General features: G+C 46.1%; 1 protein-coding gene across 2 annotated transcripts; it reads left to right on the top strand.

Moving 5' to 3' along the window:
• The first annotated feature begins 18,981 nt into the window (after positions 1-18,981).
• Positions 18,982-63,163, top strand: LOC141078570 (erlin-2-B). 2 transcript variants are annotated; one of them, XM_073565200.1, is made up of 12 exons: positions 18,982-19,136; positions 28,387-28,504; positions 40,916-40,997; positions 41,232-41,278; positions 44,316-44,377; positions 45,403-45,528; positions 46,584-46,657; positions 49,634-49,692; positions 49,932-50,023; positions 52,311-52,400; positions 54,998-55,077; positions 62,311-63,163. In XM_073565200.1, exons 2-12 carry the CDS (start codon positions 28,398-28,400, stop codon positions 62,509-62,511), a joined length of 1,020 nt encoding a protein of 339 aa, XP_073421301.1. In that variant the 5' UTR covers positions 18,982-19,136; positions 28,387-28,397; the 3' UTR covers positions 62,512-63,163. The 2 variants fall into 2 exon arrangements, with proteins under 2 accessions (XP_073421301.1, XP_073421302.1); XM_073565201.1 differs by having other exon boundaries at positions 19,020-19,127.
• The last annotated feature ends 8,926 nt before the right edge of the window (positions 63,164-72,089 follow it).

Raw genomic sequence — 72,089 nt, 5'->3', positions numbered from 1 at the left:
CAGCTTGTAGTCTCTGAGGCATTTTCTCAATAAGTGTCAAACAGTACTCTTCATCAATCTGGCTCCAACTTTCTCTGATTGCTGTTGCCAGATCAGCTTGGCAGGTTGGAGCCTTGTCATGGACCATTTTCTTCAACTTCCACCAAAAATTTTCAATTGGATTGAGATCCGAACAATTTGCAGGCCATGACATTGACCTTGTGCGTCTTTTTTCAAGGAACGTTTGCACAGTTATTGCTCTATGGCAGGATGTATTATCTTGAAAAATGATTTCATCATCCCCAAACATCCTTTCAATTGATGGAATAAGAAAAGTGTCCAAAACATCAACATAAACTTGTGCATTTATTGAAGATGTAATGACAGTCATCTCTCCAGTGCCTTTACCTGACACAGAGCCCCATATCATCAATGACTGTGGAAATTTGCATGTTCTCTTCAGGCAGTCATCTTTATAAATCTCCTTGGAACGGCACCAAACAAAAGGTCCAGCATCATCCCCTTGCCCAATGCAGATTCGTGATTCATCACTGAATATGACTTTCATCCAGTTATCCACAGTCCACGATTGCTTTTCCTTAGCCCATTGTAACCTTTTTTTTTTCTGTTTAGGTGTTAATGATGGCCTTCTGGAATGAGAGATGGCGAGTTTTCCTTCAATGGAAGTCTTCACACAGAGGCTGGATAGACAGATGTCTGAGATGGTTTAGTAAATCCTGCATTGAGCAGGGGGTTAAGATACGATGACCCTGGAGGTCCCTTCCAACCCTAACATTCTATGATTCTATGAATACCTATTAAACATCTTAAAGGGGTTCCCCACCTTATCTTTGCCTTGTATCTAATGACGAGTCATCCTTGAGCTGGTGGCCAAAATATCATGAAAGACTAGTTACTTGCTTTCAAGCTCTTCATAACTACCAGTCTCTTTCAAGGATCTGGACTTTTTTTCCCTAGAAACAGAGCGATATGTGTCCATAGCAGAAGTGGACACAGACAGAAGAGGCCCCCTGTGCAAGAATAATTTATGGGCCTTTTGCAGATCAATAAGCTCATCATAATTAACAATTGCACTAGCTTCAATGGTAAAAGTGGGCCCCCTTTAGTCTTGGGCCCCTCGGTGGCTGCACAAGTTGAACCAATGATATGTCCGCTCCTGGTTCACAGGTTGACAGAGGTTCAGATTTATGTAGCCACCATCTGGCATGGGCAGTCGATGGTGCATGCAACCCATTTTAGAAAAGACATTGAAAAACTGGAGCAGGTTCAGAGAAGAGCTACCAGGATGGTGAGCGGACTGCAAAGTTAAAGGATATGAGAATGCTTAGCTTGCAAAAAAGAAGGCTAAGAGAAGACTTAATAGTTGTCCATAAATATCTGAAGGGTTGTCACAGTATCATCCTTACTCTCATGTGCACATGGAAACACGAGAAGCAATGGAATGAAACTGAAAGGGAGAAGATACAGATTAGTTATTAAAAAAAACTTTTTGACAGTTAGGATGATCAATGAGTGGAACATTCTGCCACGCCAGGTGGTGAGTTCTCCTTCAATTGAAGTCTTCAACACAGGCTGGACAGACATCTGTCTGGGATGATTTAGTGAATCCTGCTTTAAGCAGGGGGATGAACATGGTGACCCAGGAGGTCCCTTCCAACTCTAACTTTCTAGGATTCTTCTTGTTCTATGAACTGTTATAGTTTGTTTATATGTGTAGTAGTTCTTCTACGTTGTATTGTACGACCTCTCAGGTTTATATATGGCAGTTTATCCTTTAGTCCTCCATGTAGCGATGATAATTATCGTTATATGGCCAAGTGAAACAGTTGATTCTCCCACCATGAGCGATGACAATTCTGCTCAAAGCTAAAATCTGCAACAAGGTGTTGCATTTCTGTCACATACACTTGAATTAGGGTTGAGCTGTAATATTTGACACATGTGGGAAAGTTTAGATTAAAAAAAAAAATCTAGATTTGCAGTATGCTGACAGCAGAGAAAAGCAAAAACCAGGCAGCAGCCACACAATGAAATTGACTATCTTGCTTTATTAATTACATTTTTAGCAGGAAAACCACTTTGAAGTCATTCTGTATATGATTTTTTTATGACAACTTACTTGGGATTTTGCCGAATGTGAGCAATTCAGGGTATTAAAGTAGAAAATCTGATTCCAGAGCTGATATCTTCCCTTGTATAGTTAGATGCAGAAACAGACATATTTACTGGTGGTGCTAAACTGCACCAAGCGCTGGAGCTTAATAGCCCTGCTAACACAATATCACACAAGGGATGTAACTGATAGTGTTTGTCTATATTCATATACGCTTATCTATGCTGTATCCAACAACAGAGCAGACCCAACATGCCTTTGCCTGCGTTAATGATCTCTATCACTCCGAATGTGTCACATTAGTTCAGCGCCTTCAGTCACCTTACATTACTAATTGCTCCTGCCGGTTTGGGTGGCTGCGCTGAGAGACAGTTTGTAAGTGCAGAATGACATTTTATTTTAAATTAGACTGGTCTTTCAACATGACTTCTAATCTATTTTTTGAGAAGACTATTAGTCTCTGTACGTTATGAATTCCCTCTAAATTTAGGAGAACAGCTATGATAAATGGACCAAACATGAAAAAAGGGGCTAGAAACTAATACAGAGCTATAAAGCAAACCATGCCTCTATAAATATAGGAAAATGGAGGAGGGATAGTAGTAAGGCTCATATTACCTCTTTTTGATTAAAGGTTATCCTCATCTTTAGATTGAACCCCGAACTAATCCCAAGAATGGGCCTCGAGCCATACTTCATTCAGACAGGAAATTTCAGATAACAGAGCCATTCTCTATGGGACTGCTGGTCAAAGCTAAGCTCTGCATTCAGCCATATCCAGTAGTCTTAGGCTGTGTGCACACGCTGCGGATTCCGCTGCGTTTCCGCAGCGGTTTTGGCCACTGCGGACCCGCAGCAGTTTTAGCTGCGGTGTACAGTACCATTCAAATGAATGGGAAAAAAAAAACGCTGTGCCGACGCTGCGGAAAAATCCGCGCGGATTTGCTGCGGTTTTGAATCCGCAGAAAGAATTGCATGTCAATTTTTTCTGCGGAAACCGCTGCGGGTTTCTATCTCCACCATTGTGGAGATAGTGAATCCACAGGACCAAACCGCAGGCAAAACCGCAGATAATCCGCAGGTCTTTGGACCTGCGGATTATCTGCGGTTTTTGCAAAATCTGTGCGGATTAATCCGCAGCGGAATCCGCAGCGTGTGCACGTACCCTTATGGTGAATATATGGATCAGTCATGCATGTTCTTCGTTCATACAGGGTAAACTGATTAAATTTGCTGATGACACAAAGCTAGGAGGGATAGCTAATACTAGAGAAGAGAGAGAGAGGATTCAAAAAGATTTAAATAAACTGGAGAAGTGGGCAGCAACTAACAGAATGGTTTTTAACAGGGAGAAATGCAAAGTACTACATCTGGGCAATAAAAATGAAAAAAGCATATATAGAATGGGAGGAATAGGGCTAAGTGACAGCACATGTGAAAAAGACTTGGGTATACTAATAGATCACAGACTGAATATGAGTCAACAGTGTGATGCAGCAGCAAAAAAGGCAAATGCAATTCTAGGATGTATTAACAGAAGCATACAGTCTAGATCACGTGAAGTCATTATTTCCCTCTACTCCTCTTTGGTCAGACCTCATCTGGAATATTGTGTCCAGTTTTGGGCACCACATTTTAAAAAAGACATCAACAAACTGGAGCAAGTTCAGAAAAGAGCGACCAGAATGGTGACCGGTCTGCAAACCCTGTCTTATGAGGAAAGGTTGCAGGATTTGGGAATGTTTAGTTTGCAAAAGAGAAGACTGAGAGGAGACTTAATAGCTGTCTACAAATATCTAAAGGGCTGTCACATTGTAGAAGGATCAACTTTATTCTCATTTGCACAAGGAAAAACTAGAAGTAATGGGATGAAATTGAATGGGAAGAGACACAGATTAGATATTAGAAAAAACTTTTTGACAGTTAGAGTGATCAATGAGTGGAACAGGCTGCCACGAGAAGTGGTGAGTTCTCCTTCAATGGAAGTCTTCAAACAGAGGCTGGACAGACATCTGACTGGGATGATTTAGCGAATCCTGCTTTGAGCAGGGGGTTGGACCAGATGGCCCAGGAGGTCCCTTCCAACTCTACGATTCTATGATTCTATGTCACAACTCTGTTGTCGGGTGTCCCGGGAACGGGGCTCCTTTCTGGTCCCTAATGCTAGGGGAGCGCTAGTGTGTCCTGTTGCCTATATTAGCTCTGATGGTGAAGACAATGGGGTTACAGTATGTACCTTTCCTTAGCGCCTGAATCTTCCCTCCATCTGTACTCTTCCCCCCACCCAGGGAAAATGGGAGTAGAAGTGTACCGTAATACACCAACCAGATTAACAAGGTAACACAAACGGGGATACAGGAAAGGGAATTATCACACTCAAAACCTAGCATCAGTCACAGATAAATCCACCAAACGCCTTCTCCAATAACTACCAACAACCTCCAGCCATGCAGCATAAGCTATTCTGACAATGAGTGAAAGCCAGGCATCAGACTACATAGGAGATGGGAGTGGCCAACAGTGCACAACCGAGAGCCTTAACCCAGGAAAGACAAAAAAAAAGGGGGAGATGCCAGCGCTGCTTGTGGTCAGAACGCAATACATAAAGTGCATATGCACATATTGATTTCTAGCTGTATTTCAAAATGAGACATTTGGCAAAAAATTGATCAATCAATTGAGCCACCACGCCAAGACATTCTCATATGGGGCAGTCCTACTCTACGTTTTTTTATATTCGCTGTGCCATTACGGCCACCTAAATGTATTAAAAGCAAGACCATATTAAATGCAAACTGTACCTGAAGCGTTTCTGAATCACTCCCATGGAGCCAGAAAAGGCAAGCGCAGATAAAGGTTGACCAGGTCCGGACATAGACATTTCAGGTTTAACCTCCACACTTGCCTGATCAGCAACCACAGATGAAGGGTGATACAGGCCGAGACACAGGTGCACAATCAAACAGAGCCTGGAGCAGGGCAGGGCTGCTGTGTGTGCGCACAGCAGCCTAAATCAATCACAATGAACACAGAAAGAATGGCAAACATAACCCAGCGCGCACGGCAACAGTGGTGGTCAGCCACAAACCAATGTCGAACAAAAAAAGGGGGAGAAGCCAGCGCTGCTTGTGGTCAGAAAGCAATACATAAAGTGCATATGCACATATTGATTTCTAACTGTATTTCAAAATGATACAGGAAAGGGAATTATCACACACTCAAAACCTAGCAACAGTCACAGATAAATCCACCAAACGCCTTCTCCAATAACCACCAGCAACCTCCAGCCATGCAGCATAAGCTATTCTGACAAAGAGTGAAAGCCAGGCGTCAGACTACATAGGAGATGGAAGTGGCCAACAGTGCACAGCCGAGAGCCCACAGGAAAGCTTAGAGGATCTCTCAACTGAGCAGATTAACCACTGCACTGATAAAATAAATTTACACCATTTAATATGAAGGTGAATTGATTCTAATCAGCGCAGGAGTAGGAGCAATCAGATGCTGCAGTCTTCTGGCTCCTCTCTGGTGCAGTAAACTTGTAACAGAGCATTTCAGTGCCCTATTGTCGTAGATAGTGGGGATCCCGGCTTTCAAACCCCCACCGATGAATAAAATTTATACTATAAATAGATGATAACTTCTAAACATAGGATATGCTCAGCTACTTACCGGTAGCGGTGTTTTTCAGGAGCCCATGACAGCACCACGAGAGAGGGGATCCGCCCTTCGGGGACAGGAAATCTACAGACATAAAAAGGGCGGCCCTCTCTCCCGCTTCAGTTGGATTAAAGAGCATGAGAGGACCTCCCTGGTTAGTAGCAACTTAAATATGTACAGTCAAACTACATGTCCCTACTACTGTGGCTAATTCTTTAAATAAAGTAAAGGTGCTGACCCAATACGTGAAAGCATAGGGGGGGAATGTGAAGGTGCTGTCATGGGCTCCTGAAAAACACCGCTACCGGTAAGTAGCTGAGCATTTATTCAGTCGCCATGACAGCACCACAAGAGTTACAGAGATGAGGCGAACTCTAGGGAGGGATAGCTGCCTCAAGCACCTTTCTCCCGAACGTGAGGTCGGCGGACCCGCCTAAATCTACTCTATAGTGGTTGAAAAAAGTTTATGGAGAGGACCATGTGGCCGCCTTACATGTCCTCGATGGATACTTCCAATCTCTCCGCCCAGGATGTAGCCATGGCCCGAGTAGAGTGCGCTCTTATGCCTTACGGAATCTCCAGCCCACCTGCTGTATAAGCAAAAGAAGCCTCCCTAGTCCACCTAGCTAGGGTACTCTTGGACACTCTAAGTCCTTTCCTAGCTCCCTGAAACGATATAAATAGAGCATTGTCCCTTTTCCATGGCCGCAATGTAACTATGGAGGCACCTTCTCACATCCAGGGAATGGAACTTCTGCTCAGTCGGGTTAGAAGGGTTCGGGTAGAAGGATGGGAGGACTATTTCTTGAAGCCTGTGGAACTTCGAGGCGACTTTGGGTAAATATAAGGGGTCTGGCTTTAAGGTGACCCTATCTTCTCCTAACTGGGTGTATGGAGGTATTCTAGAGAGGGCTTGTAGATCACTAACCCTCCTGGCTGACGTTAGGGCAATCAACAGGGTAGTTTTGAATGACAGGATCTTTATGGGAACGGAGTCAATAGGCTCAAAAGGGAGGCTCTGTTAGTGCTGATAGGACTAAGTTGAGGTCCCATGGGACCAGCCTGTTTTTAATGATGGGCCTGGATCTTGCTGCCGCTTTAATGAATCTAGCCATCCAGTAATTGCTCACTAAGTTGCAATTGTAAAAGGCCCCTAGCACCGAAACCTCGACCCCAAGTGTATTTGTGGCTAGGCCCATCTCCAACCCCCTCTGAAGAAACTCCAGTATCTGATCAATTCGGATTCTCTGACCGACTTCCGCTCCAAACACTGCTAAAAACTTTTTCCAGATTCTAGCATACATATTTGTTGTGGAGGCTTTCCTACTTTTTAGGAGGGTGTTAACTAGCCCCCGGGAGAACCCCCTTCCCCTTAGCAGCTCCCCCTCAAACTCCATACCGCTAGATGTAAATTGGAGACTCGTGGGTGGTATACTGGACCCTGGGATAGAAGGTCCGGGAGCTCGGGGAGAATCCATGGCTGGGATACAGACATCTTCCTCAGCCAAGGAAACCATGACCTCCTGGGCCAGAATGGGGCTTCCAAGATAACACTGGCCCTGTCCTTTCGGATTTTCCTTAGCACCATAGGAATCAGATTCAGAGGGGGGAAGGCATATGCTAGGCTGAAGCTCCACTGAACCAGGAAAGCGTCCACTGCGTACGCGTTTTCTCTGGGATCCAGAGAGCAGAACAGAGGGAGTTGACTGTTCCTTCTGCTGGCGAACGAGTCTATCTCTGGAAGCCCCCACCTGTGCACAATCTGACCGAAGATGGCCTTTTTTAGTGTCCATTCTCCCTGTCTCAGCTTGTTGCGACTTAAGACGTCGGTTGTTAGATTTTGTTTTCCCTTTATATGTAGAGCTGTGAGGGATAGGAGGTGCATCTCGGCGATCTGGAAAATACGGTTCGCTACATCCATTAAGGGCCTGGACCGGGTTCCCCCCTGGTGGTTAATGTAGGCTACAGTTACCTGGTTGTCTGAGAATAGTCTGACGTGTTCGCCCTGTAGGGACATAAGGAAAGCATTTACCGCCCGTTCTACTGCTAGTAGTTCTTTAAGGTTAGAGGAGAATCTTTGTTCGGTCGGAGACCATGCTCCCTGGACCCAATTATCCTCCATATAAGCCCCCCAACCCCTGGGGCTAGCATCCATGGTTAGAATTGGGGAGATTCGGTTAATCCAAGGAACACCTCTATGCAGATTCGAACTTGGGGACCACAAATGAAGGGACTGAATGGTAACGTTAGATAAGGTGATTCTACCCTCGAGGCAACCCTCCAGCCGATGGGTGTTGTGTAGGACGTCCCACTGTAAGGTTCTTGTGTGGAGTTGTGCCCACCCAGAGTACTGCTGGAATACACGCCGTAAGAGAGCCTAAAAGTGACATAACCCCTCTAAGCGTAACCGATGGATTATCTATTACCCTACGAATGTGATGTTGAATTTTCGAAGCCTTAGACTCTGGTAAGCGACACTCCTGTATATCAGAATCTATGGTAAGGCCGAGAAACTGTTGTACTTTCGTGGGCTGCAGTCGTGACTTTTTAAAGTTAATGATCCAACCCAGTTTTTGAAGGCTGGACATTACCTTCCCTGACTGGGTGGCACAATGAGACTCCGAGTTCCCCACAATCAGGAGATCGTCTAGATAGGGAATTACGAGAATGTCCTGTTCGTGCAGATGGGCCATAACCTCCGCCATTAACTTTGTAAAGACTCGGGTTCCACTGCCAACCCGAAGGGAAGTGCTGTATACTGAAAATGGCTTATTTCTCCCCCCAGGGAGATGGCTACCCTTAAAAATTGCTGAAGTTCTGCATGTATCGGGACATGATAATAGGCGTCTTTAAGGTCTAGGACTACCATAAAGCACCCACCAAATAGCAGTTTAATCGCCGATTTTACAGACTCCATTTTGAAAGAGTAGATTTTAATGAATTTATTAAGGCTTTTGAGGTTAATAATGATGCGATAAGAGCCATCTGGCTTCTTGACTAGAAAGAGGGGGGAGTAAAACCCCTTACCTCTTTGTACCTCAGGGACTCTAACCAATACACCTTTTCCGGAGAAGATCGTAGACCTCTGCCTCCAACGCCTTCTGTTCTGTGGACGAAGAACGGATGGGAGTTAGAATAAACTTGACGCCCGGAGTCTGCTGGAACTCAAATTTTAGTCCTGTCCTGATAATGCTCCGTATCAACGGACTACTTGAAATACGCGACCAGGCCGGGTAGAAGGACCGCAACTCCCCCCCCCCACCTGGTCCGACAGTCATTTGGGATCATTGCGGTCTCAAGGGGTGTTAAACATATACCCCCTACCTCTCCTCCTGGTGTCATATCTGGGTCTTTCTCTGAAGTTCTCTTACGATCAAACCACCTTCTATAGGAGCCTCTTCTGAAAGGTGGTCTACCTAAATATGGGAAGCGTTTCTTATTGTCTCCCGCTTTTTCCAGCAGCTCATCCAGAACTTTGCCAAACAAGTAAACCCCTTCACATGGGATACCGCATAATTTAGATCTGAGACACAACAAGAAAACAGATTTGCAAAAATACTCTGCAGTAAAATATATGACAGTAATCAGCAAGTGCTGGATAACAAATACAGGGTATTTAGTCTATACTTTTTTTGCAAAAAAATGTATGCCAAGCTGCTTCACCGCGTCAAGGTAACCCCTATTGAAGCAGTCCCTATCTATTGTATTCAAAACCTGAACATCTGAACAGTGTCTAAAATGAACAGGATTCGGACAGGCGCTTCTTAGTATGAGCTTGTGGTGCAAGACAGCTCTTTTGTGCATGCCACACGAGAGGGGTGGGGTCTCTCAAACCATGCTAGGCAAGGAAAAAACGGATTAAAAAGACATGTGACATGCACATAATTTAGATCTGGCCTGCATATCACCTGGCCAACATTTAAGCCATAAGGCCCTACGGGCAGCGTTGGAGAGGGCTGCGGATCTGGCTGGTAATTTTACCGAGTCCGCCGACGCATCAGAGAGAAAGGCTGCTGCTCCCTGAGCTGTAGAGAGGGAGGAAAGAATGTCCTGTCTTGGGACCTTATCCCTAATCTGTTCTTCCAGTTGGTCCAACCAAACTGTTAAGGATCTGGCGGTGCATGTGGCCGCAATTGCTGGTCGAAGGGCTCAGGCTGCTGTCTCCCAAGATCCCTTGAGAAACGCGTCGGCCTTCCTATCCAGAGGGTCTTTTAAGCTACCCAGATCCTCAAAGGGAAGGGAAGTCTTTTTGCCAGCCTTTGCTATAGCCGCGTCCAATCTTGGGGCTTTATCCCATGATACTGAGGCCGTTTCTTCGAATGGATACCTTCTTTTAAAGGCCAGAGGTAGCGCGCCCTTCCTCTCGGGTTTTTCCATTCCCTTTCAATAAGGACACTTACTTTATCTATTAGAGGGAATGACCTTCGATTTTTCCGGTCCAAACCCCGAAACAGAGTCCTGTATTGACCTCTCTGTTGGGGTTACCTCAATTCCCATTGTAGTATTAACTGCCTTTACCAGATTATTGACCGGCTCCAGTGGGAAACAGGAATGGCCTGATCTGGTATCAGATGATGAGGAAGATGATGATGATGTATCTGACTTTAGCTCCTGTGAATCACTATCGGAGACTAGGACCAGGGATCTAGGAGACTTTTCTCTAGACTTTGCCGGAGACAGGGATCTAACCGAATCCCTAACTTCTTGTCTGACTGACTATCTCCCTTATACTGGAGGAAAAGTCAGCCGTCTCTTCCGAGACCAGGCGGTGAATGCAGGGTCTACAGAGTTTTCTTCCCTGACCATCCGGGAGGGGGACATTGTCTGTGCTGGCTTTTCCCTGCGCATTTTTTCCCCTGGTAGAATGGGAGAGAGGGGACATAAGGGGAACAGATAATCACCCAGATGAACTTTCTCGTAGCTCACTTACCCTGGCTTACAACAGCGTAGTACCGGGTTCTGCTGGGGGTCCATCGGAGCCGCCACACTCTTACGGCTCGTGGATTTCTCAGGTCTCGCCTTCTGAGTAGACCTATGTTTCTCAGAACGGCTGCTGCTACTAGAACGCTGCTCCGACTTCACTGAAGACTGAGGCGTCTGCTCCAGAGGCTCTGGCTGTTCCTGCGACGCCATTATGGGATGACACAGGGCCAGAAGCAGCTGCCCCTGTGACCCGAGCTCTTAAATAGTCACGGCACCGCCCCTCAAGGGCTCGCAGGTGCCTTCCAGCAGCGCCGAGTACCTTTCCTCCCCAACATTCTCCCCTCCCCCCCAACCGCACCCCGGCGGGGGCCGGCGAGGCGCCCCCCCAACCGGCGGGCGCATGCGCCCCCGGACACCAAGCATGCACACCCCGCCGCTGCCCACCCTGTCCAGAGGCGCCCACCTCTGATGTCACGGCCCGCAGCGCGCGACCGGCGCGTCACACGGCGCGACCAGGCCGCGTCATCAGGCTGCGCCCCCATGCCGTCGGCTGCCCCCTGAACCGGAAGTAGGCACCGGCAATGGCGTGGACGACTCTGACCCGCGCCTGCCAAGCAGAAGGGACAGCGCACCCCCCACCCCGGGGCCCGGCGAGGAGGAAGAGGGAGCCGGGTCTACTCACCCGCTCCGGCGCTGGCCATCTTGTAGTGGATTCTCCCCCTGGAGGCCACCTACACTTTACACCACCTGCACTGACAGTTCCCCTGCCGTGCGGCGCTTCCACGGCTCTGGTCAGGCCGAGGCAGGAGACCCCCGCTGCCTGAGTCAGCCGCCAGGCCTGGGTATTCATCCGTGATCCTCAAGGTATGTCTGCAGGGATCCCCTGTCAGGGACAAGAAACCAACTGAAGCGTGAGGGCCGCCCTTTTTATGTCTGTAGGTTTCCTGTCCCCGAAGGGCGGATCCCCTCTCTCGTGGTGCTGTCATGGCGACTGAATAAAAACCCCTTTAAGTTGTCATAAGGTGCATATTTTCCAATGGTCAATGGGAAAATGTACTACGACATGTCATCAATGGAAACAGATGGGTTTGGTCACCGAAGCGAGAAAATTCTCCACTCTTTATAACATCTATATATTCTATGATGGGGTTATTATTCTAAAAAGAAAAAAAATCCTTTAAAAAATTTTAGAGGTTCCACATATTTGAAAAAAGTTGGCCGAATTTAGACAAGAAAGGACAACTGAGGAAAAATAGATCAGGCAAGTTGAATTTCCTACATGCCCGATCTTTTGATCCTGCAGGAGAGCAGCAGCTTACTCATCTCTGAAGCTCCTGAATTTGCATTTACAGGTGCATGTCACAAAACTAGAATATCATCAAAAAGTTAATTTATTTCAGTTCTTCAATACAAAAAGTGAAACTCATTTATATAGAGTAATTACAAACACAGTGATCTATTTCAAGTGTTCATTTCTGCTAATAATGTTGATGCTTATGGCTTACAGCCAATGAAAACCCAAAAGTCATTATCTCCGTAAATTAGAATACTTTATAACACCGGCTTGAATAAAAGATTTTAAGATCTGAAGTGTTGGCCTACTGAAATGCATGTTCAGTAAATGCACTCAATACTTGGTCAGGTCTCCTTTGGCATCAATTACTGCATCAGTGTGGCATGGCAGTGATTAGTCTGTGACACTGCTGAGGTGTTATGGAAGCCCAGGTTGCTTTGATAACAGCCTTCAGCTCGTCTGCATTGTTGGTTCTGGTGTCTCATCTTCTTCTTGACAATACCCCATTGATTCTCTATAGGGTTAAGGTCAGACGAGTTTGCTGGCCAATCAAGCACAGTGAGTTGTTTTTAAACCAGGTATTGGTACTTTTGTCTCAGCTTCCTCTTTACAATTAAATTTCCATCTCCAAAAAGCTTGTCGGCAGAGGGAGGCATGAAGTGCTCTAAAATTTCCTGGTAGACGGCTGCGCTGACTTCTTTGGTCTTGATAAAACACAGTGGACCTACACCAGCCGATGACATGGCTCCCCAAACCATCACTGATTGTGGGAACTTCACACTAGACCTTGGAAATCAAGGTCTCAGAGTTTGGAGGAATAGTGAAGAGGCATACAATCCAAGCTGTTTAAAGTGTGAAGAATTAGAATATCATCAAAAAGTTAATTTGTCAGTTCAATACAAAAAGTCAAACTCATATACTATATAGAGACATTAGAAACAGAGTGATCTATTTCAAGTGTTCATTTCTGTTAATGTTGATGATTATAGCTTACAGACAATGAAAACCCAAGTCATTATCTCAGTAAATTTGAATAATTAACAAAAAACACCTGCAAAGGTTTCCTAAGCGTTTGAAAATGTCCCTAAAGGTACTGTCAAACTTAGCGATGCACCAGCGATCCCGACCAGCGATATGACGCGGTCAGGATCGCTGGTGCATCGCTAAGTGGTCGCTAGTGAGCTGCCAAACAGGCAGATCTCACCAGCGACATCGCAGGGGTCGGGGGTCGCTACTTACCTGTCACACTAGGCGATCCTGACGTCCTCCCGCCCGGCTCCACGCTCGTCTCTCCACAGGAAGCTGACGACGAGAAACGGTCCAGGACATTCTCGCGCGATCAGCGATAAGCAGCAGGGGAGCGGGTCGTAGGTAAGTATCACACACAGCGATATCGCTAGCAATATCGCTATAACGTCACAAGTTATAGCGATATTGCTAGCGATATCGCTTAGTGTGACAGACCCTTTAGTCTGTTTCAGTAGGCTCCACAATCATGGGGAAGACTGATGACTTGACAGATGTCCAGAAGGCATTCATTGACACACTTCACAAGGAGGGTAAGCCACAAAAGGTCATTGCTAAAGAAGCTGGCTATTCAAAGAGTGCTGCATCCAGGCATATTAAAGGAAAGTTGAGTAGAAGGAAAAAGTGTGGTAGAAAAAGGTGCACAAGCAAGCAGGATAACCGCAACCTTGAAACGATTGTTAAGAAAAGTCCATTCAAAAATTTGGGGGAGATTCACAATAAGTGGGCTGCTGGAGTCATTGCTTCAAGAGCCACCACACAAAGACGTATCCAGGAGATGGGTTTCAAGTGTCGCATTCCTTGTGTCAAGCCACTCATGACCAATAGTCAACGCCAGATGTGTCTTACCTGGGCCAAGTAGAAAAGAACTGGACTGTTGCTCAGTGGTCAAAGGTCCCGTTTTCAGATGGTAGTAAATTTTGCATTTCATTTGGAAATCAAGGTCCCGGAGTCTGGAGGGAGAGTGGAGAGGCCACAATCCAAACTGCTTGAGGTCAAGTCACAATCAGTGATGGTTTGGGGAGCCATGTCATCTGCTGGTCTATGTCGATTGTGTTTTGACAAGACCAAAGTCAGCGCAGCCGTCTACCAGGAAATTTTAGAGCACTTCATACTTACCTCTGCTTACAAGCTTTTTGGAGTTGGAAATTTAATTCTCCAGCAGGACTTGGCACCTGTCCACACTGCCAATAGTACCAGTACCTGGTTTAAAAACAACAGTATCATTGTGCTTGATTGGCTAGCAAACTCCCCTGACCTTAACCCCATAGAAAATCTATGGGGTATTGTAAAGAGGAAGATGAGAGACACCAGACCAAACAAAGCAGACAAGCTGAAGGCTGCTATCAAAGCAACCTGGGTTTCCATAACACCTCAGCAGTGCCACAGGCTGATCGCCTCCATGCCACGCCACATTGATGCAGTAATTGATGCAAAAGGAGCCCTGACCAAGTATTGAGTGCATTCACTGAACATACATTTCAGTAGGCTAACATTTCAGATTTTAAAATCATTTTTCAAATCATTTTTCAAGCTGGTGTTATAAAGTATTCTAATTTACTGAGATAATGACTTTTGGGTTTTCATTGGCTGTAATCCATAATCATCAACATTACCAGACATAAACACGTGAAATAGATCACCCTGTCTGTAATGACACTAATATATGAGTTTCCATTTTTGTTTTGAAGAACTGAAATAAATTAACTTTTTGATGATATTCTTATTTTGTGAGATGCACCTGAATATGCTGGAGATGGGAGGAACAGCTGTCAGCCAAGAGACATCTAAAGAGTGCTGGCTGCATAAAGCAGATCAATATGCCATGCCACTTGTACATCTGTAGCGATTACACTGATGTGGAAATAATACTGTGATCACCACCGATTTTCCCACCTTTATCAATAACCATAGATCGAAAGCCGTACTGATACTAAAGCACAGTACGATACAGATGCTATCAACTTTTTTTTTTTTTTTTACTTTTTCCTTTTTGTTCTTGTGATACTTCGCCAACATTAGCAGACATTTCTTACAGAAGTAGGTGCAGCACACAGGCATTTAAAGGTTATTTTCCACTAGAAAAGATCCATCACGTGGAGGTGAGCAACACTGTTTAGTAACTGAGCCATACACTTTCATATGTAGTTTATAAGAGGGTTGAAAAACTGTCCATATTGACTAATCCACTTACAAGAAGAGACTGTTTGCCATGACTGGTGGGTATGTACTCCATCTTTGTTGTCTGTTATGCACTTATTAGCACTGTACACTTTCTGTAAAATTGCTTGTTGGGCGTCATGTCCGAATGCTTTCTCTGTCAATGTTTAATGTAATATTTGACTGAAAATGGAGTGATGTGTTGTTGTGGCATGACTGGGAGCAGAGGAGAGAAAGCGCAGGGATTCGAGGAAACACTGAGTCATGTTAGTTTAGGTGATCTAGGCTCCTGACTTCTGGTGTTCGGGGTCAGTCGCAGAGGGATCGTGAACAGGTCAAAGTTAGCCACTCTTTAGCCCCTACACCAGAGAAAGTGGCTGATGGGTGCACTTGCAAATGCTATACAACCTCATGTTATATTAAGTGTTTTGCCTCCATGATTGGTGCAGGGTGAAGGAATAGGAGAATGTGGAGAGAAGCTCTGAAGATGAGGAGCTGCTTTCACAGTGACCCATAACACCATAACTGGGGAGGACACAGAGGTTTGCCATAAGGTTTGTTATAACTGGAAGACGGCAGAGACTTGTGTGGTGCCATCTGAGGGAGCAAGGGTGAACAGAGGATGAAGCCTGACGATTAGCGCCAGAGTAGCTGTGGAGAACAGTAATCAAGCTCTACCACCCCAGAAAGCTCAGGCAGATTCTACACAGTGAGGAGACTGTCACCGTACATTGGAGGGCCAGATAGTGGTTGTGTAAAATCTGGGTGAAGAGAGGAAGAGAATGAGAGAGCTTAACCCCCGGCAGACGAACCAACCTAGAGTGGGAGGTCTGAAGGATTAGACCATCTCCGTGTGCATGCAAGTCCTGTTACTGTAGAGTAACCAGACAAGGAGAGTTTGGAAGAAGTGTTTGACAAAAGACAATGGACAAAGTGATTTTACCTGTAAGGGTGTGTGCACACGCTGCAGATTCTGCTGCAGATCTGCAGCGGTTTTGGCCCTGCGGATCCGCAGCAGTTTTTGCTGCGGTGTACAGTACCATTATTTTCAATGGAAAACAAAAACCGCAGTGCACATGGTGCAGATTTTTCCGCGCGGATTTGAAACCGCAGCATGTCACTTCTTTGTGCGGAATCCGCAGTGGTTTTACACCTACTCCACTGTAGAGGTGTCAAACAGCAGGGGAAAACCGCAGGCTAATCCGCGAATAAACAGCAGGTCTTTGACCTGCAAAATCCGCAGCAGAATCCGCAGCGTGTGCACACACCCTAACATTTAGGCAAATGGTTTATCTGAGCAAAGACTTTTGTTGCTATGCAGTGTCCCACTCATTCTCGTGTGCTATGCCAAGAGGAGAATCAGAAATCAGGGCTGGCTCTACAGCGAACAAGGTTGTGGCCTACACCACCATTCTTGCAGGTTTTGTGCAGATGGAGGGTTTTTTGAGTATTAAAAAACACGTTTTCTAGTGGAAACTGCTTCAGTTTCTTCCTCGTTGGGGAGTTTTTGGTATCCTGAAACAGTTTTTCTAGAAGTCTTATTTGCATCCTTTTGATTGCATGGTGTTTTGTTTGAAGAACATTTTAATCAATCCAAAGAAGTCAGATGCATTTTATTTTTCCCACCAGGCATTTCTCAAAACCAGAAATGAAAGAAAAACACTCAAAACTGAACACAAAGTGGTTCTAGCAATAGTAATGGATAGAAAGAAAAAAAAAAAAAAAAGTCTTTTATTCACCAATTTTTCAGGAGCAAACCCCCTCTAAAAGATTAAAAAAAAACTCAGTGTGCCCATAAAAACATGTCATCCTAAGCATGCCCTCCTTCCTTTTTAGATTAAAGTTGGAAAAACCTGTGGATTTGGACGGCACTAACCAACCATCTAAGGCCGGTTTCACACGCCAGTGGCTCCGGTATGTGTAGTGACAGTTTCCTCACGTACCGGAGACACTGACACACGTAGACCCATTTAAATGAATGGGTGTATGCACATGTCAGCATGTTTTCATGGACACACGGTCCGTGTGCAAAACACGGAGACGTCAGTGTTCGTGGGAGCGCACAGTCCGCAAAAGTGCTGAACACGGCACACGGAGAACAGTTCACACTGTCTTCCGTTTACACGGACGGTCGCCGGGAAGAAGCGCTACTATAAGCCGTTATTCCCCTGTGGCTGGTGCTGAACACCGCTGTCATTTTTCTCTCCTGCTCTGCCGGCAACAGCGAGCAGGAGAGAAGAATGGATGAAAACCTGACGTGGGGTTCCACTCAGTTTGTGAACCAACCCGGCAAAATTCACAGCTGGGGGCTGCTATTCTCAGGCTGGTAAGGGGCCATTGATCTTGCCTCCCCCCCCAGCCTAAAATTATCAGCCCGCAGCTGCCCAGAAAAGGAGCATCTATAATGCGACTACTCCAACAGTAACCTACTGGAGAATGAATGGAAGCAGCCGGCGCATGCGCAGTAACAAGCGGTGACATCACAGAGCCGGTGCGCTCTGCTTCCATTCATTCCTCAGTAGTTTGCAGTCAGAGCGGTCGCATTAGCATCGCTCCGGCTGTAAAATGAATAACCCCTGAGATGGATTTACGCCATGGGACGTGACTGATCGCCGGACAGGTATGGATATTGTTGGTTTATTATGTTATACTTTTTTACAGGAGAACGATGGCGTCGATATGGAATTAAGAATATAATAAAGTTTTAAACACTGTGTGTAGTGTATTCTTTCATTAAAATACTTTATTCTTATTGTCTGTGTTTATTTAACCCTTGAATAACTCTAGGATTAGTAATGGAGAGGTGTCTTACCGTTACTAATCCGGGCTTAATGTCACCTTACAATTGAAAGGTAACATTATCCATTATTATCTGGACGTGTGAGACCGGCCTAATGCAGGGTTTCCCAAACTCCAGTCCTCAGGGCCCCAACAGATCATGTTTTCAGGATTGCCTTACAATTGCGCAGGTCATGGAATATTATCGAGGTATCAGAAATTGCCACAGGTTCTGACGCCTGTGCAATACTAAGGAAATCCTGAAAACATAACCTGTTGGGGCCCTGAGGACTGGAGATAGGGAAACACTGATCTAATGTGTAGGGTTCCAGCCGGTGGTCTGAAAACACATGAACCCTAAGCTGAAGGTCTGTGTGGATGGGGGTGGTGGTCAAGAAGAGAGATTTCTACCGCGCACGGAAAAAGACTTCAACTTCGTCTAGTGTTTAAAAAATAAAAACCATTAAAAAACTACAATTGTCAACATTTAAAGTATTTCCAACCATTTCATTCCGCCCCAGCCGTGGTGCATGGACGACCAGGGGGGCACCAAATTTACTAAGGGGTTGTCTCCATTTTTCAAAAATAAGCAACTCTGTAATTTACCTTTTCTAAAAAGTCCTCTCCCTTATCCTGAACAAAGGGATGTTTAATTATATCGTTTACTGCTCGTTGCCTATTCCCTATGGGGGCAAAAGTTGCAAACATTCCAAATTTACCACCAAGTACAAATGTCTGGAAAAGTTTATAATGATACAAAAGACTATTATAAAATGAATGCTTATTACTATATATTAATATCATTATCCCAACATTTTATCAGTTTCCAAAGCAAGTGACACAGTTTTGGCTTCTACCAGCCTTACCTCCCCATGACCCGCTTCCTCAGCGCCTGCATAGTTCAGGCGTTTCAGTCACCTGTGACCTTATCTCATAGGAACAGATCACTCCGCCGTCTTCAAACATGTCCATTCTAATATGCGGCCAACAGCACCACCTGCTGGTGCTGCAATCACCACCGCGAAATCCATGCCCTTAACAAAGATGGTGGCTCTGTCGCAGAGACATAGGATGATGACGTTCAGGAGAGCGACTCCAGGAGGAAGTTAAAGCAGGTGGAGGAAGAGAAAGAAGCTTTAGGATTACACAGATAAGCAGTGTCCTGGCTGTGCGGTGAGAAAGGTCAGGCACGAGGTTGCATGAAGGGCAACATTCTGGAGGGCGGAGGGATATTTCTGGTGTTTTTGGGGTGGTCCTAGGGGGAAATAAAACTCCATATGGATGAGGTGTTGTGGGCACAGGGCAGGGGTGTATGCGGAGTATGGCAGGTGGGCAGGACTGTGGCTGTAATAAACGTCACATGACTTATGTGGTTTTGTGCAAAATGGTAATTTGCAGCAGGGATGTGGGTAAAAGCTTGTGACCCATATGGCCATGGTGGGATCCATGCAGGTGCTGACCCCATAGTGACTACAGCTGCTGTGTCCTCCCCTACCTCACAGATCAGGACCCCACTGTGACCCATATGGCCATGGTGAGATCCATGCAGGTGCTGACCCCATAGTGACTACAGCTGCTGTGTCCTCCCCTACCTCACAGATCAGGACCCCACTGTGACCCATATGGCCATGGTGGGACCATGCAGATATGTGCAGGTGCTGACCCCATAGTGACTGCAGCACCTGCATTTTCCACTACCTCACAGATCAGGACCCCACTGTGACCCATATGGCCATGGTGGGACCCGTGCAGATATGTGCAGGTGCTGACCCCATAGTGACTGCAGCACCTGCGTTTTCCACTACCTCACAGATCAGGACCCCACTGTGACCTATATGGCCATGGTGGGACCCATGCAGATATGTGCAGGTGCTGACCCCATAGTGACTGCAGCACCTGCATTTTGCACTACCTCATAGATCAGGACCCCACTGTGACCCATATGGCCATGGTGGGACCCGTGCAGATATGTGCACGTGCTGACCCTGTAGTGACCGCAGTGGCTGTGTTCTCCTCTGCTTCATAGATCAGGACCCCACTATGACCTTATGTGGCCATGGTGGGACCTATGTGAGTGCTGACCCCATAGTGACCACAGCTCCTGTGTTCTCCTCTATCTCACAGATCAGGACCCCACTGTGACCCATATGGCCATGGTGGGACCCATGCAGATATGCGCAGGTACTGATCCCATAGTGACCACAGCGCCTGTGTTCTCTACCTGACAGATCAGGTCTCCAGTGTAACCCTTGTGGCCATGGTTGGACCTGTGCAGGTGCTGACCTTGTGACTGCAGCGATCAGTACCCCACTGTGACCCATATGGCCATGGGGGGACCCGTGCAGATATGTGCAGGTGCTGACCCCATAGTGACTGCAGCACCTGCATTTTCTACTACCTCACAGATCAGGACCCCACTGTGACCCATATGGCCATGGTGGGACCCATGCAGATATGTGCATGTGCTGTGTTCTCCTCTGCTTCATAGATCAGGACCCCACTATGACCTATGTGGCCATGGTGGGACTTATGCGAGTGCTGACCCCATAGTGACCACAGCTCCTGTGTTCTCTGTCTCACAGATCAGGACCCCACTGTGACCCATGAGGCCATGGTGGACCCGTGCAGGTGCTGACCCCATATTGACTGCAGCGCCTGTGTTCTCCTCTACCTCACAGATCAGGTCCCCACTGTAACCCATGTGGCCATGGTTGGACCTGTGAAGATATTTGCAGGTGCTGACACGTAGTGACCGCAGTGATCAGGAGCCCACTGTAACCCATATGGCCATGGTGGGACCCGTGCAGATATGTGCAGGAGCTGACCCTATAGTGACTGCAGCACCTGCATTTTGCACTACCTCATAGATCAGGACCCCACTGTGACCCATATGGCCATGGTGGGACCCATGCAGATATGTGCACGTGCTGACCCTATAGTGACCGCAATGGCTGTGTTCTCCTCTGCTTCATAGATCAGGACCCCACTATGACCTTATGTGGCCATGGTGGGACCTATGCGAGTGCTGAACCCATAGTGACCACAGCTCCTGTGTTCTCCTCTACATCACAGATCAGGACCCCACTGTGTCCCATATGGCCATGGTGGAACCTGAGCAGATATGTACAGGTGCTGACCCCATAGTGACCACAGCTCCTTTGTGTTTTCTTCTACCTCACAGATCAGGACCCCACTGTGACCCATGTGGCCATGGTGGAACCCACGCTGGTGCTGAGTGATCACAGCTCCGCTGTTCTCCTCTGCTTCATAAATCGGGACCCCTCTGTAACCTATGTGGCCATGGTGGGACCTGTGAAGATATGTGCAGGTGCTGACCCCGTAGTGACCGCAGCGATCAGTAGCACACTGTGACTCATATGGCCATGGTGGGACCCGTGCAGATATGTGCAGGTGCTGACCCCATAGTGGCCACAGCGCCTGTGTTCTCTACCTCACAGATCTGGACCCCACAGTGTCCCATATGGCCATGGTGGGACCCGTGCAGGTGTTAACCCCATAGTGACTGCAGCACCTGCATTTTACTCTACCTCACAGATCAGGACCCCACTGTGACCTATATGGCCATAGTGTGACCCATGCAGATATGTGCTGGTGCTGACACCATAGTGACCGCAGTGATCTGGACCCCACTGTTACCCATATGGCCATAGTGTGACCCATGCAGATATGTGCTGGTGCTGACACCATAGTGACCGCAGCGATCTGGACCCCACTGTGACCCATATGGCCATAGTGTGACCCATGCAGATTTGTGCTGGTGCTGACACCGTAGTGACCGCAGCGATCCGGACCCCACTGTGGCGCATATGGCCGTGGTGTGACCCAAGCAGGTATGTGCAGGTGTTGAACCCATAGTGACCGCAGCACCTGTGTTCTCCTCTGCTTCATAGGTCAGGACCCCACTGTGACTCATGTGGTTATGGTGGGATCCGTACAGATATGTGCAAGTTCTGACCCCGTAGTGACCACAGTTCCAGTGTTCTCTTCTTCTTTTCCATGTTCACACTGTGACCCTGGTTCCTTCTCATGATGATCCAGACATCCCCTAGCAACTTCCCATATACGGTAGCTGTCGCAGAACCTAGGATCCAATGCAAACAAACTTCAGAAGTATTTTGGTCGCATACCCAAGGTCACTGTGCAGCCCTTCGGAGGGTGAAAAAAGTTGCCTGACGTATTACAGGGGTTTCCCCCTTACAGTTAAATTTAGTCATCGTGTCACCAAGTGAAAAGTGAGCAGATTTTGTTCTTTTATTCTTCCTCCTACTTGTCTTAATTCTATAAGCAGCTTGGGGTAAAAAAAAAGCCCAGAGACCATTCATGTAAAAATATAATAAGAATAGCTGAAGCCGTGTATCTAATCCTGTGTGATACTGTCTGCTGAGCCGTGTATCTAACCCTATCCTGTGTGATACTGACTGCTGAGCCGTGTAGCTAACCCTATCCTGTGTGATACTGACTGCTGAGCCGTGTAGCTAACCCTATCCTGTGTGATACTGACTGCTGTACCGTGTATCTAATCCTATCCTGTGTGATACTGTCTGCTGAGCCGTGTATCTAATCCTCTCCTGTGTGATACTGACTGCTGAGCCGTGTATCTAATCCTCTCCTGTGTGATACTGACTGCTGAGCCGTGTATCTAACCCTATCCTGTGTGATACTGACTGCTGAGCCGTGTATCTAATCCTATCCTGTGTGATACTGACTGCTGAGCTGTGTATCTAACCCTATCCTGTGATACTGACTGCTGAGCCGTGTATCTAATCCTCTCCTGTGTGATACTGACTGCTGAGCCGTGTATCTAATCCTCTCCTGTGTGATACTGACTGCTGAGCCGTGTATCTAATCCTATCCTGTGTGATACTGACTGCTGAGCTGTGTATCTAACCCTATCCTGTGATACTGACTGCTGAGCTGTGTATCTAACCCTATCCTGTGAGATACTGACTGCTGAGCCGTGTATCTAATCCTATCCTGTGTTATACTGACTGCTGAGCCGTGTATCTAACCCTATCCTTTGTGATACTGACTGCTGAGCCGTGTATCTAACCCTATCCTGTGTGATACTGACTGCTGAGCCGTGTATCTAACCCTATCCTGTGTGATACTGACTGCTGAGCCGTGTATCTAATCCTATCCTGTGTGATACTGTCTGCTGAGCTGTGTATCTAACCCTATCCTGTGTGATACTGCTGAGCCGTGTATCTAATCCTCTCCTGTGTGATACTGACTGCTGAGCCGTGTATCTAACCCTATCCTGTGTGATACTGACTGCTGAGCCGTGTATCTAACCCTATCCTGTGTGATACTGACTGCTGAGCCGTGTATCTAACCCTATCCTGTGTGATACTGACTGCTGAGCTGTGTATCTAACCCTATCCTGTGTGATACTGACTGCTGAGCCGTGTATCTAATCCTCTCCTGTGTGATACTGACTGCTGAGCTGTGTATCTAACCCTATCCTGTGTGATACTTACTGCTGAGCCATGTATCTAACCCTATCCTGTGATACTGACTGCTGAGCTGTGTATCTAACCCTATCCTGTGAGATACTGACTGCTGAGCCGTGTATCTAATCCTATCCTGTGTTATACTGACTGCTGAGCCGTGTATCTAACCCTATCCTTTGTGATACTGACTGCTGAGCCGTGTATCTAACCCTATCCTGTGTGATACTGACTGCTGAGCCGTGTATCTAACCCTATCCTGTGTGATACTGACTGCTGAGCCGTGTATCTAACCCTATCCTGTGTGATACTGACTGCTGAGCTGTGTATCTAACCCTATCCTGTGTGATACTGACTGCTGAGCCGTGTATCTAATCCTCTCCTGTGTGATACTGACTGCTGAGCTGTGTATCTAACCCTATCCTGTGTGATACTTACTGCTGAGCCGTGTATCTAACCCTATCCTGTGTGATACTGACTGCTGAGCCGTGTATCTAATCCTCTCCTGTGTGATACTGACTGCTGAGCCGTGTATCTAATCCTCTCCTGTGTGATACTGACTGCTGAGCCGTGTATCTAACCCTATCCTGTGTGATACTGACTGCTGAGCCGTGTATCTAACCCTATCCTGTGTGATACTGACTGCTGAGCCGTGTATCTAACCCTATCCTGTGTGATACTGACTGCTGAGCTGTGTATCTAACCCTATCCTGTGTGATACTGACTGCTGAGCGTGTATCTAACCCTATCCTGTGTGATACTGACTGCTGAGCCGTGTATCTAACCCTATCCTGTGTGATACTGACTGCTGAGCCGTGTATCTAGTCCTATCCTGTGTGATACTGACTGCTGAGCCGTGTATCTAATCCTATCCTGTGTGATACTGTCTGCTGAGCCGTGTATCTAATCCTCTCCTGTGTGATACTGACTGCTGAGCCGTGTATCTAATCCTCTCCTGTGTGATACTGACTGCTGAGCCGTGTATCTAATCCTCTCCTGTGTGATACTGACTGCTGAGCCGTGTATCTAACCCTATCCTGTGTGATACTGACTGCTGAGCCGTGTATCTAACCCTATCCTGTGTGATACTGACTGCTGAGCTGTGTATCTAACCCTATCCTGTGTGATACTGACTGCTGAGCTGTGTATCTAACCCTATCCTGTGTGATACTGACTGCTGAGCGTGTATCTAACCCTAGCCTGTGTGATACTGACTGCTGAGCCGTGTATCTAACCCTATCCTGTGTGATACTGACTGCTGAGCCGTGTATCTAGTCCTATCCTGTGTGATACTGACTGCTGAGCTGTGTATCTAACCCTATCCTGTGTGATACTGACTGCTGAGCCGTGTATCTAATCCTCTGCTGTGTGATACTGACTGCTGAGCCGTGTATCTAATCCTATCCTGTGTGATACTGACTGCTGAGCTGTGTATCTAATCCTATCCTGTGTGATACTGACTGCTGAGCCGTGTATCTAATCCTATCCTGTGTGATACTGTCTGCTGAGCCGTGTATCTAATCCTATCCTGTGTGATACTGACTGCTGAGCCGTGTATCTAATCCTCTCCTGTGTGATACTGACTGCTGAGCCGTGTATCTAATCCTATCCTGTGTGATACTGACTGCTGAGCCGTGTATCTAATCCTATCCTGTGTGATAGGCCTCAGTTACCACCACTGTCTACAAAGAAAACTGTTGCTGATAGCAACCAATCACAGCTCATTTTTCATCTTTTAAACAGCTCTGGGACAGTGTGGCGAGTTTTGAGTGGCGACTTTTGTGTTTTGACTTTTGGCGAGGTTGGTGTATGTGTGGTGAAATGTGTGCTGAGGGTGGTATATGTGTTGAAGCACGTGGTAGTGTGTGGCGCATTTTGTGTGTGTGTTCATATCCCCGTGTATGGTGAGTATCCCATGTCAGGGTCCCACCTTAGCAACTGTACGGTATATACTCTTTGGCGCCATCGCTCTCATTCTTTAAGTCCCCCTTGTTCACATCTGGCAGCTGCCAATTTGCCTCCAACACTTTTCCTTTCACTTTATCCCCATTATGTAGATAGGGGAAAAATTGTTTGGTGAATTGGAACACGCGGGGTTAAAATTTTCGCCTCACAACATAGCCTATGACGCTCTCGGGGTCCAGATGTGTGAGTGTGCAAAATTTTGTGGCTGTAGCTGCGACGGTGCAGATGCCAATACATACACTTTTTCCCCGTTATGTAGATAGGGGCAAAATTGTTTGGTGAATTGGAATATGCGGGGTTAAAATTTCGCCTCACAGCATAGCCTAGGACGCTCTCGGGGTCCAGACGTGTGACTGTGCCAAATTTTGTGGCTGTAGCTGCGACGGTGCTGATGCCAATCCCGGACATACACACACATACATACACATATACACACACACACACCCACATTGAGCTTTATATATTAGATTTATTACACAAAAGCGTAATGATACCAATGTATTGAGTAAAAAAGTACAACAGGGAAAAGGTGATGGCACAGGATGTCACAAAAATGTAATCTCATGAAAAAGTGTAGGGCGTGGGCAGGTCAAAATGAGCTAATCTCCCTATGAACACTGTATGCCAGAAATCTTAATATCCATAATATAACCCAATGAACCTAGGGGTGACCGTTAATGTCACATACTAGTGACCTATTCAGAGGTCTCGTAGTAGTATTAGGTGCAAAAATAATCCACAGGGGATCAGGTCATCTTACCCATAGCAACCCTGGTGAGAGAGCACAGCAAAAGATCAGCCCCAACGCGCGTTTCGTGTGGGCTTCCTCGGGGGGGCGTGAACAGATTTTGCTCTCGTATTCTTCCTCCTCCTCGTCTGAGTGTTCAGATGAAAAAAAAAAATCTCCATACGGTTCCAGAGATATGAGCCTTTTTATTTTGTGCTAATTTTTATGATCTCTTCCCAAAGGGGCGGAGTTAACAGTAATTATGCAGAGCAGCTTAAAGACACGCCTCCAGAGTCCTGCAAGGACCGCCCTATTCTGACTTCTTATTAGGCTGTGAGTGTGGGGCGCTTAAGATACCGCTTCTATGGCTGTCTCTGTGTACCAGTACTCACACACAGACACTTTCAGGTAGCTTGACTCGACTGCAGAGACACAGATGAAGATTCCTGAAAGAGGTTTATGTTAAAGCTGAATTCTTGGAGTTATGCACAATTACAGTAGTAGTTTCTGTATCAGCTGCAGTAGGTAAAAAACTTTTCTGAAGCAGAGATGGAAGATATGTGGCTTCTAATATGGCTGATACACAGAGAATGAGGAAGGAGAAGGAAGGGGTTACTGACCCCAGGGCTAAGGAGGCGGACAGGGAGAGTGGGAGGACAAACTTCTAAAAGGCAAACCTTATTGCATAGCAAAGTAACAATACAAAACTATGATTCCCGAGGTGCAGGACATGACAGCCACACTGGAAAAAGAGCGGTGACAAATAAAAAGGCCCATATCTATGAAACTGTATGATGGATTTTAAAAAAAAAAAACAACCTGAATACTCAGTAGAGGAGCAGGAATAGAATGAGACAAATCTGCTCCCTTGTGATCTATGGTGGGCCCAGGGTGGTATAAGGAATAAATGGGAGGAACCCTGCTCCTCCACCCACTACCAACAGGAGCTTGGTGTGACCAATGCACCCTCACGTTTCTTCTGACCCGGATGAGATGTTTCTTCCTGTCTGCAGTAGTCGCCCCTGTCAGATCCAGATGCCAAGAGCCCTGCAAATTGTACAGCATAAAGTGGGGAAAAAGCTGCGCCAATCTAGGGATTTTATTGTATTTACAGTGGGCAACAAACCCTTTAAGAAAATAAAACTTTCTTAATAAAGTCGCACAGCCTTGTGTGCTATAATTACGCCACGTGTTGATATGATGTAGAACTTCACAAGACCCTTCCCATTATCGCCTCCTGCCATCGGGGGAGTAGATAACCAGTGTTCTCTGGGTGGCGCTCTGCCACGACGTCTGGACAGGCTCTTGCACCATCGTATCTCCACAGCTGATGGTGAGGTCAGAATTGGACGGGCGCTTTAAGGCTTTGTTCACACTTGTCTTGGGTTTACATTTTTACAGTAGCAATGACTGATCTGGGGAATCTGTTCTGAAACCAATCTGGAGGGACCTTGTCGCCCTATAGGACAAAAAGTATTTGTGGTGGATCTGCAGCCGAAATTGAGCCGATGGCGATCTAGAAATCCACGGTTTAGATCACTGAAAGTAAATGCAGCGGTTGGGTGGGGATATGTTGAATTCGCATTCACGCGGCCCGTCCTGTAATCTACTGCAGATTATCAAAGAACAAATCTGCATTAATCACAGCATTAGTTACTTGTAGGTCCGAAATCTTCTCATCTTTTCCTGGACAGATCATGTCGCGGACTATTCTGCTGGCTCTGGTGTAAGAGAACCACGATGACCAGGACCAGACCTTCTCTCCTAGTAATCCAGACTATGGCTGACAATCTGCTGCCGTTCCCACCGGTCACAGAACGCTGCGTTATCTGGTCTCCATTACTAAACAAAGGAAGCGTTGATAGCGGCGTCCGTCACCTCATTCATTCTCTGCGCAATCAATAGGGACTGACGCCTTTCGCTATTGATTTCTGGGTTTTTTCTCTGCATGTGGTTGTAATAAAGTGAATCCGGCTGAGCAGGGTCACGTGCGCTCCGTAAATGTGCTGCTGCCTCATTTCTAATTAAACCCTTTTATTTAAAGGAGTTTTCCTATTCCAAGAAGAGGTCATCAATATCTTATCTGCGGGGGTCCCGGCATCCCCACCAGACAGCTGTTTTCAGCTCTGGCAGTGGCTTGATGTAAAACGAGCCGCACAGGGATAGGGCATCAATATCCTAAACATTGGAAATCCATTTTAATGGTGTTTTCTAGGGCTGTATATGATGTACTATTATGTAGGGCAATGATGGCTCCTTATGTGTCTTCCAGGTCTCGGGAGGATGTCCCACATCGGAGCTGTAGCTGCCATCGCGGTGGCATTCACTGCTGCCGCCCTGCTGTCTGCCATACACAAGATCGAGGAAGGACACATTGGGGTCTATTATAGGTATGTGCATCTGGGAGTCCTATAGGACCCATTACTTACTTTTCTCATGCGTTGTCGAGGAAGAAGACTACAATATTGGGTCTCATCTATCAATGCGCCAGAACTCTGGGCAAATTTACAGCAATTTTCTTTTTTTCTTGTGGACCACCTGGGGTGAACAACTACATAAACTATAATGAATACATGTTCTATCCATGAAAAAACCAGACTTGTGACTGAAGTATTAAAGTATTCACCGAAGTACCTGGTGGCTGCAGGGTGGTGGAGGTCAGCTGATGGTTTTGTTTTTGTTGTGGGTTGTGTGAGCATTGAGGAATGGAACGTGTCGGTGCTCTTCAGATGAATTGTGCCCTCTACTATCCTGCAAACAGAGGTAGATTTGCCTCTCTGCATCTGAGGAGCATAGGAGTATTCAGGCTGCCCAGGTCCAAGGACTTGTTAGCTGCAGAGCACCACTTACAAGCTCCATTGCAGAGAGGTTGAATGGAGAAGATTCTTAATTCTCTTTTTTTTTTAATTTATTTTTGCTTATCTTATTGTCTGGTGCAATCCCCATTAGGATGTGCTCCACTATTGCCAATGCCATCCAGTGCACGTCTTGCCGCATGTATGAAATCCTTGAACAGCCGGTCGAGGGTGCATACTGCTGTGCAAGATGTGAGCACGTTGTTCATTTGGAAGCCCAGATACTGGATCTAAATGTGCAGCTGGCAACACTGAGATCCATAGACAATATGGAAAGGAGTCTTCTGCTCACTGAGCAGATGCTCAATGGGATAGATGAGGGGGGGATGCTAGGTTGGAGCTGCAGGACAATGAAGCAGCTAGCTGGGTGACAGTTAGAAGGCGGGGTAGAGGGAAGAGCACCAGGGAGGCTAGTCCTGATCTGGCACACCCTAATAAGTTTGCTAAGTTGGCAGATGAGGGGAGTGTTAGTGCAGGAGTAGCACTGCTGCAGCAAGGCATGTCCTCTGAAAGCCGGAGGAGTGTCTGCTCCAGTAAGGGGGGAAATAGGAGAGCAGGGCAGGCCAGACAGGTTCTGGTAGTGGGAGACTCAATTATTAGGGGAACAGATAGGGCAATCTGTCACAAAGACAGGGATCGTTGAACGGTGTGCTGCCTACCTGGCGCTCGAGTCCGACACATCGCTGATCGGGTTGACAGATTACTGGGAGGGGCTGGTGAGGATCCAGCGGTCATGGTGCACATTGGCACAAATGACAAAGTTAGAGGTAGATGGAAGGTCCTTAAAGATGATTTCAGGGAATTAGGCTGTAAGCTTAAAGCAAGGACCTCCAAGGTGGTATTTTTGGAAATACTTCCTGTACCACGTGCCACGCCAGAGAGGCAACGGGAGATTAGGGAGGTTAATAAGTGGCTCAGGAATTGGTGTAGGAAGGAGGGGTTTGGGTTCCTGCAGAACTGGGCTGACTTCTCAGTTGGCTACAGGTTCTACGCTAGGGACGGGCTGCACCTCAATGGGGAGGGTGCAGCTGTGCTGGGGGAGAAAATGGCTAGAAGGTTGGAGGAGTGTTTAAACTAGGGACAGTGGGGAGGGTATTCCTTTTATAGGAGGGGAAGACAGTGCAGATAGAGACCTGGGCACAAATAATGACATTGGGGGTGGAGGTGGCATGGGGGGTGGAGGTGGCATGGGGGGTGGGGTTAGAACAGTTAATAATATAAGAAAGAATAGAGGTACAGAGAGATACATAAAGTGCATGTATACTAATGCCAGAAGTCTCGCCAACAAAATGGAGGAATTGGAGTTAATGTTGTTGGAACATAATTATGACATGGTGGGGATGTCTGAGACATGGCTGGATGAGAGCCACGACTGGGCGGTTAATTTACAGGGCTATAGTCTGTTCAGAAATGACCGTACTAATAAACAAGGGGGAGGCGTGTGTTTATATGTAAAATCATCCTTAAAACCCATCCTTCGTGATAATATATATGAATCTAATGAAAATGTAGAGTCCCTGTGGGTAGAGATAAGGGGAGGGGGAAAAAATAATAAATTACTGATAGGGGTTTGTTATAAGTCTCCAAAAATAATGGAAGCAACAGAGAATATCCTCATAAAGCAAATAGATGAAGCAGCGACTCAAGGAGAAGTCATTATTATGGGGGACTTCAACTACCCTGAAATACATTGGGGAACCGAAACCTGCAGTTCCAGCAAAGGTAATAGGTTTTTGACTACTATGAGAGACAATTACCTTTCACAACTGGTTCAGGACCCTACAAGAGGGGGGGCACTGCTAGACCTAATATTAACCAACAGGCCAGACCGCATATCAAATGTAAGGGTTGGGGGTCACTTGGGTAACAGTGATCACAAATTAATAAGTTTTCATGTATCCTTTAATAAGATGTGTAGTAGAGGGGTTACAAGGACACTAAACTTCAGGAAAGCAAATTTCCAACGGATGAGAGATGATCTTGGTGGAATTAACTGGGACGATATCCTGAGACATAAAAATACACAAAGAAAATGGGAGACGTTTATTAGCATCCTGAATAGGACCTGTGCACAATATATACCGTATGGGAATAAACATGCGAGAAATAGGAAGAAACCACTATGGCTAAATAGAGCTGTAAGGGGCGCAATAAGGGACAAAAATAAAGCATTTAGCGAATTAAAGCAAGTAGGTAGTGATGAGGCATTAACTAAATACAGAAGATTAAATAAATTCTGTAAAAAGCAAATCAAGACAGCAAAGATTGAGACAGAGAGACTCATTGGCAGAGAAAGTAAAAATAATCCCAAAATATTCTTTAACTACATAAATAGTAAGAAACTAAAAAATGATAGTGTTGGCCCCCTTAAAAATAGTCTGCGTGAAATGGTGGATGAGGATGAGGAAAAAGCCAATATGCTAAATGACTTTTTTTCAACAGTGTTTACACAAGAAAATCCCATGACCGATAACATGATCAGGGATAAAAAATTCTCTGTTAAATGTCACCTGCTTAACCCAGCAGGAAGTACGGCGGCATCTAAAAATCACTAAAATTGACAAATCTCCGGGCCCGGATGGGATACACCCCCGAGTACTGCAGGAATTAAGCACAGTCATAGATAGACCATTATTTTTAATCTTTAAAGATTCCATAATAACAGGGTCTGTACCACAGGACTGGCGTATAGCAAATGTGGTGCCAATATTCAAAAAGGGGACAAAAACTGAACTTGGAAATTATAGGCCAGTGAGTTTAACCTCAACTGTGGGTAGAATCCTGGAGGGTTTTCTAAAAGATACAATACTGGAGTATCTGGAGAAGAATAACCTCATGACCCAATATCAACATGGGTTTACAAGGGACCGTTCCTGTCAGACTAATCTGATAAGCTTTTATGAAGAGGTAAGTTCTGGACTGGACCAAGGGAATGCAGTGGATGTGGTGTACATGGACTTTTCAAAAGCTTTTGATAGGGTGCCACACAAAAGGTTGATACATAAAATGAGAACAATGGGGATAGGGGAAAATATGTGTAGGTGGGTTAAGAGCTGGCTCAGGGATAGGAAACAAAGGGTGGTTATTAATAGAGCACACTCAGACTGGGTCACGGTTAGCAGTGGGGTACCACAGGGGTCAGTTTTGGGCCCGCTTCTTTTTAACATATTTATTAATGACCTTGTAGGGGGCATAGAGAGTAGAATTTCAATATTTGCAGATGACACTAAACTCTCCAGGGTAATCAATACAGAGGAGGACAATTTTATATTACAGGAGGATTTATGTAAACTAGAAGCTTGGGCTGATAAATGGCAAATGAGCTTTAATGGGGATAAATGTAAGGTCATGCACTTGGGTAGAACGAACAAGATGTATAATTATGTGCTTAACCCCTTCACGACCAATGACGCCACATAGGCGTCATGAAACCTGGTTCAAATCTGACCAGTGACGCCTATGTGGCGTCATGACTTCAAAGCCCCCCTGCGGGTCGGGTGACCGGGGTCACTGAAAGGTCACCCGACCCGCAGATACAGGGGGCTTTGTAATTCACCACAGGGGGCGTGGCTTCGCCCCCACGTGGCTACGATCGCTCTGATTGGCTGTTAAAAGTGAAACAGCCAATCAGAGCGATAGTAATATTTCATCAATGAAAATTGATGAAATATTACAATCCAGCCATGTCCGACGCTGCTGTAGCATCGGACATGGCTGGAGACACCGATTCCACCACCCCCCCACCGGCGATCGCCCCCCCGCAACTGAATGACAGCGGCGATCTGCCGCCGCTGTCATCATCTGCCCCCCTCCCATTCCCTCTGCTCCCCGCCAGCCTCCGATCCTCCCCTCACCCCCCCGGTACCTCCTGAGTCCCCCCGTCCCTCCCGGTGTCCCTCGGGTCCGGATGATGGGCGCCGCCATCTTTGAAAATGGCGAGCGCATGCGCAGTGCGCCCGCCCGAATCTGCCGGCTGCAGATTCCATTCTTTCATTTTGATCACTCTCACAGTGATCAAAATGAAAGAAAAAGTAAATAAACCCCCCGATTATCACCCCCATAGGTAGGCAGAACTAATAAAATAAAGAAAATATTTTTATTTTTCCATTAGGGTTAGGGTTGAAAAGAGGGTTAGGGTTAAAAAGAGGGTTAGGGTTGGAAAGAGGGTTAGGGTTGGAAAGAGGGTTAGGGTTGGAAAGAGGGTTAGGGTTGGAAAGAGGGTTAGGGTTGGAAAGAGGGTCAGGGTTGGAAAGAGGGTCAGGGTTGGAATGAGGGTCAGGGTTGGAATGAGGGTTAGGGTTGGAATGAGGGTTAGGGTTGGAATGAGGGTTAGGGTTGGAATGAGGGTTAGGGTTGGAATGAGGGTTAGGGTTGGAATGAGGGTTAGGGTTGGAATGAGGGTTAGGGTTGGAATGAGGGTTAGGGTTGGAATGAGGGTTAGGGTTGGGATTAGGGTTAGGGTTGGGATTAGGGTTAGGGTTGGGATTAGGATTAGGGTTGGGATTAGGGTTAGGGTTGGGATTAGGGTTAGGGTTGGGATTAGGGTTAGGGTTGGGATTAGGGTTAGGGTTGGGATTAGGGTTAGGGTTGGGATTAGGGTTAGGGTTGGGATTAGGGTTAGGGTTAGGGTTGGGATTAGGGTTAGGGTTAGGGTTGGGATTAGGGTTAGGGTTAGGGTTGGGATTAGGGTTAGGGTTAGGGTTGGGATTAGGGTTCGGGGTCTGTTGGGGTTAGGGTTATGGTTAGGGTTGGAATTAGGGTTAGGGATGTGTTGGGGTTAGGGCTGTGGTTAGGGGTGTGTTGGGGTTAGGGCTGGAGTTAGAATTGAGGGGTTTCCACTGTTTAGGCACATCAGGGGGTCACCAAACGCGACATGGTGCAACCATTGATTCCAGCCAATTTTGCGTTCAAAAAGTTAAACGGTGCTTCCTCCCTTCCAAGCCCCGACGTGTGCCCAAACAGTGGTTTACCCCAACATATGGGGTATCAGCGTACTCAGGAAAAATTGCACAACAACTTTGGGGTTCTAATTTCTCCTGGTACCCTTGGGAAAATAAAAAATTGGGGGCTAAAAAAATATTTTTGTGGAAAAAAATTTTTTTTTTGTAATTTTCACGTCTCTGCGTTATAAAGTTCTGTGAAGCACTTGGGGGTCCAAAGTGCTCACCAGGCATCTAGATAAGTTACTTGGGAGGTCTAGTTTCCAAAATGGGGTCACTTGTGGGGGGTTTCTATTGTTTAGGCACATCAGGGGCTCTGCAAACGTAATGACGACCGCAGACCATTCCATCAAAGTCTGCATTTCAAAACGCCACTACTTCCATTCCGAGCCCTTACGTGTGCCCAAACAATAGTTCCCCCCCATATATGGGGCACCAGCGTACTCAGGACAAACTGTACAACAACGTTTGGGGTCCAATTTATCCTGCTACCCTTGTGAAAAAAAAAATTGCTGGGTAAAAATCATTTTTTTTGAGGAAAAAAAAATATTTTTTATTTTCACGTCTCTGCGTTATAAACTTCTGTGAAGCACTTGGGGGTTCAAGGTGCTCACCACACATCTAGTTAAGTTCCTTAGGGGGTCTAGTTTACAAAATGGGGTCACTTGTGGGGGGGTTCCACAGTTTAGGTACATCAAGGGTTCTGCAAATGTAACATGATGCCCGCAGACCATTCCATCAAAGTCAGCATTTCATAATGTCACTACTTCCCTTCCGAGCCGCGACGTGTACCCAAACAGTGGTCCCCACCCACATATGAGGTATCAGCGTACTCAGGACAAACTGGACAACAACTTTTGGGGCCAATTTATCCTGCTACCCCTGTGAAAAAAAAATTGCTGGCTAAAAATCATTTTTTTTTTTGTGGAAAAAAAATTTTTTTTTATTTTCACGGCTCTGCGTTATAAACTTCTGTGAAGCGCTTGGGGGTTCAAGGTGCTCACCACACATCTAGATAAGTTCCTTGGGGGGTCTAGTCTCCAAAATGGGGTCACTTGTGGGGGGGTTCCACAGTTTAGGTACATCAGGGGCTCTGCAAATGTAACATGACACCCGCAGACCTTGCCATCAAAGTCAGCATTTCAAAATGTCACTACTTCCCTTCCGAGCCCCGATGTGTGCCCAAACAGTGGTTCCCCCCCACATGTGGGGTACCAGCGTACTCAGGACAAACTGGACAACAAATTTTGGGGTCTAATTTATCCTGGTACCCTTGTGAAAATAAAAAATTGCACACTAAAAAATAATTTTTTGAGGGAAAAAAAAATTTTTTTATTTTCACGGCTCTGCGTCATAAACTTTTGTGAAGCACTTGAGGGTTCAAGGTGCTCAATACACATCTAGATAAGTTCCTTAGGGGGTCTAGTTTCCAAAATGGGGTCATTTGTGGGGGAGCTCCAATGTTTAGGCACACAGGGGCTCTCCAAACACGACATGGTGTCCGCTAACGATTGGAAGTAATTTGCATTTCAAAAAGTCAAATGGTGCTCCTTCCCTTCTGAGCCCTGCCGTGTGCCCAAACAGTGGTTCCCCCCCACATATGGGGTACCAGCGTACTCAGGACAAACTGGACAACAAGATTTGTGGTCAAATTTCTCCTGTTAGCCTTGTGAAAATTAAAAATAGTGTGCTAAAATTCATTTTTGAGGAAAAAAAATTATTTTTTATTTTCACTGCTCTGTGTTATAAACTTTTGTGAAGCACTTGTGGGTTCAAAGTGCTCCCTACACGTCTAGATAAGTTCCTTAGGGGGTCTAGTTTCCAAAATGGGGTCACTTGTGGGGGAGCTCCAATGTTTAGATGCACAGGGGCTCTCCAAATGCGACATGGTGTCCGATAACGAGTGGAGCTAACTTTCCATTCAAAAAGTCAAATGGTGCTCCTTGCCTTCCGGGCCATACCGTGCACCCAAACAGTGGTTTATGACCACATATGAGGTATCGGTGCACTCAGGAGAAATTGCTCAACAAATTTTAGGATCCATTTTATCCTGTTGCCCATGTGAAAATGAAAAAACTGAGGCTAAAAGAAAATTTTTGTGAAAAAAAAAAAAAAAAAAGTGTTTTTTTTTTTTTTACAGATCAATTTGTGAAGTACCTGGGGGTTCAAAGTGATCACTATGCATCTAGATAAGTTCCTTGGGGGGTCTAGTTTCCAAAATGGGGTCACTTGTGGAGGAGCTCCAATGTTTAGGCACATCAGGGGCTCTCCAAACGCGACATGGCAACCGCTAAATATTCCAGCATATTTTCCATTCAAAAAGTCAAATGGCGCTCCTTCCTTTCTGAGCCGTGCCGTGCGCCCAAACAGTGGTTTATGACCACATATGAGGTATCGTTGTACTCAGGAGAAATTGCCCAACAAATTTTAGGATCCATTTTATCCTGTTTCCCATGTGAAAATGAAAAAATTTATGCTAAAAGAAAATTTTTGTTGAAAAAATTAAAATGTCCATTTTTTCTTTCCACATTGCTTTAGTTCCTGTGAAACACCTGAAGGGTTAATAATCTTCTTGAATGTAGTTTTGAGTAGCTTGAGGGGTGCAGTTTTTAGAATGGTGTAACTTTTGGGTATTTTCTGCCATATAGACCCCTCAAAGTGACTTCAAATGTGAGGTGGTCCCTAAAAAAAAATGGTTTTGTAAATTTTATTGTAAAAATGAGAAATCGCTGGTCAACTTTTAACCCTTATAACTTCCTAACAAAAAAATATTTTGTTTCCAAAATTGTGCTGATGTAAAGTAGACATATGGGAAATGTTATTTATTAACTATTTTGTGTCACATAACTCTCTGGTTTAACAGAATAAAAATTCAAAATTTGAAAATTGCAAAATTTTCTAAATTTTCACCAAATTTCTGATTTTTTGACAAATAAACGCAAAAATTATCAACCTAAATTTACCACTAACATGAAGCCCAATATGTCACGAAAAAACAATCTCAGAATCGCTAGGATCCGTTGAAGCGTTCCTGAGTTATTACCTCATAAAGGGACACTGGTCAGAATTGCAAAAAATGGCCTGGTCATTAAGGTCAAAATAGGCTTGGTCATGAAGGGGTTAATTGTAAAACTCTGGGCAAAACAGTCACTGAAAAAGACCTGGGTGTATGGGTGGACGACAAACTCACATTTAGCGGCCAGTGTCAGGCAGCTGCTGCAAAGGCAAATAAAATAATGGGATGCATTAAAAGAGGCATAGATGCTCATGAGGAGAACATAATTTTACCTCTATATAAGTCACTAGTGCGACCACACTTAGAATACTGTGTACAGTTCTGGTCTCCGGTGTATAAGAAAGACATAGCTGAACTGGAGCAGGTGCAGAGAAGAGCGACCAAGGTTATTAGGGAACTAGGGGGTCTGCAATACCAAGACAGGTTATTACACTTGGGGTTATTTAGTTTAGAAAATCGAAGGCTTAGGGGTGATGTTATCACAATGAATAAATATATGCGGGGACAATACCAAGAGCTTTCTAATGATCTTTTTACTCTTAGACCTGTGACGGGGACAAGGGGGCATCCTCTATGTCTGGAGGAAAGAAGGTTTAAGCATACTCACAGACGCGGATTCTTTACTGTAAGAGCAGTGAGACTATGGAACTCTCTGCCATATGATGTTGTAATGAGTGATTCCCTACTAAAATTTAAGAAGGGACTGGATGCCTTTCTTGAAAAGTATAATATTACAGGGTATATACACTAGTTTCCTTAATATTGCGTTGATCCAGGGAGCAAGTCTGATTGCCGTATGTGGAGTCGGGAAGGAATTTTTTTCCCCAATGTGAAGCTTACTGTTGCCACATGGGGTTTTTTTGCCTTCCTCTGGATCAACATGTTAGGGCAAGTTAGGATAGGATATGGGTTGAACTAGATGGACTTAAAGTCTCCCTTCAACCTTAATAACTATGTTACTATGTTAATAAGAGGTTGAGGATTAAAATTCCAAAGTGCCTATAAAACAATTGATGATTAGGACACCTGTGCACACAAGTCAAAAATCAAAACTTTGTTGCAGAAATGTTGTGGATTTGCCTCTCATTTCACTTTTTACCAAGGCTGAAATTTGTAATAGGCAGTGGATCGCTGCTTAGTGACTGTGCCCCTCACACTCCCTGTGTGCGCTCACACGTGGTAATTCTTCCCTAGTGTAATCATTACAGAAGCTCCAGGTCGGACAGTGTGACCCGGATTTAGTACTTTTTAAGACTAAATTCCTCCTAATTTGAATTGAGACAAAAATGCCCAGTTAGTCAGATGATCGCCATGGGTCACTGCGTGGTCAGCTGGAATTACTAGAGTAGGTTGTGGACTGCCAATAATTTCCCCCTTTAAATTCTTGGTAGTCCATTTAATAAATGGACGGTCCACCCCCACCAAGGCAAGGGCCGCTGATGTGCTATCTCGTACAGCCGGAGCACTGACCAGGGGATTGCCTCAGGACATGACCGTGATGCCAGATTGTGTAACTTCTGTTATATTAATTGGTCTACATTTGCATCCACTTAAAGGGGTTGCCCGCTCACTGTCGGGATCCTGCGGTATTACCGGTGAGGGTGGGCGGTCATGTGACCATACCCACAGACCTCCAGCGCAATCCGATATCATGTTCTTGACCTCGCTCAATACAGGTTTATTAAGGGGCATCTATAGGGGTGTTATATAGGGACCATTAGGGCCTCTTTCTTTGTACCTGTGCCCCTTAAAGATCCTTTCGTCACTGTCCCCATTGGGGCTCACAATCTACATTCCCTATCAGTATGTCTTTGGAGTGTGAGAGTGAGAGGTAGCCCGGGGAGAACACACAAGTTCCTTGCAGATGTTATTGGTGGGATTTGAGCCCGTGACACTGAGCCACCGTGCTGCCCACACATCCTTTTTTGGCCTTTTCAGATTTTTTTTTTTTGGTATTATTTATTCTGTTTTGCCTATATGTGTGTGTTTTAATGAATATATAATAAGTGATGTACATTACTGTGAGCTGAATGTAGAAAAGAGTGCAGACTTATCAGAAGACCGGACAACCCCTCTATAAGAGGACTGGAGACTTAACCCCCCTCTTAGATGTTACTGTTCAGACGAGTTATCATTTGTTTCCTTCTTCACCGTCCTGTTATTCCTGAAAGGGTTACCAGTGTTGGCGCTAACAGTCAGGTGTCATTAGCGGTGACTGGATGATTTACGACTTAGATCCGGCAGGATATTGGCTGCAGCTCTGCACTTTCTGGCATGACATGTAACACATCCAGGAAGATGCTGTAATTATTTGCCTTCATTTGCATGTCCTCAAGCAAAGCTAAAATCCGAGCAGAGTAATAAGAAATCTACAGAAAGGCTATAAATCATGGCGGCCCTGTATCACTGCCGAAAGCCTCCTTTATGGAGTGACGACCGCAAACCGGGAATTACCTGGAACTTCAGAGTTTGTTTTTCTTTGGAAGCGTTAGTTCCTGATACATTAGGGAACAACATGCAGAGTAACTCCCTGGTATCGCCATATTGTCAGGAACACTTCCTTTAACCCGATGGCAACCACATAGGTTAGATTGTGGTCGCAGTGGGTGTATGGAGTGGGCTCAAGACTTGAGCCCGCAACATATCTCGTTGCTGATGGCTGCGTTATGCAGCAAGTATCTGCCTGTAACATCAGTAGATGGGGTTTGCACCAATCATTATTTATCCATTTAAATGCTTCTGTCACTGACAGTAATATTTACATTTTGTCACTGCCTTTGTGTGCCCATTGTCCCTCCGCGATGAGATTGCGGGGAACCGATGGCTTTACCATGGCAGCCGGGAACCTGCCCACGGCTCCTATAACTACCATCATGGTCCTACTTTCCCTATATCCTGTAACCCTGTGGTATTACTGTACGTAGTATAGGTGAGTGGACGATCGAAGGTGCAAGTCCACCATGGGACAGAAAAATAAAGTAAAAGTTTCAATCAGCCCCTTTTTCCCATACCAAACAAATTAATATATTAGGTATTGCCAAGGGCGTTAAAATCTGATCTGTATGAAGAGATAAAATTATTGTACCTGTACGTTAAATGCTGAAAATGAGAATGCAAGATTAGCTATAGTTTGTTGTTTGTTTTTTGTTTTTTTTCTTGTCGCTGCACTTTCTACAAAAAAATGGCATAAAAAGCGATTCAAAATGTTGCATGTAAGTAAAAATGTAAGCTCTGAGCCCAAAAAATAAGCCCTTACAGCACTCCATAGGGAAAATGTGAAAAAGTTATGGGTGTCAGAAAATACAACAAATATTTATGCGGCTATGTGGATGGGGAAAATAAAAAAAGGTACGGCTCTAGGGAGATGCGGAGGAAAATGAGTGTAAAATGACCCAGTCATGTTGGGGTTATAGCGGCATTCACATCTTGTAGTGTTATGCCTTCCCACCTGGATATGCCATATTTCCGGCAATGATGAGGAACGTAGTACCTTCACCTTATTCCCTGCACATCTGCTGTCCCTCAACAGGAGCACAACTCTGCCATCACTTACAATATTGGAAACGCCCAGTTCAGTAATACACATGTAGGCCTGGGAGGACTTCAGATTCTCATTGGTGCCCAGCAGCTCCATCAGCAGAATGCAGGTTACTGATTACGGCAGCCTGTATTCAGTGTATGGGGCTGTGTCTTCAGTTAGAGGTCTTTCTTCATTTCCCAGTATAGGAATATACCGTATTGGGGAATTGCTGTTTATCCATCTCCCTGTATACTGACGGAGGAACATAAAGTAACCTTATCCGACCACTCTTACAGTACTAATGACGAAGCTGTCTAATGTGACGCCAGGTAAAATGACCTGCAGTCTTTACTGTATGATCAGCCTAAACCATCGGCAGCATTTACGCTCCGTGTTGGGGTCGACTTCCTCTTCATCCATGATTTGCATGTATTGTAAGACAAATAGACACCTCTTCCTTCTTCTTGCAGGGGCGGAGCGCTGCTCACTTCGACAAGTGGCCCTGGTTTCCATTTAATGCTGCCGTTCATAACCTCCTTCAAGTCTGTGCAGGTGCGTATAGCCGCGCAGGTGCGTATAGCCGCGCCGTCTACAGATGGGGCTTTCCAGAACTTGATGGGAATTGTAATGAAGCAGAGGCGGTCTGAGACTTTTGCACGATGCTGCCAGCACAGGATAAAAGCAACATAATGTTATTTCGACAGCTCATTATGGTGATTGTGTTACCATAGATTAGTGCACACTGCTGTGTGATTGGATTCCGCTAATGTCCCATTTATTCTTTAGAGCACATTACAGACTGACGAAGTGAAGAACGTCCCGTGCGGCACGAGGTAAGCTCAGTTTCATTATACTTTAAGGGGTTTCAGGTAAATCCTATCTCAAATCCAGCAGCAACTACTCCCACTCGCCTTCCCAGGTCCTGCGCCGAGTCTCGGCCACTGCTCCCACGCGCCCTCCCCCGAGATTCTGCCAATGCTAACCCGCGCGCCCTCCCCCGAGTCTCTGCCACTGCTAACCCACTCGCCTTCCCCCGAGTCTCTGCCACTGCTAACCCACTCGCCTTCCCCCGAGTCTCTGCCACTGCTAACCCACTCGCCTTCCTCCGAGTCTCTGCCACTGCTAACCCACTTGCCTTCCCCCGAGTCTCTGCCACTGCTAACCCACTCGCCTTCCCCCGAGTCTCTGCCACTGCTAACCCACTCGCCTTCCCCCGAGTCTCTGCCACTGCTAACCCACTCGCCTTCCCCCGAGTCTCTGCCACTGCTAACCCACTCGCCTTCCCCCGAGTCTCTGCCACTGCTAACCCACTCGCCTTCCCCCGAGTCTCTGCCACTGCTAACCCACTCGCCTTCCCCCGAGTCTCTGCCACTGCTAACCCACTCGCCTTCCCCCGAGTCTCTGCCACTGCTAACCCACTCGCCTTCCCCCGAGTCTCTGCCACTGCTAACCCACTCGCCTTCCCCCGAGTCTCTGCCACTGCTAACCCACTCGCCTTCCCCCGAGTCTCTGTTACTGTAACCCACTCATCTTCCCCCGAGTCTCTGCCACTGCTAACCCACTCATCTTCCCCCGAGTCTCCGCCACTGCTCCCACTCACCCTCCCCCGAGTCTCTGCCAATGCTAACCCACTTATCTTCCCCCGAGTCTCTGCCACTGCTAACCCACTCATCTTCCCCCGAGTCTCTGCCACTGCTAACCCACTCACCCTCCCCCGAGTCTCTGCCACTGCTAACCCACTCGCCTTCCCCCGAGTCTCTGCCACTGCTAACCCACTCATCTTCCCCCGAGTCTCTGCCACTGCTAACCCACTCATCTTCCCCCAAGTCTCCGCCACTGCTCCCACTCACCCTCCCCCGAGTCTCTGCCAATGCTAACCCACTTATCTTCCCCCGAGTCTCTGCCACTGCTAACCCACTCGCCTTCCCCCGAGTCTCTGCTACTGCTAACCCACTCATCTTCCCCCGAGTCTCTGCCACTCCTAACCCACTCATCCTCCCCCGAGTCTCTGCCAATGCTAACCCACTCATCCTCCCCCGAGTCTCTGCCACTACTAACCCACTCATCTTCCCCCGAATCTCCGCCACTGCTCCCACTCACCCTCCCCCAAGTCTCTGCCACTGCTATCCCACTCATCTTCCCCCGAGTCTCTGCCACTGCTAACCCACTCATCTTCCCCCGAGTCTCTGCCACTGCTAACCCACTCATCTTCCCCCGAGTCTCTGCCACTGCTAACCCACTCATCTTCCCCCGAGTCTCTGCCACTGCTAACCCACTCATCTTCCCCCGAGTCTCTGCCACTGCTAACCCACTCGCCTTCCCCCGAGTCTCTGTTACTGTAACCCACTCATCTTCCCCCGAGTCTCTGCCACTGCTAACCCACTCATCTTCCCCCGAGTCTCCGCCACTGCTCCCACTCACCCTCCCCCGAGTCTCTGCCAATGCTAACCCACTTATCTTCCCCCGAGTCTCTGCCACTGCTAACCCACTCATCTTCCCCCGAGTCTCTGCCACTGCTAACCCACTCACCCTCCCCCGAGTCTCTGCCACTGCTAACCCACTCGCCTTCCCCCGAGTCTCTGCCACTGCTAACCCACTCATCTTCCCCCGAGTCTCTGCCACTGCTAACCCACTCATCTTCCCCCGAGTCTCCGCCACTGCTCCCACTCACCCTCCCCCGAGTCTCTGCCAATGCTAACCCACTTATCTTCCCCCGAGTCTCTGCCACTGCTAACCCACTCGCCTTCCCCCGAGTCTCTGCTACTGCTAACCCACTCATCTTCCCCCGAGTCTCTGCCACTGCTAACCCACTCATCCTCCCCCGAGTCTCTGCCAATGCTAACCCACTCATCCTCCCCCGAGTCTCTGCCACTACTAACCCACTCATCTTCCCCCGAATCTCCGCCACTGCTCCCACTCACCCTCCCCCAAGTCTCTGCCACTGCTATCCCACTCATCTTCCCCCGAGTCTCTGCCACTGCTAACCCACTCATCTTCCCCCGAGTCTCTGCCACTGCTAACCCACTCATCTTCCCCCGAGTCTCTGCCACTGCTAACCCACTCATCTTCCCCCGAGTCTCTGCCACTGCTAACCCACTCATCTTCCCCCGAGTCTCCGCCACTGCTCCCACTCACCCTCCCTCGAGTCTCTGCCACTGCTCCCACTTGCCCTGCGAGAACTCGGCGGCTTGTGCCATCAATCTGGGAGGAGCTGTTGATCTCGCAATCATTGGCTACAGACAATGGCGGAATGGCGGTCACGAGGAGCAGAGGTGAAGACTCAGCGTGGGACCTGTGAAGGGTGAGTAAAGCGCATTTTGTTTGCTTTTTAAATAAACTGCAGTCTGGCAGAGGGGTTTTCAAAAACTGCAAACCGATTTTAATCTTTCATCCATCATTCTATCGGCAACAGGAGGCGCCACATCACACAGGATTAATATTACTTGTCTCACCGCATCAGTTATAACTAAAAGGCCCTTTCCTTAGTGGAGGTTATCCAGTATTAGGGAAACATGGCTGCTTTTTAAATAAAGAGCAGTAATCCACTGCACAGGTTGTGTATAGGATTCAGTTCTATCCCTTGCCATTCATTAGAACTGAGCTCAAATAAAAGATGCAACCGTCGAGTACGGCGATGATTCTGGAAATCAGTAAGCCAGGTTTTATGTCTTTCTGGGGTCGTTGGTCTCCGTTATGTAAGTGTCCTTTATTCTGATTGATACTGGATATGCTGATCAGTGAACAATACTGGGGCGCAGATAATGTGCAGGACTCGCTCCAGCCTCCAGATTGTGCAGGCTTTGCTTTTTGTTGTGATCTTCTCCGTACTGTTTTGTATGCGTTTATCGTTCCCCATGTTGTATCTTTCAGTGGTGGGGTCATGATATATTTTGATCGAATAGAAGTGGTGAATTTCCTCATCTCTAATGCAGGTGAGTAGCCTTCAAGTAGACCTGACACTTTTTTTCCTATCCTTAGCCTTATGCGGATTGACACCTGTCCTATTATGTCTAGACTAAGTCAGGTTTGGAAGATTGTTTAAAGGGGTGTTCCCATCTGATAAAGCAATTGCTTATTTCTGAAATGTAACATCCTGAAAAGATTGTCGGGGTCTGATCTCTGCAGCCCCCACCGATCATGAGAATGGAGCATCTCCTGTGATGATGTGAAGCCATGTCCGCTTATAGCAGTTTGTTTATAAGCGCGAGAAGGTTAGAAAATTACAAATGAACACTACAGTATACTCAACAGTCAAATCGCCCATCGCTCCATGCAACATTTTTCAGTGCGGTCTGCCTGCACCAGAATCTTTGATGTCCCGTTCTTCATTCACCTGTTCGCTGTTGTCAGCAGTTGATCACTGATGTACGCGATGGCAGGGGTTCGACAACTGTTGTATGGTTATATAAACTCCCTGTACAAGAGATAATCGTGCACTGTGGCGTGTCCGTTTCGCCCCTGTGTATAGGGAGATGTCAGAGCAGCAGGGATTTCAAGTGGTAAATTTTGCTGCTTTTTCTCTTCATAATTATCCATACCAATAAAATGGAAATCCAGATAACCAATTTTTTCAAAAGTTGCATTTACATTGCACGATTATATCAGGAAGGGAGATTCTTGATAATATTGCAGTGGAAACTTGCTGCGATCACCTGAAGAATGGGAAATGCTCTTTCTCCTAATGGTTTGCAAAAAAGATCATCCTTCTTGACAGCAAACCATTTTATCTAAGCAGGACCTGTGCTGTCGAGAATATTGGCAACTTGTACGCACTGAACGGTCGATTACTGATCGCACATGGGAGCAGCGGTCGGCCCGTATAAACCGGCTATTAAATCATCTCTGATCAGCAAATATGTCGCCATTCGGTGGTCATTTAACACAAGTCAGCCAGTGTACCCCCAAGTTAAGTGTGCACATTGCTTCCCCCTGTATTAATATTCCCTTATTCCTGTAGTGTATGACATAGTGAAGAACTATACTGCAGATTATGATAAAGCGCTAATCTTCAACAAGATCCACCATGAGCTCAACCAGTTCTGCAGCGTCCACACCCTGCAGGAGGTCTATATAGAACTGTTTGGTAAGTAAACCCATCTCATCCCTCTGTTATAACCCCTGGTAGATCTGTATTTAGGTGGACAACCCCTAAATACGTCCCACTTAACTAATGGTATGACTCTTATCGATTGTCTCATGCATATATTAACCAGTTCAAGACCAGGCCTTTTACCCCTGTTCTGTGCTAACCAGGCATAACACCTACTTTTAAGAATTCATTTTTATTCTTTTTTATTTTTTATTTTTCTATGGTTCAGGGCTAGTAGCAGCAATTTGGATTGACAATTTGGTTTCCCTTATAAATGGGGCTTGCATATTGGCCCCAGGTACATGATAAATTCAGCTGCCTGCATAGCAGAGCTGACTGGATCTCTTGGGACCCAGTAGCTGCTGCTCCCTCCTGGCACCTGGTGATCACATAATTGCTGGGTCCGGAGAAGGAAGCACTGTCTGTACGTTCTATATAGTATATACACCAAGCAGTGTATACAGCAATTGGGAAAGCATAGACGATATCAAATCCTCTTGGCCTTCTCTATAGGGAGTCCAGCAGTGTCTGGCAGCCGGCTCCTGCAGCTGTATATCGTATGTGATGTTTTAGAACGTCACTACTGAGTAGAAGACTTATCTTGGATGTTTATAGTCTATGGGTGGCCTGAAAGTAAAGCTGGAGCTTTTGACTCTAGATTTAAAGGAACCTATCACCGAATCCATGCTAGTCAAATCACAGGCACGATTAATCGGAGCCTGTCTGAACAGTTGTACCCGTGTATATCTTGTATAAAGCTCCAGTGTTCCAAAGAAAGTAAAAGGGTTAAAGATCGTCCCAGCGCAGCAAGAGACCTGTCAATCACCTGCCGCAGCGCTGGGGTGTTCAGAGTATATTTCCTCCGAAACGTCAGGGTGTTTCATAAGATATTCCTGGTTGCAACCAGACTCCGATTCATGCCACTAATGGAAACAGATGACCGGATCCCTTTAATGATATGTACTGCTGCACAAATGAGAAATGAACATTTTGATCAATGAGGGAAGTATGATTAACTTCTGACCTGTTTTATTGCATCTTCTCCACAGATCAGATAGATGAGAACCTCAAGCTGGCGCTACAGCAGGACCTCAATGAGATGGCTCCAGGGTTAATTATCCAGGTATAGTCAGCTAGTGACTCATGAGAACTGATCCGCAGGGTTTATCCCACTTTGGTGTTTTCTAGGAAGATGGCCTAGCTTCAATGTCTCTGTGCTGATATACAGCTCTGGCAAAAATTTAAGAGACCACTGCACAGTTTTATAAAAAACAGCTTCTCGGCATGTCTGACAGCCATTCCATTCCAGAGTCAGTTGAATTCCAACCAGAGTACACCTCATTCTACTTAATGTGCTTCTGATTAGGTGATCACCTGAACCAAATCTTATTGTGGTCTTCACCATCCTCCTGCAATAGGACAAGCTGGATGGTAAAACAAGTGCTAGTAATATCCCAAAAGTAATAGGAATGAAAAAATAACTTTTAACCATGCCTAAGGAGTTGAAAAGAAAAGTCTTGAGAGAGGAAAAGAAGGGCTCAATTCTGGCTTTACTAGCAGAGGGATACAGTGAGCGTCATGTTGCCTCCATCCTTAAAATTTCTAAGACGTCAGTCCATTACAGAAAGGTCAAGCAGCAGACATTGGGGACAACAAAGCTACAGACCGGCAGAGGGCGAAAACGACTCTCCACAGACCCGGATGACCGTCATCTTAATCGAATGTCACTCGGCAACTGTAGGATGACATCAAGTAACCTACAAAAGGAATGGCAGCTGGGGTGAAGTGCAAGGCAAGAACAGTTCGTAACAGGCTCCTAGAGGCAGGGCTCAAGTCATGTAAAGGTAGAAAAATGCCTTTCATCAATGAGAAGCAAAGGAGAGCCAGGCTGAAGCTTGCCAAAGATCATAAGGATTGGACCATAGAGGACTGGAGTAAGGTAATCTTCTCTGATGAGTCTAATTTTCAGCTTTGCCCAACACTTGGTCTAATGGTTAGATGGAGACATGGAGAGGCGTACAAGCCACAGTGTCTTGCACCCACTGTGAAATTTAGTGGAGGATCGGTGATGATCTGGAGATGCTTCAGCAAGGCTGGAATGGGGCAGGTTAATCTTTGCGAAGGGCGTATGAATCAAACCACATACAAGGTTATCCTGGAAAAACAGCTGATTCCTTCTGCTCAGGCAATGTTCCCCAACTCTGAGGACTGTTTTTTCCAGCAGGACAATGCGCCATGCCACACAGCTAGGTCAATCAATGTGTGGATGAAGGACCACCACATCAAATCCCTGTCATGGCCAGCCCAATCTCCAGACCTGAACCCCATTGAAAACCTCTGGAATGTAATCAAGAGGAAGATGGATAGTCACAAGCCATCAGACAAAGAAGAACTGCTTAAATTTTTGTACCAGGAGTGGCATAAGGTCTCCCAAAAGCAGTGCGAAAGACTGGGGGAAGCATGCAAGACGCATGAAAGCTGTGATTAAAAATCATGGTTATTCCACAAAATATTGATTTCTGAACTCTTCCTGAGGTAAAACATTAGTATTGTTGTTTCTAAATGATTATGAACTTGTTTTCGTAGCATCATTTGAGGTCTGCAAGCACTGCATTTTTTTGTTCTTTTGACCATTTCTCTTTCTGAAAATAAATACAAAATTTAGTGCTTGGAAATTTGGGGACATGTTGTCAGTAGTTTATAGAATAAAAGAGCAATTTACATTTTACTCAAAAATATACCTATAGAGAAAAATCAGACAAACTGAACATTTTGCAGTGGTCTCAATTTTTGTCAGAGTTGTATGTGTCATTAGTGTAATATCACCACATGGAAAAGTCCCAGGTTTTATGATTGGCAGACTGCAGCCCATAAAGGAGCTCTGTAAATGGAGAACAATCAGGATTTGTTGTTGGTGTGACTGTCTGATGAGGCTTCTTTGCTGTGTTTCTACATAACTTCGGGGATGGACTGTGGAGATGTCCATGTCATCTGAATATAAGGGATCCATCCTTGATAACTGCTGCTTGCTTTCCTGCCCTGCCTTCTCTCCTGCCCGATCGCTCCCATTGTCTATGACCTCCACAGTACATTCTGGTAGTAGATGAGACATCATGGCTAGAAATGATCTCTAACAATCTAAATATCTGGAATGGAGCAGAAGAGAACATCATGACCATGACAGCTGTGGCAGATGCAACATGCCATGTATCAGTGGCACTCACTTGTGTCAGAGCTTAGGTGTAAAGACTTCTAGCCTCCATGGTTGAGGGGCGGCATAACCTATAGCTGCAGTCCAAATTATTTATAGTGGGGTTTTTATTAGTGTCATTTTTTTCCCTTTTAAAGTGAAGCTTCAGTTTTGGGCAATGTGTTCACTTAATGAAGCACGCCTCCTCCCATCAAAGGCTTTATCCTGTTAGTATATTGCATTGCAATCATCGTATTACATTGCACTGTGTACTTACAGTTGCTCATTTTGCCTTTCTACTCAGCTAATTCTTCTTTTTTCTCTGCTCTATGCAGAAACCGAAAGTCTCTTGTCCCTGCATGAATCATTCCCCTCTTCAACTCCTGACCCAGCCGCTCTGCTTCTCACTTTGCCAGGGACTTTTGCAGTGACTCACACAGGAAAATTGACCTCCTGTTTCTACATGGAGTTAAGAAGGATTCAGCTAGTTTTTAATCACATGATGTCATAGAACTAATGGAAAACTGAATAATTTGCTGGGTAGAAAGGCAAAATGAGCAATTGTAAGTACAATGTGCTATATAATATGATGAATGCAATATATTAAGAGGGTAAATATTTTGATGGGAGGAGGAGGAGGGCTTCTTTAAAACAGGCCTTTTTAGTTGTTAAGTCTGTATGTATGTTGTGGCCGCTGACTAGTCCTCATACCAGCCAACTAGAAGTGACTTTCTTTCCACACCACGCCTCGTGACTGCTTAGTAGACTAAACTGCACAGGGCATACGGATTTGTAATCTACATCACAAGCCATCCAATGTAGGATGTCCATTTACTTGGTCCTGCAACAGGGCTTGTTTCATAATGGATGTGACTATCGATCTTCTGCTTTTGTCTCCTCTCTGTCCAGGCTGTCCGAGTCACAAAGCCAAATATCCCTGAAACGATACGCAGGAACTATGAGCTCATGTAAGTGCTGGATACATTCCCCACATGCCAAGTTATTACCTGTACGAATGCCTGTCATGGGCAGCGGGTATTATAGTGACCGTAGGGCGGCGTAGAGAGCAATGTGGGGATCGAGCAGTTCATTATAAATTAAGGAATACATGCAAAAGTGCGTGTGACGCCCAGGTGTGAAGCTGGGGGACATTGGCAATGAAGGGTTTTCATATCCGTGGGCTGTAAATGTCTCTCGTTTTTTTTAGGGAAAGTGAAAAAACCAAGCTCCTCATTGCTGCACAGAAGCAGAAGGTGGTGGAGAAGGAGGCTGAAACGGAGAGGAAAAAGGCCCTGATTGGTAGGCCCCCTAAATCCCATAGACTGCAGTCCTATTCGGAGTGCTTTGGATAAAACCGAAAGCTGCTGGGATTTACTTCTGTTTGACACTTTGTGTGTTTTTTGGGCAAAAATAAGCAAATTTGCATTTTGGGTTTAATTAAAAATCTTTCAGTTTTCCTTCTACAGTCTCCGTATTGCGCCACGTTCACACGTTCAGTATTTGTTCAGTATTTTACTTCAGTATGGTGTAAATTTGGCCTTAGAGTGAGGGCAGTAGGTCAGGGTGATTGAAACTGTGCCCACCCACGTGGCTGTATAATTTTATTTCACTACTAGCTGAAGAGCCCGGCGTTGCCCGGGCATAGTAACCAACTGTGGTTAGTTATAACAAATTATAATGATTATATAGCACATAAAAACATTTCACATCATATATTCAACACTACAGATTTGCAACACAAATTAACTAAACGATTACCCAAGTATTGATAGTATTTTATTTTCAACTCATTCAAGATTTTTGGTTTTTCTTTTCGGTGCAAAGATGAACAGATTTTTGGCAGTTCCAACTCTTGAACAGACCACGTAAAGTTGACCATGAGAAAAGCATGGAGATTGCAAATCGATCCCTACTACTTTCAATGACTGTCCCTGAGCATTGTTAATGGACATTGCAAATAGCAGTTGAAATAGAATATGGAGGCGTTTAAAATCAAAAAACAAATCTGATGGAATGAGTGGAATTCTTGGAATGAAAATGTCCTCTCCTTTGGCACATCCTGTTTCTGAGCTGTGTATCTAACCCTATCCTGTGTGATAATGTCTACTGAGCTGTGTACCTAATCCTATCGTGTGTTACTGACTGCTGAGCCGTGTATCTAATCCTATCCTGTGTGATACTGACTGCTGAGCAGTGTATCTAATCCCATCCTGTGTGATACCGTCTGCTGAGCCGTGTATCTATTCCTATCCTATGTGATACTGACTGCTGACCTGTGCATCTAATCCTATCCTGTGTGATACTGACTGCTGAGCCGTGTATCTAATCCTATCCTGTGTGATACTGACTGCTGAGCCATGTATCTAATCCTATCCTGTATGATACTGACTGCTGAGCTGTGTATCTAATCCTATCCTGTATGATACTGTCTGTTGAGCCGTGTATCTAATCCTATCCTGTGTGATACTGTCTGCGGAGCCGTGTATCTATTCCTATCCTGTGTGATACTGGGCTCCCCCTGCAGTCTATGTCAGAGGGTGGTCTGTGTTGGCACGGTAATAAATTGTGTTATTTCCAGCTTTACAGAAGGACGATAACACCATAGAAATGATAAGAATGATAGGCCAAATTGTTTGGTGAATTGGAACGCGCGGGGTTAAAATTTCGCCTCACAACATAGCCTATGACTCTCTCGGGGGTCCAGACGTGTAACTGTGCGCCAAATTTTGTGGCTGTAGCTGCGACGGTGCGGATGCATATCCCGGACATACACACACACACACACACTCAGCTTTATATATTAGATTTTTGGCCCACAGAGGAATTGTCACCACTGAGAAGTTAAATTACACAGGCCAGGCACTTTTATTTTAATTTTTTGTGTGTGGTGGTTTTTTTTTTTTTTTTCTTTTTCTCTTCACCTTTTTGGAAAGAAGCTCTCAGGACGTTCTCCATATTAATAGCAGAGTTGAATTTTTCACTGACATGACTCAGACAAGCCGACTACTTGAAGGGGTTTTGATATGGATTTTGTAGTGGATCCGATTTTAAAATCCTCAACAAAAGACTCCGTGTGACCCTATTGTCTCCCTTCTTCTCGGCTCTTCTTATCTATGATCACATGAACGTCGAGCTGTCACGATCTTCTCTCCTCTGATCCTAAACTGTTCTCCATTTTGCTGAATTCAATGACTTTTCCCCTTCTGCGTGGGCTCCTCAGGTCCAGATTTACATTTATTTTTTCTTATTTTATTTGGACACCCTTTAGAGAATGGTACACTATGAATGTGCATGTATCACAGACCCCTGGGGTAAATGGCCTCCAGCAGACATGTCATATACGTATACATACTCACGTGGCAACAATTCCCTTATTACAGTAATGACGATGTGATCCAAATTACAAGACGGAAAAGGAACCAGCAACCGCAGTATTCTTTCATTTCCTACCATAATGACCTGTACTTATGTAGTAATCTGCCTAGAAATGGTTGCAGTGTGTTCACACATCATTAATCTTGAGTTTTGTGTGTGTGTGTGTGTTGTTTTTTTTTTTTTTTTTTTTTTTTCCCTCTTTGCCATACAGAGGCAGAGAAAGTGGCCCAAGTTGCGGAGATCAAATACGGACAGAAGGTTATGGAGAAGGAAACGGAGAAGAAGATTTCTGAGATTGAAGGTAATTGTTAGATGAGATTGTGCAGTGGTCTCGCCTTGTAATATGGTCCATGTCCAGGGCCTTGTTTACTAGATCCATGACTTTGTTTAATCCAGACGCCCCTTCTATTAACATCCTGAGATGGTCTGCTTATTCTCCTCTACAAGCATGGCTATTGTGAGAGAACGCGTGCCTCATGGAGGCGGCCTACAGACTACAGTGTAACCAAGTACAAGAGACTTCATTGTCTGTCGTCTTGATGTGAACACCGCGCTCCAAATTATTATGCAAACTGGATTTAGGTGCCATACAGATGACGGTTTTTTTTTCCACATAACCTCATGGATGGTATTGTGTATCGGGTCTCTTTGGATCACTGAAATCAATCTGAAACACCTGTGATTAATTTGCCCAGCTAAAGGAAAACTGCTTAAGAAGGACACTCTATAGGTTTCAAGCAATATGAGAAAGAAAAAGGATCTCTACTGCCAAAGAGCATCAAATGGTGAAATGCCATGGACAAGGTATGAAAACATTCAATATTTCACGAAAACTGATACGTGATCTTTGTACTGTGAAGTGATTTGTGGCTGATGGAGGCACAGAGGTTTGTGCAGATAAAGGCATTATGAGGAAGGTTTCTGATATTCTAAAATATCATTACAAAGCAGCAAACTGGTATTTGAAGCTGCCTGTGCCTCCTGGAGTCCTATGAACTTCAAGGTTCAGGACCCTCCACAGGGCCAGCCGGAACGTATAGGCGAACTAGGCGGCCGCCTAGGGCGCCGACCCAAAGGGGGCGCCAGAGAAAAAATAGAAAAAATTATAAAAAATCTTTTCAAAAGGCAAAAAGTTTTAGGGATGGAAAGAAAAGTGTACATATTTAAGGGCAAATATGACGCAAGAGAGGTTGGTTGGGTTGGCAACAATTTCGATAGAATCTGAAGTTGCTTAACAAATTAATCTCGGTGACTTAGTGTCATCCTTTTAAAAAAAAAAAAGGCAAGGAAACAAAAATTTTAATTACCTATGGTCGTTTTTGTTTTGTGTTATTGATTACTTTGTATATATTTGTCCTATACAACTTCTCAGAAGATTAAAGAGTTAGGAGAGAGTTAATTAATCATTGTTGTTGTGGTTTATTTTGCTCCAAAATTTATATCCCAAGTTTTCATCTACTGCCAAGAATAGTAGGGGTGCAACAAAATAGTTTCGCCTAGGGCGCCGTAATCTCTCGGGCCGGCCCTGACCCTCCAGATACTTTTAGTTATGCATAGTCCTACTACTCGGCCAAACCTAAACAGTGCTCACAAGCTGAAACTGTTGCAGTCCAGACATGTATGAAGAATAATTTCAAAACAGAATTGTTTACTGATGAATGCTGTGCAACTATGGATGATCCAGATGGATGAAGAAGTAGATGACCACCATTTCCCAACAAGACAGCGGCGTGTTTTGCGCCGTAATCATGGTGAAGGAGCTGTTAGGCTCTCTTGAGGTCCTGGAAGGTGTGAAAATGACCTTAACAAAGTATATAAAGTTTCTGACAGACCACTTTCTTCCATGAAAAAGAAGCATTGTGCCATACATGGCAGAAGCCTCTTCATGCATCAATATGCACCATCTCATGCTGCAAAGAATACCTGCTGCTGGCGGCATAAAATGAGAGAAACCCATGGTGTGACCACCATTCTTCCCTGACCTCAACCATATTGAGAACTTTTGGTGACCACGGTTTTTACTGACCATTTACTTATAACACCGACAACTAGCTGTCATTGTACGGGTGGGTATCCTATATACACCACATGACTGCATTTCTGTATGAATGACTGACTGAATACAAGGTTTGCCAGAAACACGCGTCACAGTAACAAGTTCCTTGAAATTAAACCAGTCCCTTGTGAAGCTTTTCAGCCTGTGATACAACATAAGCACAGCACGGTGGCTCAGCGGTTAGCACTGTTGCTCTTCAGCACTGGGATCCTAGTGCAAATCTGACCTAGAATAACATCTGCAAGGAGTTTGTATGTTCTCCCCGTGTTTGCGTGGGTTTCCTCCAGGTTTTCCGGTTTCTTCCCACACTCCACAGGCAGACTGATAGGGAATTTACATAGCATCCATAAAGCACTGCCAGATATCGTGGCTCAATATAAGTGTTACAGAACCACCCAGCACCCAGAATATGTTGTGCAGTTATATGTATATATAATAGGTTCCATGTGAGATGCATGTCCCTAATGTATCAGCAGTGTCCGCCCTCCCCCCACCTTTGTAATTCCCACAGTAAACATCCGCAGGCTCCGGCCACCTGCGGCTTTTGTAATGCATGTCTGGCCTGCTGCTTGTCTATTGGCCGGCCCTCTGTATCTGTGTGATATATTCTGTGTCCTGTGAGTAAAGTGTTGTCAGACTGGAAATACATGGAGAAGCAGTGATCTTTTATATGCGCCCATGCACTCAGAGGAATTCCAGCCAGCGTCATTCATTCAGACTCCAGCCAACGCAGAGCGGACCTCCGAAAATACGGGGTGGTACTGAAAGAGGTACCCCAGCTTGGAAGACCCCGTTACAATAAGCAAAAATAAATTTGGTTTCTCAATGCTTTTGTTCTGCAGATTCTGCCTTTATAGCTAGAGAGAAGGCGAGGGCCGATGCCGAATTTTATACAGCCAAGAAAATATCAGACTCCAATAAGGTAAAGCTACAAATTTCTTTTTCTACACTCAGTTCTGGACACTGTTTGGGTGTACCCTTTCGTTTCTCCAAACTGCACCCTACCAATCATGAGGAGGACATTCTGATGTGTGCCTACACTGTCTGATACTGTGAGCCCTGATTGGACAGTGTACGGACCCCTCCCAACTACTAACACCTACTTGTCACTTTATTCCTAAACTTCTATGAGGAATAACAGAGGAACGTCACAACTTACAGTGCTTGAGAACTGTATATATGGAGGATACACGTACTTACCAACAGACTGCCAGGAGCGGTGATGAGCCATCTTTAAAGGGGGTTATCTACTGTATTTTTCGGATAACACGCACTTTTTTTCCCCAAATTTGGGGGGGGGGGGGATGAGGGTGTGTCTTATAATGCGAATATTCCTTACTGGTCACGGTGGTGCAGGGTCCCAGGTCACTGCTGGAAGAGTCAAGAGTGGAGTGTTGCTCCAGGCCACAGGCTGGGATGAAGTAGTGTTCGGATGTGTGACGCTGCGGGTGTTCGGTGGTGCGGGGGCTCCGCCAACATTTTGTGAAAGCCTGGAGCCCCCGCACTTCTATGGTTTACATTGCAGTAGACTCCGGAAAAATGGCTGCCAGGGCACCAAGATCTCCATCTGGGCATGCGCCTCCTCCGGCAGCCATTTTCCCGAGTCCACCGTATAGTAAACCATGGAAGTGCGGGGGGCTCCGGGCTTTCACAAAATGTCAAAGGAGGCTCAGCACCACCGAACACCCACAGCGTCACACATTCGAACACCCCTTTCTCCCAATCTGGGGTCCGCAGCATCGCCCCACTCCTGCCTCCGCCAGCAGCGACCCTGGGACCCTGCTTTACCGCAGCCACCACCCCCGGTAAGCAATAAGATGCCTGGATTGTAAGAAGCACCACCATTTTATTAAAACAAGTTTTATCTTTCGTCTCATAGGGGGACACAGAAACCGTGGGTGTGTGCTGATGCCACTAGGAAGTTGACACTATGCCATGAAAAAATGTTAACTCCGCCTCCGCAGCATACACCCCTCCGACCGGCTGTAGGACAATGAGTTTTGCTTAGTGTCAGCAGGAGGTGGACAGGGGTCTCTCGCAGACGCATGCCTACCTCAATGTGCGTCGTTCCTTTTCAGGTAACCAGGAGGGATACAGAGTAGATCTGCTACATCTGTATTCCCACACCGGGATTATGAGTACGGTGTGTACTGCCACCCTGTATCCTCATGAATCCCACTGGCAGGACCCTAACACAGGACTCGTGTTCAGGTGGCCGCTACTGGTTCTAACCTTCGTCTCCCATCACTCGCCCGCCAGAGCCTGATGATCGAGAGAGACGCCCTGCAGAAAAGGTTTGGGACAGCAATTTTTTCATGCAGATAACTGACCCCTGTTACGGGGTGAGCTGGAGGTAAGAGGCTACAGCATTTATATTCTTCTCACCAGCCGCACTAGGCTGAATGTGACCGCTCTAATCAGCGCTCAGGATTGCAGCCCATGGCTCTTAGTTTAAGAGCCAACACTTACTTTCAAGCACACGGTACAGCACAGTTCCAGCTCCTCCCGTGGCAGCGTTATGGCCCTGGGCTTCAGCAGGAGCCCAGTACGGCCAACACCAGATTCTGGCTTCCGGCAGGCTCCGCCCCTCGGCTTCCTCTTCCTGTACCAGTGCCATCTTGGTGCTCCAGGAGGCTGGAGCAGGGCTCCTCCCACCACCTCCGGGCGGGGATTTCATAAAAGATTCTAGGCAGGGGGCTGTTGACATCTCTCTCTCTCTCTCTCTCTCTCTCTCTCTCTCTCTCTCTCTCTCTCTCTCTCTCTCTCTCTCTCTCTCTCTCTCTCTCTCTCTCTCTCTCATCAGCCTTTGGGCGGCAGCTGCTGCGGGGACACAGGTCGTGGGTATATGAGTACTGCACTACAGGTTGCTCCCTCACTCCGCTTTCTACCCCTGACGGTCGGCACCAGGTTAAGCCTGTCAGTATGCCCAAGGGAGAGCAGTCACGCTCCTCATCCGCTTCAGCGACCTTGGTCGAATATTTTGTATGTACCAAATGAAATGTCAGGCTTCCTTCAGGTCAGTCCTCACCACTCTGCTCAGATTGCAGCAGACCTACGGTGTCACCAACACTAGAGAACAGGTGCAGCCCCCCTGCCTTATCTGTCAGAGCTCCCGCATTATCCCTGGAGCAGGAGGAAGCCACCCTGCCTGCCGCCCAGGGGCCATCCATCGCCACAGGAGACAGTGAGTGTCCAGGATGGGCCTCTTCCTTATCTAAGTCCGTGGCCGACCTTACCAAGGTATCACAGACCTTGGTAACGGTGCTTGACAGATTGCCACTTCAGACTCCAGTGGACACAGGAGCATCAAAGGAGCCTCCTTTTGGGCCTTTTAGAGGCCGTACAAGGTTTAGACAGGACCACCAACCCAGGTCCCCTTCTCACTCCATCTCTCCACCAGAGTTCCTCTGGCTGTCTGCCTCCTCCCGGTCCTCATCCCAGGAATAAGGTGAGGCATTATCAGAGACTCACTCAGAGGAGGGTTCTGAGTACGGGCCAGAACAGTCCGAGGGCGTCGAGGATATGGCTCAATGAGAACATTAGGGACGCCACATCAATACCTAAAGATCAGACTTTTTCATTTAACCGTCATAAGTCTCCCGCTAGGGCCTTTGCCTCCCACAAGGATTTTGAGGAAGTATTAGCCAGGGAAAGGGAATACCAAACCAGGCGGTTTCAGAGGGTTAGTCGTTTTGGGATTCTATATCCTTTTCCTCCAGATCTCACCGACAACTGGACCGCCTCCCCTTCGGTGGATCCACCAGTGTCCAGACTCTCTACCAATACAATCCTCCCACTGGCCAGTGGGGCAGCTCTAAAGGATCCCAATGATAGATGGATAGAATCCCTGGCGAAATCCACCTTTGAGGCAGCGGCCGCTACATTGTGTCCGGTTTTCGCCTCAGCCTGGGTAGCTAAGTCTGTTACGGAATGGGCCAAACAGCTTAGACAGGGCTTATTGGCCGGGGCCCAAGCAGCGGAACTGGCGGAGTTCGCAGATCAAATCTCTCATGCCGGGAGGTATATGGTATCAGCGGCCCTGGATGCCGCTTCTTGCGCAGCTCAAGCATCCAGTAACGTGGTAGCCGTCCGGCTGACGGTCTGGCTAAAGGCTTGGCAGGCTGATTTATCCTCAAAGAAATCACTGACCAATCTGCCGTTTCAGAGTGCCTGACTCTTGGGGTCAATGTTAAATCAAATCATTAAGGATGCAACGGGGGGTACAAGCTCCCTTCTCCCTCAGGCCAAGCCTCGTCGATATGTTTTCAAACGTAGGGCTCAGCCCTTTCGCCGTACCCCAGCAACAGACGCTTATGCTCAGGGCCCACAGAGGTCGCAAGCACCTAGAGACAGAAGGAGGGTATCCTTTCTGCCACCCCTTCATGGCATTCCCGCAGTTCCAACAGCAAAGCTACCAGGTCAGGGCTGAGCAGAGCCAATTCAGCCTGACGCCGACAGGGAAGCCAACTCCCTTCACAGTACCTCTTCCAGACTAGGAGGCCGCCTTCTCCTCTTCAGAGATGTCTGGTAGTGTTCAGTAGAGGATATCTGGGTAAAGGAGGTGGTATCCACAGGATAAAAGATAGACTTCAACGCGCTTCCGCGAGACCGTTCCTATCGCAACTTCCAAGAGACGCTGCTATGGCTCTAGGGTTTTTTGCGGCAATCGACTCTCTCCTCAACGCAGGAGTAATCGTCCCCGTTCCTGAGCAGGAACGTTTCACCGATTTTTACTCAAGCCTGTTTGTGATCCCAAAAAAGGATGGCTCAGTTCGTCCCATACTAGACCTCAAAAGGCTAAACAAATGGGTCCGCTTATGCCATTTCAGGATGGAGTCGATTCGGTCGGTAATCACATCTATGGAGGATCAGGAATTCCTATGTTCCATAGATTGGGGACGCCTACCTGCACGTCCCCATTTTTCAGGAACATCAAAGGTTTCTACGCTTTGCTGTCCAAGAGCAGCATTTCCAGTTTGTGGCCCTGCCATTTGGGCTGGCAACAGCCCCCCAGAATTTTTACAAAGATTATGGCAGCAATGGTAGCTATATTAAGGGTCAGAGGCATAATATTAGTACCATATCTCAACGATATTCTCGTCAAAGCACCCTCCTTCACTCAGGCCCAGGAAAACCTAGCGGTGGTTTTAAACACGCTGTTCTGGTTTGGTTGGATCATAAACAGGGAGAAATCTCACCTAACGCCAACGCAACGCCTAGAATTCTTAGGGATGACAATCGACACCCGCCGCTCAAGGGTCTTTCTCCCAGAAAGAAAGTGTATTACCCTCCAGCAGGGAATTCGTTCTCTGTTAAAATTCCGACTTCTATCCTTTCGCGCTGCCATGAGAGTCTGTTTCATTCCAGGATACTGCAGAGGAACATCCTCCTTCAGTGGGACAGGACCATCTCTTCGCTGGATCGCCCCTTCCTCCCTTCCATTCAGAGCAGGGAATCCCTCAAGTGGTGGCTGACCTCCCCCCCTCGATCATCTGCGACGGCCTTTTCCCCCTGTCCACTGGCAGGTGGTAACTACAGATGCCAGTCTCCTGGGCTGGGGTGCGGTATTCCTTCAACTGATCTTTCTAGCACTCCTACATTGGGAAAGATACCTCAACAACCAGCCAGTCAGGATTCGGACGGACAATGCCACAGCGGTGGCATACATCAATCACCAAGGGGGAACCAGGAGTCCCCGGGCACTGGCCGAGGTATCCAGAATTGTCAGCTGGGCGGAAACCGCAATTTCGGCAGTTTATATTCCCAGCACAGACAACACGGCCGCCGACTCCTCAGTCGGGAGGGGCTCGGGGCAGGAGAATGGTCCTTTACATCAGGACGTGTTCTGTCAGATATGCCGCCTATGGGGGACTCCAGACTTCTGGCGTCGCGGCAGAACAGAAGGGTCCAACAGTTTGTCTCAAGATACCGCGATCCTCTAGCAATAGGGGTCGACGCGCTGGTCATTCCCTGGACACAGTTCAGACTCCCTTACCTGTTCCCTCCCCTTCCTCTCCTGCAAAGGTTGCTAAAGAAGATCAAGGCGGAAGGGGTGCCTGTCATATTGATCGTCCTGTACTGACCCAGGAGGGCCTGGTTCGCAGAAATTATCAATCTTCTCGCAGGCACCCCCTGGAGACTCCCCGACAGACCAGATCTTCTGGCTCAGGGGCCGTTTTACCACTCGAATTCTCGGTTGCTCAATTTGACGGCATGGCCTTTGAAACCACAATACTGAGAGCAGCGGGATTTTCGGTTCGAGTCATTAATACAATGATCCAGGCTAGGAAGCCCTCCTCTTTCAGGGTCTATTATTGAGCCTGGAAGGCCTATTTTGGCTGGTGTGAGTCTAATCACATCACACCTATCCCCAGTTCCCTACCATCTGTCTTAGCCTTTTTCCAGGCAGGGTTAGTTCTTTGAAAGGCCAGGTATCTGCTCTCTCTATTCTTTTTCATAGAAATTTGGCCTCCCGCTTACAGGTTAAGACCTTCCTGCAAGGGGTGGTGCATACAGCTCCTCCTTACAGATCCCCAGTTGCTCCATGGGATCTTATCTTGGTCTTGGAAGCCTTGACAGGTTCACCCTTTGAACCCCTCCAGGAAGCTCCCATGTCTTTGTTGTCCTTGAAGGTGGTATTTCTCGTAGCCATCACCTCTATTAGGCGGGTTTCAGAATTAGCGGCATTGTCCTGTCGCCCTCCATTCTTAATTATGCACCAAGACAAGATTGTTTTGCGGCCTCCTCCTAACTTTCTTCCCAAGGTGGTATCCACCTTCCACCTGAACGAGGATATAATCCTTCCGTCATTTTGTCCCGCTCCAACCCATCCTCTGGAGCGTTCTTTGAATAAGCTAGACCTGGTCAGGGCGATAAGGCTCTATCTGGCCAGGACCGCTCACTTCAGGAAGGCAGACTCACTCTTTGTTATCCCTGCCGGCCTCTAAGGCAACAATTGCCCGCTGGATCAGAATGGCAATTCTGGAAGCCTACCGGGTGAAGGACAGAGTGTCCCAGGCTGGGGTCAAGGCCCATTCTACTTGGGTGGTGGGCACCTCCTGGGCAGTACACAATAGGGCATCAGCCATGCAGTTGTGCAAGGCAGCCACATGGTCGTCCGTGCTTATCTTTTCAAGGTTCTATAAGGTCCATAGCTATGCTTCAGCGGACACCAGCCTAGGCAGAAGAATCTTGCAGGCGGCAGTGGTGAGTTCTCCGACCTGAAGGAAGTTTCTGTCCACCCCAGGGACTGCTTTTAGACGTCCCACGGTTTCTGTGCCCCCCAATGAGACGAAAGAGAAAACAGGATTTTGGTTGCTTACCGTAAAATCTGTTTCTCAGAGTCTTCATTGGGGAACACAGCGCCCTCCCATGATTTTGTTACTTGTAATGAATATATGATGACTTACATGATATTGTCTCCTCCTACTGCTTTTTTACTAACTGATTGTCCTACAGCCGGTCGGAGGGGTGTATACTGCGGAGTCGGTTAACATTTTTTTCATGGCATATTGTCAAACTCCTAGTGGCAGCAGCACACACCCACGGTTTCTGTGTCCCCCAATGAAGTTAATGAGAAACAGATTTTACGGTAAGCAACCAAAATCCTGTTTTTTTCCTAGTTTCCTCTTCAAAATTTGGGGTGCGTCTTATAACCCCCAAAATACACTAAGTCCTTTTTTTTTTTTTTTTTTTTTTTTTTCCACCCCTACTATGAGGCTGAACACTTATTGGGAGGTCATTGCTAACTACCTGACTGTTGTGTTGTACGCCAATCTCTCCTTGTCACAGAATCACTCATGGTGGTGACTCTCCGACTTCTTGTGACCTCACTGACAGAATAGTTCTTTCCACTCTGATCTGCGCTTACAAGCTCAATACCATCAGTATGTAAGCACTGCACCCCCTCGGAGACCAGCCTCCTCTGATAGACTGCAGCGGTGGCCTGTTACCTAGGCAATGATCAGTAAACAAATCTAAAAATCGCATTATTCTTAAGAATGACGTGGATGTTTAATAAGTAACTGGCATAGTTGGTTGTTTTTACAAGCCCCTTTCAATTTTACCCACTTAAGATGATGTCACGAGCCCTGGAATTTCCCCAAATTTTCTTTGTGTCATATGTTACCTTTTGCTTTTTGTCTTCCTCTTGCAGCTAAAATTAACCCCTGAATACCTGCAACTTATAAAATACCAAGCCATCGCTGCCAACAGTAAGATCTACTTTGGTAATGACATCCCAAATATGTTTATGGACAGCACCACAAGCACCAGCGCCCATCCGGGCGACCAACCTCCAGGAGACGCCTTTCCCTTTAAAGACTCCACTGTATATTCTGATGAATCAAATTCCTAAGGACAAAAGGGAGAAAAAATCCACTGGTTTTACAAAAAAAAGGAAAATGAACGAAAAATATATGAAAATTGCAAAACCAAATGATAATTTTTTTTCTAGCGATTTGCAGCCTCAGAAGGAAGTATTGGCACTCTGTAGATTAATTTTTTTCTTTTATATGTCCACAAAATGAATGTTTGTATTGTATCGGAAGTATTTGGATTCTCAGGACGCTGTGATTTGTTTTTCTACCGCGGCGGCTATAAAACACTTACTGATTGTGGGGTGATGCATCTCATGGCAGCTCGTGGAGGCTTTTTACAGTATTTTGATATCTTTTTGCAAAATGCTGTATATTACTAGGGACCAATATTTGTCTTTTTTTGTGGAGTCCAAATGTGCTACAGAGAAGGATAAGATCTGAGTACAATGTGTGCATTATTGTCTGTCGTGGTACTTACAAGGATCACGATGTCTTATAAGACCTGCCAGTACAATACATCCACATATTAAAGCAGATCTTGTCACCACTTTTCAATTGCATCCTTTATTAAATAGAAGTAAGACCTGGAGAGCCTAGTGTACTCACTTTGAAAATCCATATTAGAATGGCTGTATAATCTGGTTTGAACGTTTCCCTGCCTGATAATAAAATTAGCATTTCTATAAAGGGTACAGTATCAGTATTTGTCCAGTCTCAGACTTGGCTTTTCACGGTATGTACACCAGCCTCATCAGATCTAAGATATATTTACTAATTTATGCCATATGTCTTGTGCAGTTTTGCATTAGATTAGTTATCTGGGCCTATGTTTGTCTTTTTGGTCAGATGCCCTGTACTTTAGTTGGGGGGGATGCAGTAACCATACCCTACATTGTATATACTGAGGCCTCATTCAGACTTGTTTCTTTTTTTTTTGCATATAAGAACCATCCGTTTTTCTGTGGCGGTGTGTTTTTTATTTGTAGATCTAATTTTTTTTTCATCAGTTTTTGGTCAGTGTATCAGCTTTTACCATCACTGTGGCATTTGTTTTTTTTCATTTGCAAGACAAAAAAACGCAATCCTTTTCCGATCCGTTAAAAAGTCTATCGCTCCAGATTTTTTAAAATTAAATCACTTAAGTTCTATAGGGAATGTGGCCCTAAAAAATATACCTGTATTTAACTTCATTTAAAAGAAAAAAAAAAGTTTTATTACATACGGTATTTAAATGCAGGGTCCTCAGTGCCACCTGGGCGTGCCCAAGGCCTTCCCCTTAGCTTGATTGACAGTCCTCGCTTGCCCAGAGCGACCGCCGCCTTAGCTGAATTCCTGGCCCTGTCCATCCCTGTGTCCTATTGGCATTAGCCACACTTTACTGTGTCCTCCTGTGTGCAGCGAGGGACTAGCGTGTGCTCACACTAACACTATCTGTGCTCTCTGGGCTCCCGCAGTGTCGGTGCAGGAGGCAGTACTCAATTTAGGCAGCACTCACTCTGAGCAAGGAAGCTCTGTCAATGGCGCAGTCAGACAGCTGTATAACTTGGAGCGAGAGTGGAATGCAGTGCCCTGACAGCCAGTCCGAGCACTGTGTTCCTATCTCTGGCCGATTTATACAGCCATGTGAAAAAGAAAGAAAAGGGTGGCACTCACCATTTCTAAAATCCAGTCTTTATTGATACAAATTAAAACCTCTTCAGCAGGGAGGGTACAGCAATAGGGAAAGATCGGACAACGACCGTTTAGCGCTCCTGCACTTCTACGGGACCTGATTTATACAGCCATCTTGCTGCGCCCTAAAGGGACATATGGAAGATGCTGATGGAGGGGGCGGAATGGTGCCCTAAGCCATTGGCCGTGATGGCACAGTTGTACCACGACTCTCCTCATTTGCTTATGAACTAAAAAATGGTGACAGTACTCGGATGGCATCCATGTTTTTTTTTTTTCCCACCTTACTCCTTGGACTTTGATCCGCTGCCTATTTTCCAAGAGTGAGTGCTTAAAACAAGTTAAATTATTAATTGTGAGGTCTTTTTGGACTGCGAGCTTTGTGCTTTAAAGGGAACCTGGCACTTTTTCATGCTGACCAAACTAGGAGCAGCAAGAATCTGCACCTGGATGCAAAATCGCAGCCAGGAATGTTTTCTCTGAAATGCTATGTAAGACCGGGGTCACCCTTGCAAGAAACTCGCCCGAGTCTTGTCTCAATACCTGGCTCTGCCGCCGGCACTCGGGACTGGAATGTGCGGCTGCATTTATTTCTATGCAGCTGAGCGCTCCAGTCCGAGTGCCGGCGGCAGCGCCGGGTATTGAGACCCGAGTTTCTCGCAAGTCTGACCCCAGACTAATATGGAGTTTAATGAGACATCTGGGAGAAGCGAGATGAAGCCAGTGCTGTGATCATCCGGTGGTGGACAAATCTTTCCTTATATACACATATGGGGAACACTTGTCAATCACTGGGATCAGAGTGAGAAGACGCTTGGAATTCCTCGCTGCTCCTGGCCGTACCTGCACCCTACTGACTCCAGGCTCTGGTTTCTGCTGGCCCTGGTTTGGCCAGTATGAATCCAGGGACATATCCCTTTTGACTTGCACGTAATTTACCGTAATTTTAATTTTTGTATATAATAATGTTGAATATTTGGACCCTCCAAAAAGAATTTGTAGTCTGAATCCTGAAATTGACTGGCTCTTTAATCACTCCAAAAGCAAAACTGTCCATAATCAGACTTTGTCTAGTGACTTGCCTCTTCGCTGCCTTTCTTGTTGTACCTTGTGCGTTTTTTTATGAAAACTATAGAAGTGCAGGGGAATGTTTCACCTGTGAACAGAGCTGCAAGTGTTTGGAGCTCATTCTCCTGTACTTTCCCCACCGATGCACCCGGTCTCATTGACTAGCCCGTTTCCACATAACACTACAATTATTCCTATAAGGTTTAGCTCCAATGACTATTACATATGCCATAGTAGTTTTTCTTTTCTTGTGTGATCTGCAGAAATATTCGCAAGAATATGATTTTCTCATCCATGTACTTGGAGGTAGCGGTTTTGTACTAGCCATCTCATTGCTCATTGCCTGGGGCCGTCATCCCTTCCTTGCTGGCGGCACACGCTGCTATAGAGTTAACATGTAGGTTAAGAACAGACTGGCACCCAGCATGGAGAAATGAAGAACGGATGCCCTCAACCCCATGATGTCGCCCCCAGTGCACATCACACTGCATTAGCAATATACATCTAGCATGGGATTCCTTGACATAGAAGGAACCCCTAGGGGCCATGCAGGGATCCGTTTCTGTAATCTCGTATTTTTGAGACCTACACTGCCATATATTGTGTTGGGGCGGTTTATGTATAATATGTATAGGGACAGTGCCAGTATTGGCAATGTTCATTTGGACAGGTGCTTTTTAAAGGGGCAGTACATGGCGCTCTTAATCTCTGCTACCTCTGGTGTCAGGTGGCGCCTCCATTTTCTGTGGTTTCACAGTAGGTGCTTTGTGTTTCCAAAGAGGAAACAATGGTATTTCCTGCAGTCCTGTCTGTGACTGCTAATGGGTACTGATTAACCGCAGATTGATGGTGCGATACCCCTAAAACGATATACATGCGTTTGGGTTCTGCACCTGTATCCTTACAGGAGCTGCTGCTGTTAATAATGCGAGTGAGCGGGATATTTCATCCCCGGCGTCAATGCAGCAGAACAAAACATGGAGCCCGCTGTGGTTATTAAATGGTATGTTCATCATTACCAAAGATTAGCTCGATTGAAATACATTGTGGCTGATCTGTGTAAGAAGCTACTGCTCCGTCCATGGCAGACATCACTCCGATGCAGAATCTGGATTCACTGTATATTTGCCAAATCTATCTGGTGTGAACATGACCTATGGCGCTCCGTGACAATGCTGCTAGGGGAGCTTGTCTGTAATTGACATTGGCACTTATTACTTTTGCTGAATCAATGATTTGATGTGTACCAATCGTTTGACTATTCAGAATAAGGCTGTGTTCACATTATGTAATAAACCACAGCACCGTGGCAGAACTGTAGCACTATGGACACCAGCAGTACGGGACACACCCTATTGACTTTTTATGACATCTCTTTGATTCTGCCAAGGGGTTTGTCGTTTCATCTGTGCCAGCCTGGAGTCATCATCTGCTCCTACGATAGACTGATCCGCCCCCATCCACAATGATGGGAAAGGCACCGCCGTCTGGACTGGAGTCACTCTCTGTAACCTAATGGGCCGAGACAATGATTGCAAATCAATAAACTGCCGAGATGTTGCCATGCTATCAATCCGACTGATTTTATAACGTGTAGTTGCTGTGGGTTGTTATGAAAGTCGAACGCTGTGCCTGAAAACTGAGGACAACCTACGGAGCAGGAAAGTACCGCTATAATGCATCCCTAGGCCTCATGCACACTCGGGCTCAGAGCCTATAACCATTGGCAAGCAAATGTGCCTCCTTATTATGCTTCCATACAGCACTATTATGCGGAAAAAGGGGACAGGGGTAAAGGTATTGGTTAATAACACCCATTAGGTGGCATAAGAAAGAGAACACATACTTGGTCCAGGTTCCCATGAGTTTCAACCTCAAATACGGAAGAAACTAGTGCACGCCCTGACTGTGTCGGTGATCGTGAACTTCTTGTTCATGTGAGATGACCCCTAGGTCTGCGCATTCAGGGTTTCATTTATTCCTACATTGTCATTTAATATCACCAACACCGGACCAGAGGGGTGGACGAGATTAAGGGCAGGGGAAGAGTGTAGATTTACTTTGGATTTACATACACTTGACTAGCTGGCGTGCGACTGTGAATTGTCTGGAGCTCACAGCAGGTTTCTATTCGTATTCTACGGATACGTTCCCTTTAAGAATCGTGTAGCACACCCAATTATGCAACTTGTTGACATACACAGAGATTAGAAAATTGTCCCTTAGATTTCTTACTCCATGAAGCCCCCGTTGTCGCACCACAAACGGCACCGCGCTCCTGTCCTGTCTGTGGCTGCTCATGGCTGAGCATACGACCAGACACAACTCTTAGGATAATAAGGATGTAGTCCAGCACTTGAGCAAATCTTATAAAAACTTTCTTTATTTTATTAGGCCACAAAGCATGACTAGACAAAAGGGTAAAATACAAGAATAACCAACGCGTATAAAGCGAATAGACCACCCTTAGGGCCCCGTCACACATAGCGACTCACCAGTGATCCCGACAACGATATGACCTTGTCAGGTTTGCTGGTGTGTCGCTACATGATCGCTGGTGAGCTGCCAAACAGGCAGATCTCACCAGCGATGAGGACCAGCGACACGTGGGTAACAAGCGCGCGTCGCTTAGTTACCCTCAGTGTACCTTAGATACCAGCATGCTGGCGCTGGGAACTGGTAACCAAGGCAAACAGCGGGTTTCTAAGTGCTGTGCGGCGCTTAGAAACCCGCAGTTTACCTTGGTTACGAGCTGGGAGCTCGCTGATCGTTGCTCTCCCGCTGCCACACACAGCGATGCGTGCTGGCCAGCAGGAGACCAACGATCAAAAAAATGTCCAGGGCTTTCGAGCATGATCAGCGATACCCGGCAGGGGGGCCAATCGCTGATAGATGTCACACACAGCTATATCGCTGGTGAGATCGCTGTTGTGTCACAAAACTTGTGACTCGGCAGCGATCTCGCTGTGTGTGACAGGGGCTTTGCTCAGGGCTAAATACATATTAGGCCATAGAGCCTTAACTAGGTCACACTCCGTAAATTATATGAATAATCAAAAGCCAGATAAAATCCAGAGAAAAGGAGTGTCTGTATCTACAAGTAGAATAGACAGAAATTTTATTAATAAATTCACAACATAGAATAATCAAATATAAAAGAAGTTAAAAAGATACCTCCTGTCAACATGGAGATGAAGCAAAGGGTATACATTAGACATAAAGTTATTTCTTATAATTAAACTAGCTAAAGAGCCCGGCGCTGCCCGGGCATAGTAACTAATTGTGGTTAGTTATAACAATTTATAATTATCCTCCATCCCATAGTCCCGTGCCCATATACCCATCATACATATCCACGATCCCATAGGCCCGTGCCCATATACCCATCATACATATCCTCCATCCCATAGTCCCGTGCCCATATACCCATCATACATATCCACCATCCCATAGTCCCGTGCCCATATACCCATTACACATCCTCCATCCCATAGTCCCGTGCCCATATACCCATCATACATATCCTCCATCCCATAGTCCCATGCCCATATACCCATCACACATCCTCCATCCCATAGTCCCGTGCCCATATACCCATTACACATCCTCCATCCCATAGTCCCGTGCCCATATACCCATCATGCATATCCTCCATCCCATAGTCGAGTGCCCATATACCCATCACACATCCTCCATCCCATAGTCCCATGCCCATATACCCATCACACATCCTTCATCGCATAGTCCCATGCCCATATACCCATCATACATATCCTCCATCCCATAGTCGAGTGCCCATATACCCATCACACATCCTCCATCCCATAGTCCCATGCCCATATACCCATCACACATCCTTCATCGCATAGTCCCATGCCCATATACCCATCATACATATCCTCCATCCCAGTGCCCATATACCCATCACACATCCTCCATCCCATAGTCCCATGCCCATATACCCATCATACATATCCTCCATCCCATAGTCCCGTGCCCATATACCCATTACACATCCTCCATCCCATAGTCTCATGCCCATATACCTATCATACATATCCTCCATCCCATAGTCGAGTGTCCATATAACCATCATACTGTACATATCCTAGTCCATCCCATAGTCCCGTGCCCATATACCCATTACACATCCTCCATCCCATAGTCTCATGCCCATATACCTATCATACATATCCTCCATCCCATAGTCGAGTGTCCATATAACCATCATACTGTACATATCCTAGTCCATCCCATAGTCCCGTGCCCATATACCCGTCATACATATCCTCCATCCCATAGTCCCGTGCCCATAAACCCATCGTACATATCCGCCATCCCATAGTCCCGTGCCCATATACCCGTCATACATATCCGCCATCCCTTAGTCCCGTGCCCATATACCCGTCATACATATCCGCCATCCCATAGTCCCGTGCCCATATACCCGTCATACATATCCGCCATCCCATAGTCCCGTGCCCATATACCCGTCATACATATCCGCCATCCCATAGTCCCGTGCCCATATACCCGTCATACATATCCGCCATCCCATTGTCCCGTGCTCATATACCCGTCATACATATCCGCCATCCCATAGTCCCGTGCCCATATACCCGTCATACATATCCGCCATCCCATAGTCCCGTGCCCATATACCCGTCATACATATCCTCCATCCCATAGTCCAGTGCCCATATACCCGTCATACATATCCTCCATCCCATAGTCCCGTGCCCATATACCCATCACACATCCTCCATCCCATAGTCAACCATTATGACATCTAAATGAGCGGCAGGGCTTGCAACCTATGATGACATCAGCGTCGCCATGGCAACCATTGCGACATAATGAGGGGCGGGGCTTGACGCGCACACACTTTCCCCAGTATGTAGATAGGGGCAAAATTGTTTGGTGAATTAGAATGCGTGGGGTTAAAATTTCGCCTCACAACATAGCCTAGGACGCTCTCAGGGTCCAGACGTGTGACTGTGCCAAATTTTGTGGCTGTAGCTGCGACGGTGCGGATACCAATCCCGGACATACACACATACAGTACATACATACACACACACATACATACATACACACACACACACACACACACACACACACACACACACATACATACATACATATACATACACACACACACACACACACACACACACACATACACACACACATACAGTACATACATACACACACACATATATACACACACACACACACACACACACACATACATACATACACACATACATACACACTTTGAGCTTTATATATTAGATAATCAAGGTAAAACATGCATGTGAGGCCTTCATTGGTCCCGTGGGGACTAATCTGCCTGCCTGTCAGGAATTGCACAAGGCTATAAACCTGCCTGGGAGTATGCCTTTTGCTGCAAGAGTCCATGGTATATCGGACTACAGGATCAGGCATAGTAACAGCTGCCAGTATGCATGGATAAGGGTAAACTTGATATATAGTACCTCGGTATACTAGTTTGCTACATTGAAACTACATTCACTTGTAGAATATGGAAATAAAATGGTTAAATACATCACAAGTGCAGATTGTAATAGCAAAAAGGGGTTAATGCACATGTTTTTTTTTACCTGACAGGAGGCAAGTGCTAGATGACCTCTGGATCTCCCACCCCAATGTGCGTTTCGATGCATAAGATAAGGCTCTTTTCACAAGTAGCTTTATTTCATCCTTTTTTTCTGCATGATAACCGCAGGCTATGAACAGAAAACTGCAAGGGAAATTATGCTCTTTTTTTTGTGTGTGTTTTTATTTAATTTTTAGCGCTAATCCATTTTGATGTCAATGCTGAAAAACAAAAAACTCTGAAAGATTTGATTTGCTGTGAGTGGTGCACCAGGTGAATGAGATTTTTGAAAAAATTATTCCTTTTGCTGTTACTATAGAACACAGCAAAAATGGGCAGCAGTATTTACCTGCCCAGGTCTTAGGCTGGTTTCACACTTGCACTTTTTTGCGCTGCTTTTTTAGCGCAAAAAAAGCATGCGTTTTTTCCCCTATACTTTAACATGGGTGCGCATATGTGCATATATATATGCGCACGTACGCGTTTGTATGCACATGCTTTTTTTTGCAGTGTGCGCTCGGGCGCACAAAATGCATCCTGTTGCATTGTTTGTGCGTCCGACTTGCCCCAAAAAAACGCATGCGCACGCAATGCGGTTTTTTTTACAGCAAAACTCCCATTAAAGTCTATGGGTGCGCATACGTGCGCATTGTAATGCGCACGTATGCGCAAAAAAGCATGCGGTTTTTTTTTTAAAATGCACCAAAACCCGAAAAAGACGCACACAAATGCATGATGCGTTTTTTTCATGCGTTTGTGTGCGCAAAAAACGCGCAGCAAAAAAACGGAAGTGTGAAAGTAGCCTTAGTGTGTTAGTTCTATCAGGATGCAGCAAACCCATATACAATGCTCAAAAAAATAAAGGGAACACTAAAATACCACAACCTAGATACAGTGCCTTGCGAAAGTGTTTGGCCCCCTGGAACTTTTCAGCCTTTTCCCAGATATCATACTTCAAACACAAATATACCAAATGTAAATTTTTGGTGAAGAATAAACAACAAATGGGACACAATTGTGAAGTTGTTCGAAATTTATTGGTTATTTGAAATTTTTGTGGAAAAGTGGGGCGTGCAATATTATTCGACCCCTTTACTTTCAGTGCAGCAAACTCACTTCAGAAGTTCATTGTGGATCCCTGAATAATCCAATATTGTCCTAAATGACTAATGATGATAAATATAATCCACCTTTGTGTAATCAATTCTCCGTATAAATGCACCTGCTCTGTGATAGTCTCAGGGTTCTGTTTGAAGC

The sequence above is a fragment of the Dendrobates tinctorius genome, unplaced genomic scaffold (genome assembly GCF_039654945.1).
Source record: "Dendrobates tinctorius isolate UK_male_01 unplaced genomic scaffold, ASM3965494v1 ptg000575l, whole genome shotgun sequence".
NCBI lineage: Eukaryota > Metazoa > Chordata > Amphibia > Anura > Dendrobatidae > Dendrobates > Dendrobates tinctorius.
The sequence above is the reverse complement of the archived record's forward strand: the minus strand, read 5'-3'. Positions and strand labels throughout refer to the sequence as shown.

What these genes read in the sequence shown, in the direction of transcription:
- LOC141078570 (XM_073565200.1), top strand. Translation starts at nt 28,398, where the DNA reads ATGTCCCACATCGGAGCTGTAGCTGCCATCGCGGTGGCATTCACTGCT. An exon ending in AACGTCCCGTGCGGCACGAG is followed by an intron (nt 41,279 to 44,315) that starts GTAAGCTCAGTT and finishes TGTATCTTTCAG; the next exon opens with TGGTGGGGTCATGATATATT. An exon ending in GGTCTATATAGAACTGTTTG is followed by an intron (nt 45,529 to 46,583) that starts GTAAGTAAACCC and finishes TCTTCTCCACAG; the next exon opens with ATCAGATAGATGAGAACCTC.